The sequence below is a fragment of the Triticum urartu genome, chromosome 3A (assembly GCF_056163025.1).
Source record: "Triticum urartu cultivar PI428250 chromosome 3A, HENAU_Tu73, whole genome shotgun sequence".
Taxonomy (NCBI): Eukaryota; Viridiplantae; Streptophyta; class Magnoliopsida; order Poales; family Poaceae; genus Triticum; species Triticum urartu.
Genome location: NC_141875.1, coordinates 416087488 through 416159576, shown reverse-complemented (window position 1 = coordinate 416159576; position 72089 = coordinate 416087488). Strand labels below are relative to the sequence as shown.

The following is a 72089-nucleotide window of genomic DNA, read 5'->3' as shown; positions in this document are numbered from 1 at the left end:
CCCCCTTTTTGGTAATTGAGGAAAACATATAGATCAAAGCTTTGACAAATGATAAAGTGAATGAAATAGATCGTTGATAACCCACAAGTATAGGGGATCATTCGTAGCCTTTTTAGATAAATAAGAGTGTCGAACCCAACGTGGAGCTAAAGGTAGAACAAATATTCCCTGAAGTTCTATCGACCACCGATACAACTCTACACACACTTGACATTTGCTTTACCTAAAACAAGTATGAAACTACTTTGTAAGAATAAAACTATGAGTACTTTGTGAGAATAAAACCAATAGTAAATTGCAAGGTAATAAAAGTAGATAGCTTTTGTCAAAAAGAAAGTCATTTGTCCCTAGGCAATCGATAACTAGATCGGTAATCATTCTTGCAATTTTATACGAGGGAGAGGCATGAGCTAACATACTTTCTCTACTTGGATCATATGCACTTATGGTTGGAACTCTATCAAGCATCCACAACTACTAAAGATCATTAAGGTAAAACCCAACCATAGCCTTAAGTATAAAGTCCCCTTCACTCCCATGCGCAACAACCCACTTATCTGTGTTCAGGCTTCTGTCACTCTAGCAACTGACAATAAGCGAATCATGAATATATTGCAACACCCTAGAGCGGGGATCCCTCACGTTTGAGCGAGATGGAGGGCACCATAGGAAAGCACCATAATAAAATATACACTCATACCAACCAAGGTCACGATTAGCCCATAGAACAAAACGGATCTACTCAAACATCATAGAATAACCACATATCATTGTGAAATAATATATAGTGTTGAGCACCATGTTAAGTAGAGATTACAGCGGGGAGAAGGGGTGTTACACCACCGCATGGAGGGGGAGAAAGTTGGTGTTGACGGTAGCAAGATTGTTGATGTAGATCACCGTCACGGTCCTTGCCCCGGTGGCACTCCAGCGCCACCGGGAGAGAGGGGGAGAGAGGCCCCCTCCTTCTTCTTCTTCTTCTTCCTTGGCCTCCCCCTAGATGGGAGGAGAGTTCCCCTCTGGTCCATGGCCTCCATGGCGGCGGAGGGGCGGGAGCCCCTCCGAGATTGGATATATCCCTCTGTTCTATTCTGTTTCATGTTCATGTTTTCTAGCCCTTCATTGTTTCTTAAATTCCCGAAGATCCGTAACTCTGATTGCGCTAAAAAATTTACACGATTTTTTCCATAAATTATCTTTCTTACGCCCGAAGAAAGGCCCCAATCGACTTACATGGAGGGCACAAGACACCTGTGCGCGCCAGGGGGTGCCCAGCGCGCCCTGGTGGGTTGTGGAGGCCGTGGGCCTCCGTTAGTGTTGATTCCACCTCCCAAAAATCACATATATTCAAAAATAATTCTCCATAAATTTTTATCGTGTTTGGACTTCGTTTGATGTGGATATTTTGTGAAACAAAAAACATGCAACAAACAAGGATTCGCATTGGGCACTGGATCAATAGGTTAGTCCAATAAATCATATAAAATGTTGCCAAGAGTATGTGAAAGTTGTATAACATTGGCATGAAACAATCAGAAATTATAGGTACCACAGAGACGTATCAATCGTCACTTTGAGAAGTATGTTATAAGCAAGAGCTCCCCCTAAATTTGTGCATTAGTTAGAATTTGCATTTGAATGCAAATGCACAATCGATTAGGATCATGGGTCACTCTTCCATGTCACATACATCTTGGTGGAGTGCACAAAATGATATGAGTGAAATAACATGCACGCATCACCAAATACATAGGTTGATCATACACAAAAAATCATAGAGATAGGCATAGATCAGACATTAAGCATAGTATCACTATTGCAGGATGCTTCTAACGCGACACTACGATCAGAGACCCTTCGACGAAACTGTGTGTGATGCAATAATCGCAAACGATGGTGTAAAAACCCATCAAAAAAGGTGCAAAACGTTTGCGATGGAGGATGCATCAAACACAGTTCAGATTTTAGTTGCATGTGTGATGTAGGGCATACGGTTCAGTTCAATTAACTATTTGCGATGAGGAGGAACAAAAGAAATGGGCAGCCAGATGAAGGTGTGTGCGATATACATCATACGGTTCACTCGGATGAACTGTTTGTGATTAGGCAACAAAAAATAAATGGTCAGCCAAATCAAGGTGTGTGTGATATACGACATGCGGTTCACTCGGATGAACTGTTTGTGTTGAGACAAGAGAACAGAAACGGTTCAATATAACAAGATGTGTGGTACGCGGCAAATAGGTCTGCAATCAGAAATGTGTGCGAAGACCAATAATAACACAGTCAGTTGCTGCTAATAAGACATCTGTGATGCGCGATGGGATTGCATACAGAACAACAACATTATACACACCTATAAGGACATGGTTGCATAATCAAATTAAACATCCACTTTCATAGGTGGCTACTACAACCATGGCATTTGCACACACCAAAGTAAACTATTACATGCATAATTACATAGCTTGTTACTACACACATGACATTTCCACACACCAATAAAGTAAACTATATATTACATGCATGATTAACTAGCATAAACGATCATCTGATCAACATCTACTTCTTGTGACGCTTGCTCTGCTTGTGGCCCGATCCGGGCTCGTCGATTTGGGTAACGAGGCACTTACTCATGTCAACAATCATCTTGTGCATATCGTAACATGTGTACACGCTCTTGGCCATGAACCTGAGGTGAGATTCATCCAGTTGCCGCATCCAGGACCTGTGCCAGGATAGGGGACTTGTTCTCTGGGCATCCTGCTTCATATTTTTGTAGTAGGGGTCGATGATGGCCGAGGCAAGTTCGACCAGGGAGTTCTTATTCGTGCTACCCCAGACCCTGTATTGGTCACGGATTTTGACAAGGTTCTTGCCGGCCAAGCCCGTAAACACTGAGCGCTTTTACATCGTCGATGGTTTCCACTTTGGCGAACTTGTAGTCGGTGCTGTTGACAAACCTGTTGAAACGGTCGCAAGGCTCTGTGGCCATGCAGTAGTGGTAGATGAGGACATGATGACGCACGCACAACTTGGCGATGACAACCTTATGATCTATGACGGGACGACCGACGGTGTATTGGAGGTCGATGCCGACCACCTTGTACTTGTCTCGAGCAAGCAACTGCTCAACGCTGTTGATGTAGTCGTCCACCATGGCCGGGTCGATGGTGTATACCACCGAGAGATCTATTGCCCTCATGTGGGTCTCCACTCTATGCTCGCTGAACTCCATTGGAGCGCCGCTAGACATCCCCTCTCTATGCGTCGTCGTGGGTGTGCTTGTTGTGTTGTGGGGCACGATTGAAAGCTTGAAGAGACTAAGGTTATAAAGGCCACGGGAATTAAAGGGGAAGCTAGACAGCCAGGAATATCGGCATGCCCTGATGGCAGTTCTAATTTGCAGTGCGTAACTCCATCATGCCACACGTAACTGCATCGCGTGGCAATGCACACGGCGCAACCGCATGCATATGCCCCCCCGACGTGACCGTGCGCATGCCCAACCGCTGGCAGAGCGCGTGCGGAGGGACGCGAGCAGAGCACTCTGCGGTCACCTCAACGGCAAGCAACCATATATATATGCATATAGCAGTTGAGCACACAAGGAAAAGGTGTCCACAAGCTCAATGCGCCGACGGACGTGAGCAGAGCGCACCGTGGTGCCTAACAGCGAGCACAGCGTGCTGTGGCGCGTAACGGTGAGCAGAGCTTGCCGAGGGATGCGAGCAGAGGCCGGCACAGTGATAGGTGGCAAGTAAGATGAACTATGCGAGCGATGTCAAATACATCAAGCACGAATCAGATTAGAGTTGCGTGTGCGGTATGTGGCATACAGTTGATCCATCCGAGCTGTTTGTGATGGAATAAGCCGTGTGTGTTGCGGGCAAATGCTTGCTAGTATATAACCTTAAATTTAACCAAAAAAGTGTTAATGCATGTTACAAAAATTGTATAGCTGGAAACAATGTTCAAATACGACTCCAACGATATAATCTTTGGCGACATGCCTTCATATTTTATTAGTTATATCCTACTTATAACCAGGATGGGGCTATAGTAGGTAATTAAATCACAAACGTTTTGTTTGTATTAACCGTATGTGTACGTGTCCTTTCGTCCTCCTCTCCCATGTCTTGTCACCCCGCTGCCGCAGACGGCTTACAGCGCAAGCTTGCGCAGCGCGCGAGGGTGTTCTTTTGTCCAAATGGTGGCTCGAAGTGGTGCTAATGAATCGTAGGTGAGCCCGTTCCCACGCAACCTCGCAGGTTCCCGCGCGAGCTTCCCGCCCGACTTAGTGAAATCCTCCAAAATCCCAATGCTTACCAGCCTGCTATATAAACCCTCACGGACTGCGAGTCATGAGTCGCATTTTCCCCTCCCTCCTTATAGCTTATCTCATCTACTTCTCCCACAATCGACTATGGCACAGGTTCGTCGTTGTCACTCAGTCACTCCGTTGTCATCAGAGGATAGCTCTAGCTGGGAGGCTACACTGCGGCGGCGGCGCAGTCCCCGACATAGTGTAGTGCGTGTGGCGTCCCTACTGGGTGTGCGCGGAACACCCACCACACGCTTCGCCGCCGCTGCCTGTCGGCAGCTGTTGCCAGCTGCCGTTACAGCCACACCATCGTCGAAAGCCAGGGCCATCTCCCGCTCTGTCTCCGCGGCCCGAAGGCGGGAGGTGGCCGTCGTGGCCGCCACCCCACTGCCGACCACCATGGTCATCACCCGCTCCGCCACCGTGGCCCGAAGGCGGGAGGTGGTGGTTGTGGCCGCCACCCCATCATCGGCCGCTTTGGCCGCCACCCCATTGTTGACCGCCGGGATCATCACCCGCTCTGCCACCGCCGCCCAAAGGAGGGAGATGGAGGCCTGCACGTGCATCAGCAACCTTGCATGCAACATCGAGTTCCTGCGGGAGGAGGAGGAGCGCCTCGTTGAGCATGCAAAGAGCCTTACCATAGCCGTGGCCGCAGCACACGCTGACGCAGAGGCGAGGAATCAAGAGATCTATGAGCAGTACGGCCACTTTGAGAGGGATCGTCTGGAGCGGCAGTGGGCGTTCGAGCTGGCGAGCATCGCTGAATGTGCAGCAGCGGCAGGCACCATATTGCATTTGTCCAGCTCGTCGGTAGGCTCCTCCTCCTCCTATGCCTCTTACTAAGCGCTCTCGGCAGAGGAGAGGCTATCGCAAGTAGCACAAAGACCCTCCCTTGTAGTAGTAGTATTTAGGGGCTATTTTGTTCAGTTCATCTGACTATAGATGTGTGGTGGAACTGTACAACGTACTTATAATTAGCTAGTATATATAGTTGAACTAGCTATTTTAGTACGTGGTTGGCAACAATTGGGGAAAAGTTTGGTTGGTTCAGCTGTTGAGTTGAACTGTTTGTATAAATTAAGAATGGCTGCTTAATCTATGCTTAATTACTGAATCTTAGTTGCTAAAATTAGATAATGCTAGTGATTTTTAGCTGCATATTTTGACAAATCGCAGTGTTGCAAGGATTGACAAATGGCAATGTTACTAGATCAACAAATGTCAATCTTTCCAGTTTGACAAATGGGAACATACCCAATATGATAGATGCAAATCTTACAAAATTGTTTGTACATGGTTGCACACGGGTCATCCAAAACAACCGTTTGCGTTGAAGGGATGCACAAATCCCACGCTGCGAATTTTCCCTCGACTTACGGGGGAAGACCATAGCTCTCAATTCGCAAACGAGTGTTCTATCTAAAACGTTTGTGATCAAGAGCTGCAGAAATCCTGCTCGGCACATTTTCTCTTGGCTTCCTGGGGAAGCAGTCGGTTTGCATCCGGGGATTCTAACTAAAATGTTTGCGATCAAGAGGTGCAAAATCCAGGCACATTTTCCCTTGGCTTCCTGGGGAAGTTGTCGGTTTTGCACATGGGTGTTCTAACTAAAACATTTTGCGATGAGTGTTTTATATTTAAAAACGAATAAACTACGGCTTGGGCGCCACTAATGGAGAGGATGCGAGCAAGGCAGGCGACCATGGAAGTCAAAGGGCTCGCTTTCCGGTGAGCCTGCGCGGCATATAGCTCACACGCTTCCCGGTGGGCCTCTGCATTGGAGTACAACTCGCACGCCTCTCGTTTAGTCAAGCACTCAAGAACCTTCCGCATGGAACCTCCTAGCCATTAAAAGAGTGAGGCGTGGCGTCACGTGAATGGTTAACAGAACACACACAATTTATATGCACTGGGGCATGTGCATGTAGTTCAAATTTGAATTATGCACATAAAATGCCTAGAAAACCCAGTTAATGTATAAAAATGTTCGAATGAACCCCAAAAAAATCCAAAATTAAACAAAACACTCTTGTTGTTCTATGTTGACACTAGAAATTTTTTGAAATCAATAAGATGCAACAAATATCGTTTCGTCCCCAAAGGTGGCACGTTCCCTACCGAAACCATCACGCTTGTTGTGAGAAGCTCTGGTTTGTGAGCTGCTTATACCCAAACCTGCCCCAAATGGGACAAAAAATTTAACACTGCATGTTGATGCCGCTCCATGATAGCATGCCAAGTTTCGTGAATTTCAGACGAGTTTTGGATTTACTAGAATTTAAAAACCAAGTATCTCAATGTTTGCGGCCGAATGACGGTGGCAGGGTGTTTGAAATTCATTTCCCATTTCCTGCATGGGACCATAGCATGCAACCAAGGACATAGATATGATATTTCAACCAGTTTATATGCACTGGAGCATGTGCATGTAGTTCAAATTTGAATTATGCACCTGAAATGCCTACAAAACCAAGTTAATGTATAAAAATGTCCAATCGAATCCCAAAAAATTCAAAAATTAAACACAACACTCTTGTTGTTCTATGTTGACACTAGAAACATTTTAAAAGCAATAAGAGGCAACCGATATCATTTCGTCCCCAAAGGTGGCACGTTCCCTACCTAAACCATCACGCTTGTTCTGAGAAGCTCTGGTTTGTGAGACGCTTATACCCAAACCTGCCCCAAATGGGAAAAATTTTTACCACGGCATTTTGATGCCGCTCCATGATAGCATGCCAAGTTTTATGAATTTCAGACGAGTTTTGGATTTACTAGAATTTAAAAACCAAGTATCTCAATGGTTGCGGCCAAGTGACGGTGGCAGGGTGTTTGACATTCATTCCCATTTCTTGCATGGGACCTACGCATGCACCGAAGGACACATATTTGACTTTTCAACCAATTTATATGCATTGGAGCATGTGCATGTAGTTCAAATTTGAATTGTGCACATAAAATGCCTAGAAAACCCAGTTAATGTATAAAAATGTCCAAACAAACCCCGAAAAATTCCAAAATTAAACACAACACTCCTGTTGTTCTATGTTGACACCAGAAATTTTTTGGAAGCAATAAGAGGCAACGGATATCGTTTCGTCCCCAAAGGTGGCACGTTCCCTACCAAAACCATCATGCTTGTTGTGAGAAGCTCTGGTTTGGGAGAAGCTTATACCCAAACCTGCTCCAAATGGGAAAAAAATTACCACGTCATGTTGATGCCGCTCCATGATAGCATGCCAAGTTTCATGAATTTCAGATGAGTTTTGCATTTACTAGAATTTAAAAACCAAGTATCTCAATGTTTGCGGCCGAGTGACAGTTGTAGGGTGTTTGACATTCATTCCCATTTCTTGCATGGGACCTAAGCATGCAACCAAGGACACATATTTGTTTTTCCAACCAGTTTATATGCACTGGAGCATGTGCATGTAGTTCAAATTTGAATTATGCACCTGAAATGCCTACAAAAACAATTTAATGTATAAAAACGTCCAAACGAACCCTGAATAATTCCAGTTTTTTTATGACACACCTATAGTTGCATGTTCACTACAGATAAAAGTTCTAGCAATTCAAACAACATCCTCTGCAGCTGTGACCCCATTGCGTAATTCAAATCAAGACGAAAAATCAAGTCGATCACACACAGTTTATTATCACTAACCGTGTGAGATGCAACGCAAAATATCTTGGAGCACCGTCGGAGTGTCAAGCACACTAGCCCGCTCCTCAAAATATCATTTCACTATTCAATCATCACCGGTGAAAGATGGGGACATGGACCCGCGTCGTGAGGGCAACTTCGGCGGCCCACTCCGGCAAGAGCGCGGCCGCAACCGCCAGGCACGTGCTAACAAGCTTCGTGAGGGCGACCACAATCTGCGTCCAAGCGGCTGAGGTAGCCCAAACGGCCGTTGTTGCTTCTCAGGCGGCAGCAGCAGCATTGCCTTGGGGATAGCAACTGGCGAGAGCGGCACAACAATTGTCCGTTCCGTAGCGGCGGCCTTAGCCCTGATGGAGGCCGTCCACGACCATGTCGAGGCCGTCCATGCCCAGCTCATGGCGGTCACCGCACAAATAGAACAAAGCTTCTCCAACAACGGTGGGCAACCCACGGCCGAAGAGTTGGCAATCGCCGAGAGAGTTTGAGCAGCCGTCCATTCCTGCGCGGCATACCTTGCCATGACGGAGCCTGCCAAAGCCCAGATCATGGCCGCCCACGCCCAGCTCGTGGCGGCTTATTCCAAAGATATGGCGGACGCGGATGGCGAGATGCTTGCGGGGTATGGTGCAATTGATGCCATGGAGCCCCTTCCCCAGGAGACCATCGGGCGGGAGCTGGACATGGAGGCGGCGGCGGAGATCGACAAGCATTAGTCATAGTAGTACTCTTTGTTTTGTTTAATTAAGAGCACCGGTCTTTAATTTGTTAGAGTAATGTTTAGGTCAGGTAGCTCTGTTTAATTGCTGAACTTGCTTGATTAAGAAGTGTCGGTGTGCTGTAGTCTCCTTTGTGTACCCAAATTATGCAATGACGTGGATGACCACTGTAGCCAGGGAAATTCGAACCAAAATTTTTGATGTTCAAACTCATTACACACGGGTTTAGCTATCTGAATCGTTCGTGATGTTCACATATCATACACAGTTCTGAATAAGGGACCGTGTCTGACGACATTTTGTGCACCAGTTTTTTCGCTGAAGCGATTCCAAATTTTCGGCTTCCGCAGAAATATCTACCTCCCTGCCCCCTCCCCCTTACCAAAAGCCACATTTCCCATGTTTCTGCCTTCCCTTCCAAGTTGAAACCTTCACTCCTTGCTTGCAGCGGCGCCTCCTCGCTGGCGACCCTCCTTCACGCTGCTCGGCCTCGCCTATCCAGGCAGGTAATCCACACCCGACCCCCATCCTCCTCCTCCTTCCACATCCCACATGCACCGACCGCCGGTGCGAGCACAACACCTTCCACCCAAATCACCGACCCCTCCACCAAATAAGCACCGCCCTAAGCCATGGTGCACGCAGTATAGCCAGGATCTCAAGGAGCATTTGGCAGCGGAGAAGCAAATCGCGGCCGCATGCACGGATGAGGTCGCGATGGCTGCCATTCATGCCGACCCCTAGATCTTGGAGGAGCACCTTGCCATTTGCTAGCTATGCTAGTTAAGGATGCTCGGTTTACCCGTTGCGTGTGCTGCTCCTACCTTTCCTTCACAAATTCTAGTGAATTGTGCTATCTAATTTTACCATGCAATCTGTTGCTCTAGTGTTTATGTTCTATATGTCGTGTAGTGTGGTGCTCACTTATTAACTATTTTGTTAATTAGTTGTCTTCTTCAGTTAACTGTTTGGTTCAACTCTGCAAATGTGATGTTCAATTCTTCAGGTTGCAATTTTGTATTGTCTTCCATGTGAGAAATAAATCAAATTTATCTTTACAAAATACATGAGAAATGAATACAATTTCTATATTTCCAAGTTGTCAACCATGCTTGGTTTGGTTATACATTGTGCAATGTGGTGCTCAGTTAACGTTTGGTTCATTTGTGTTGTGGTGTTTAGTTAACTATTTGGTTCAATTCTACAATGCAATGTTCAATAGTTGTGGGTGCATTCTGTTATTGTGTACCATGTGAGGAATAAATTGAATTTGGTTGTAGTAAAGAAACAAATAAAATTTCTATATTTCCAAGTTGTTAAGCATGCTTGGTTTGGTTAACTGTCTGATCTTCTATAAGGAGTATGTTATATTGTGCAATGTGGTGCTCAGTTAATGTTTGGGTCATTTGTTGTGGTGTTTAGTTAACTGTTTGGTTCAATTCTGCAATGCGATGTCCAATTGTCGTGGGTAGAATTTTGTATTGTTGTGCATGTGAGGAATAAATCGAATTTGGCTGCACTTAATACATGAGAAACATATACAAGTATTATATTTCCTAGTTCTTAATCATGCTTGGTTTGGATAAATGGGTTTTCCATGTGGCTTGAATTAATCTGATGAATACGCAATGTGCTTATTTTTCATCAACATATTTTATTAATAGCTTGTGAACCCCTACTGAACCTCATGACTAACTACCTTATATGTGTTGCAGGGAAACAATGGGAAGCACTGAGGCTTACAATCGAGGTTAGCACATGCATGGTCCATTGTCTAATAGCACATTATTTTGCAATTGCAGGAACCATTCTAATATTTAGGTTTTTAATAGTTTGGTCTTGCACATGTAGGTCCTGCTGTCAGAGGTTTTGACCCACTATTCGACCCTTTTTGCATATGGGGAAATGAGTTGTCCATGAATATCAGTCAAGTCAAGAAACTCAAAAAGATTATTAGGATAAAGAAATTAGCGACAAAAAACAATAAGATCTTTGTCTACACAATGAAGAAGACATCAGTTCACTATAGGATGGTACTAACTATTATACATTGCTTTTTTTATTCCTTTGCCCCATTACCAATATAGAGAAGATATTTATGCGCATCCTTGTTTTCAGGCCTTTCTAGAGCAGTTTACTGATGATTACCTCTCAAACCACCTGTATGGTCAGGAGGCGAGGAAGGTATTCATACAACACCCACGGTTCAATATTGAAGTGTTCCTGAAGAGGACGAAGGATGGACGGTCAATCATCCACAGGCACTGGCCTAAAGTTACAAAGACCTTCAACATCAATGAAGGCTCAATATTCGCATTCCGCTTCAGCAGTTTTCCAGATGAGATATATCTGTCTATGTACCGTCTATGATGCTAATTTCGAAAGGTTATAGATGTTGCATGTGAAACTTGGTGCTGGTGTAGTTGTGTAATGGGGTAGTTGAGTGCTGAAGCTATATGATGTTGTACTCTGATGTATTTCAATTATGAAAATGAAATATATTGTGTGCTTAATATGAAATGTCAATTAGATTAATAAATGGATTATTAATAATCGGATAATTAGCCTGCTAATTGGTTTTTTCTATTGCAAACGGTAATTGAGAAAACACCGTGCGTGATGCATTCAATAACACACACAGTTTCTAGGAATAAACCGTGTTGGATTAATGAACAATCACACACGACCTTCTCTTGAAAACTGTTTGCGTTAGGCCACCTTGCGCAAATGTTTACGACATAAAAATTGTGTGTGATGGACAACCTTTGCCACATAGTTTCTTAATATCGTGTGCAATGGCAACACTATCACAAACGATTTAACGGGGAAAATTGTGTGCGGTGTACCTGTGAACGGAAACATTTTCCTTGGAGCGACTATGTGGGATGTACATATGAACAGAAACGTTTAGCACGGACTGACTGTGTGGGATGTACTTGCGACCGGAAACAATTTCTCCTGTATAATTGTATTTTTAGCTCTACTGTACGTATTTCCGTATTTGAGCGCTCGCCAGTCGCACACAAACTCATTTTGCCGAGCGTGTGTGCCAGGAGGGCATATTCCCGACGGTTTTTGGGTCGTGTGGGAAGGACCCCCCAATTGCCGTCACTCGCTAGGTGACAGTTCCAACTGCCGTCGCGGAAAGGGGTTAAAAACCGTTTGTATAGCACCTCGCTGTACTAGTGTATGATCAATCACACAGCCAAACGTAGTAGCTCACAAGTAGAAAACAACAAGTAGCACGAATGAAACGGACAAAGTAGGAACGAGAAATAAAAACCAAAGAGCAAAAGAACGAGACACACACTCTCTCTCGCGCGCGCGAAGCCTATGATCTATACATCCCCCCCCCTTGGGAACAAGTTACCAAAAAGCTCAAAAAAGCATAGAGTTATACGTCTCTGTAGGCACGAACCTATGGAGCTCATGAAGGGGTCTTCTGGCTTGTTGCTCTAGTGTGCATAGATGGCGTTGAGAGAAATGCATCTGCAAATGCTTCTGCTGAAGTCTGCTGAGCTGGTGGTGTGGATACTGGGGGTGGCACTGTGGCAGTGGCGGTAGGTGCAGAAAGAGTAGTCATGGTGTTTGCAATTGGCATAGCCGAAGACCTGGGTGCCCTTGGCACAGTCTAAAATCTGTCAGTAGTTGTTCTGTCATCTCCATCCTCAACATCATCTCTCAGCTTCTCCACAATAGACTGTATCTCTGTGACCTTGACATATAGATTGTACATCTTGTCCTCCACAATCTGCTCTAAGCTCTCCTAGTTCTTGGCTAAGTTGGCTAGACTTCGCTCAATCCTCAGTGTTGCTTCCAGCATATATGTCATTTGGTCTTGCTTGGATTTGAGATTTGCTATTGGGGCATTGGGTCCACTAGCTTCCTTTTCTGCTCTTGCTGCTGCTGCTTGAGCCTTCTCCTAAGCCTCAACTGAAGTAGGGTGTGAAGGATCCATCACCACTACATTGTCCTCAAACTCTAGCTGAAGAGGAAGGTGCTTACGATCAAGTAGTGTCGTGGGAAACCACGGCCACCTATGGGACTAGGAGGCCCGTTGCTGGTTCGGCAGGGGGACGTCGCGTTGCACAAAGAGCAGACGAGCGTGGGGCAGCACGGCAGAGATCACACAGGAAATTTTACCCAGGTTTGGGCTACCGTGAGGAGTAAAACCCTACTTCTGCTTTGGTGGATTGATGGTGGAAAGGTGGTGGTGGAGCATAGTACACTTGCCCGGCATGGGTTGCCTTAGGGTGGCAGTGGCTACGCACGTATGGGAGTGTGAGTTCTCCAATCTTCTAACCCTGTCTACGGTTGCCATGGGCCTCCTTTTATAGATCAAGGGGTTACCACAATGGCAAAGTAGTCATTATGCACTAATAAGATAGCAAATAGTGCTATACCTAACTCTGTGGGCTGACAGGGCGCATTAAATGCACCGGTCAACATCACATCGTTGGTTGCCCGGCAAGGCTTGTCGGGTCATCTTGCCAGCTTCACGCCTGCTCACTTGACACATTGCAGGACGGGTGTCATCTGTGGGTTTTTCCTGTAGAGAGAGGCTGCCATGTGGTGAATGGCTGCCACTCAGTCACTTTGCGGCTTGACACCGCAATGATCGACGACGTCGATTGCGCTGGAGTGGTTGGTGAGGTGGTCTCGTCTTCGTGAGTCCTGGCAGGCCCTGTCGGGACACCTTGGTTGTCTCCTTCTAGGTGTGGCCTCGCCCTTTGCCAGGCTCGCCTTCCCGGCAACGGAGGCCTTTCTCTTGGCGGTATCTTGCTTCTCTGGCTCGATCCTGGTTCCTTTGATCTGTATGTTGGTCCTTCGAACCTCTTAGTCATTTGTGTATCTTGGCCTGGTATTGGCTTGTCCGTGCATGAGTCAGAGGAAAATATATATCCCTGTTTATTTTCCCCGACATAAGCCCCCGAGCCTAAGCCACACGTGTCGGGTGGCACGTTGGGTTAGGCCCCAAACAGTGCACGGACATGTGGCAGGAGAGGGCTGCGCGCGCCGGTTTACCTTGACGACTAGTCAATCCAACGTCCACTTTGCGCAATTACTGCACGTTGTAGGGTTGTGGGACTGTTTCAGTTAAGGTAAAACGGTAACTTTCTGAAGCGTCACGCCCCTGCCCTGCATTCCCTCCCTTAAGAGCAGGGAAAAGCGGAGCGGCACGTTTCACCTGTCTCTTGCCCCGCTCTCCCATCTTCTTCCTCCACAAGCCAAGCTACAGTTCCTCCTCTCGTTCTCCCATCCGCCGCCCTCTCCACCAAATCCCTTTTCCTTCCGCATCGCCACTGCGGGAATGGGGAAGAAACCCGTGGAGAAGGGTAAGCTGATGGCCCCTGTGAAGGAAGTCGCCGCCGAGGGAAGCAAAAGGGCAACGGAGCTGAACAAGAAGCGGAGAGAAGACGTCATCTTCGTCCCATCAACCTTGAGCGGCCCGGTCCTCCAGGAGAGGTACGGGTATCTATGGGGGAGGCCCGTCCCGAATGGGCACGGGGCGCCCAAAGTTTCGCGGTGGGGAAGGAAGGTCCACCGAACTCATATCGATACTTTTGTTCTTACTTCATCTGCGGCCTATGTTCCCCCTTCTCCGAATTCTTTGAGGCAATCATGAACATCTATGGATTCCACCTCCTTGACTTCACGCAAATTCAATGGCGACCATGGCTATTTTCGTGCATTTGTGCGAGAATTTTGTTGGAGTTAATCCCAATGTGGATCTGTTCCGTGGGTGGAGAACAAGGGTCACCGCTCTAGAAACATCAGCTGGATGCCGCAAGTGGCGAGGAAGATCTGGGATTACATTCCTGGGAACTAGTGTGAGAGGTGGGACGAGCGGAGAGGGGATTGGTGTTGGATTCAAGATGAGGAAGCCCCCGAGTTTTGTGAAGCACAGAAGGAATGTGTTGAGCATGGCAAGGATTGGAGCACCGAAGGCCTCTCTGAGGATAGGCTACGTCCGGCAATCAACAGGATTACCCGTTTGAAGGCTTCCGGGCTAACCGTCAAGCATGTGGGGGCGAATTGCCTTCTTCGCCGCATCTCGCCGCTGCTGGAGCGGGACAGACCGGCCTGGCTGTATGAGGGTGTTGCTGACAGGATGAGGTTGCTCCCAGGGTTGGCCAACAACTTGTCAGTTTATGGCCATGGCTGGCTATGCAATCAACTGTTTGGTCGTTCTGAATTATTCAAGCTCCCGACAATCGTCATCCCCCCGAACATTAACTCTGCCCGGGACCAGATACTGAAGTGCATGCCGGACTGCAATGCCGAAGGGGTAGTGAGCACCTGGCAGCTACCCACCCTGGATGAAGAGCTCAAGTGGTCGAACACCCTGGTAGAGAAGGCTACCAGGGTCGAGACTGGGATGTACAAACGCACCTCCTCTGTGGAGGTGGCATATATTTTGAGGAGGGTCGAGGAGCACAAGGCCGCCTGCCTCGCGGAGGTGGCGAAGGGCACAAAGGCCAGGAAGGGCAAAGGGAGGGCTGAGGACGAAAGTTCTTCCCATGGTGGCAGCGAGGCGCACAACACGGAAGGGGCTGCTGGGGAAGAACTTGTTGGGGATAATCTTGCCTGGCTAGATATCCTAGCCATGGCAGCAATGGAGCTCCAGGAGGGGGAGGAAGCTGGTGGGGTGGTGGAGCTTGATGAGGAGTGGCTTGCCGCTGGTCCACAAGCCCGCGAGCAGGTCCTGGACCAGTGCGCCCGCAAACGAGCCGCCACCCGAGGGCGGCGGCCTCCAACCTAGTGCCGACCGCCAGGAGGGTGAATAAGACCACCACTAAGGCCACTACGGTTGAGGTGGTGTGTCATTAGTCTCCCCGCCTTGCTCGGACCAAGTCTTCCTCCGCTAAGCACTCGACGGACGTAGAGGTGGATTCCGGCTCCCACTCTGGCTCGAGCTCTTCACAGAACTCGTCTCCCCTAGAGCCGCCGGCGCCATGCCCGGCACCGAAGCTGTCGGGGAGTTCTGTCCCTCCACCTCCGAAGAGAGGAAGAGAGCCCTCGCCTCTCATGAAGTTCAACTTGAACTCCATGCTCATCACAGAAGAGTAAGGAAGATTCTCTTTTTGCGGACGTCTTTAGGCATACTTGAATGTTCTTGCTGACTAACCTCTTGTTCTTGTTGTTGCCGGCAGGGAAGTGGAGGAGGAGGAAACCCTCATCCACCATTCCCGGAAGAGGCTCCGCCATCTTGGGTCATTGACGGGCGCGGATAGCCCGGCCTTGGAGTGGGCCGATGCAGAGGACCCCATGCCGAGCCCCCAGTCCAGCCCTCGGTCGGGGGTGGGGACTTGGCCCCATCCATCAAAGGTGACGGGGATGGTCTCCCTGCTCCCTCGGCCGAAGTTGGAGGCGAGGCAACGCAGGGCGAGCCCCTCCCCGAGGGGCATGCTTCCCGTGTCGCTCGAGCTAAGGGGATCTCCATGGAACCTCCTGCGGAGGAGGTCATGTAGGAGACCGTCGTGACCATCATGGCAGAGGGCGAAGTCCATGGCCCGGCAATAGACGTTGCCAGGGAAACCGAGGTCTCCGCCCGGCAAGCTTCTCCAGGTGCTTTACTTATTTCTTCTTTTCTTCGTGGCTCTGATTGCTTCTCTCGATTCCTCTATTCGCTCAAGATTTCTACTTCCTTGCTATTTACTATCCTTTTCATGTGCAGCCCCCCAAGCAGAGGAACCAGAGCTGCTGGAGGTGGTGGCTGATATAGGAAGGGCTACCGCGCATGAGGCCGTCGAGATCGCCGCCGCAGAGGGGCAGGACCTTGTTGCCGGGGACGCCCAGGGCTCTCTGGCGGTGGTGGAGCGCTCTTCGGAAGATGTCCCGGCAGAGGGAGTGGTCGTTGAGTTGAAAATTCCACTCCAGACTATGGACCCACTTCGTTCCTCCGGGACCGTCACCGAGACTCTGCCACCCTCCTCAAGTGAGCTGGCCATGGTGCTGTCGTTGCCTGAGATTGGAGCCCCCGACCCATCTTCGGCACGGACGCGGAGCTTGATGAAGAGCTTCAGCGCCTCCTAGCACCGCTATACCTACGAGCTAGAGAGGTCGAGACTCGGTTGCCATCACAATGGATTTCTCCTTCGTGCAGTCCATGGCGGCGGGCATGAAGGAGATGCAGGCCTGGCACAATCAGAATTGGCAGGAGCTCAAGGACCGGCGTGAGTCCGCCAACAAGGTGGACCAGAAGATGAAAGACAAGTGCTTGGAGCTGCACGAGTGGAATGACGGGCAGTTCAAGGTGCTCATGAGGCAGCAAGAGGCGCTGCTCATGACAAGGGAGGATGTCATGGCTCGGGAGGTGCGCCTGGCAGACCGCAAGGCATCTCTAGATGCCAGAGAGCAAGATATCTCCATCCATGAGGAGAGACTCGAAACTACTCTCCGCACCAAGGATGAAAGTCTAGAGGCTCTGGTGCAGCAACGCACCAAGGAGTTGGAGGACAAGCATCAAGCCATTCTAAACACCCTTGCTGCCGACTCTGCGGTTCAACTAAAGAAGCTCACCGAGGATTTGGTCACCGCGTCTGCCGCCAAGACTGATCTCGACCAGCAGGTGGCTAAACTGATGGAGGATCTTGTCGGGAGTGCCAAGGAGGTGGAGACATTCAAGGAAGAGGCACGACAGACGGGAGTTCTCCTGACTGATGCCCAATCACAGCTCTCCTCCAAGACCCAGAGCCTCGACACCGCCAATGGCACCATAAAGGATCTGAAGGCCAAGATCGGTGCCTTGGAGAGCGTGACAGAGTCTAGTGAGTCCCGCCAACAGCTGCTGACCAAGGATCTAGACACCGCCAAGCGCCTTCGACAGGATGCGGAGGATAGACTGAAGAATCAGGTCAATCAGACTAATCTCTGGATCAAGAGCCTAATTGATATGGCTGAGCGCCTTGGTGCCTAGGCTGCGGCGATGGGCATGGACGGATTAGTCTTCTCGGCCAGCAAGTAGGAGGTCCCAAGCATCAAGCTGGGACTCTTCTTGAACGAGATGATCAAGAAGCTGAAGGCGCATGAAGAGGGGAGGGCCGAGCACTTCACGGCTGAGTCCCAGAGGGTTTCCCGTGATGCTCTCTTCATGGTCTTGAGCAATATTGCGTGACGCCATCCGAACCTCAACCTTGACGATGGATTCGAGAAGCCGCTAGCGGGCGCTGATGTCGCTGCCACCAGGGAGAAAGCCGCTCCCCGGGCTGATAGGGTCCTTCCCATCTGAACAGCTCCACCTGGCCATCAGACCAAGTATCAGGCCGCTGTTGCTCCTGCGTTGCCCTGTAATGAAAACATGACGTGTACTTTTGTGTTTAGTCTCTTTGTCTCTAGTGTTCGCGTGGAACTAATATTTTCTATTAAATCTTTGAATGTGTGTTTATCCCTTTGAGCTTTATATGTTTGTGTTCATATGATCCAACCTTATATCTGCTCTGGGTGCCTGCCGGTATCATATTGCCGCAATTGTCATAAGGGTCTAGCCCTTAACAGTCATTTTGGTGTGGATGCATCCCGGCAAGTTTTTCCTAGGTAGCTCTCGACGCAGCCTCTCGACCCGCGAGCGTGGCTCGGGACAGGTTGATGGAGCGATCAAAGAAACTAACCAAGGTTCCATCACGTAAGGGTTTTCAGGATTTGAACACTCGGTAAAGTCAAGGGATAAACAACCACGAAAATTTAAAGTTGCATCAACGAGGATGGATAATGCATACTTAGCTTTCGTTTTAGGCTTCTTTCTCTTCTGCCGGGCCGCGTGCGCTTGGTGCGCTCGCGACGCCCGGAAGGGCGGATGCCAATCAGGTAGTTTCTTCATTCCCGGCAGGGACCGACACATGTTTCTTGTGGCCGGCGGGCATCGCGGCATAGTCCTGAGCTCCTCTGGTCCCCCCTTCCTTTTTATCCTTCACTTTCGAGTTAGCCCGACGGCTGCTGCTGCATGGGTCGTGCCGATGCAGGGAGCCTTGCCGAAGTACAATTGGCGGGGCATTGATACGTCTCCAACGTATCTATAATTTTTGATTGCTCCATGCTATATGATCTACTGTTTTGGACATTATTGGGCTTTATTATCCACCTTTATATTATTTTTGGGACTAACCTATTAACCGAAGGCCCAACCCAGAATTGTTGTTTTTTCCTGTTTTAGGGTTTTGAAGAAAAGGAATATCAAACGGAGTCCAAACGGAATGAAACCTTCGGGAACGTGATTTTCTCACCGAATACAACTCAGGAGACTTGGACACTACGTCAAGGCACGTAACAGGAGGCCATGAGGTAGGGGGCACGCCCTACCCTACCAGGCGCGCCCCCCACCCTCGTGGGCCCCCTGTTGCTCCACCGACGTACTTCTTCCTCCTATTTATACCCACATACCCCCAAACGATCAGATACGGAGCCAAGACCCTAATTCCACCGCCGTAACTTTCTGTATCCACGAGATCCCATCTTGGGGCCTGTTCCGGAGCTCCGCCGGAGGGGGCATCGATCACGGAGGGCTTCTACATCAACACCATAGCCCCTCCGATGAAGTGTGAGTAGTTTACTTCAGACCTACGGGTCCATAGTTAGTAGCTAGATGGCTTCTTCTCTCTTTTTGGATCTCAATACAATGTTCTCCCCATCTCTTGTGGAGATCTATTCGATGTAATATTCTTTTTGCGGTGTGTTTGTTGAGACCAATGAATTGTGGGTTTATCATCAAGTCTATCTATGAATAATATTTGAATCTTCTCTGAATTCTTTTATGTATGATTGGTTATCTTTGCAAGTCTCTTCGAATTATCAGTTTGGTTTGGCCTACTAGATTGATCTTTCTTGCAATGGGAGAAGTGCTTAGCTTTGGGTTCAATCTTGCGGTGTCCTTTCCCGGTGACAGTAAGGGCCGCAAGGCACATATTGTATTGTTACCATCGAGGATAACAAGATGGGGTTTTCTTCATATTGCATGAGTCTATCCCTCTACATCATGTCATCTTGCTTAAGGCGTTTCTCTGTTTTAACTTAATACTCTAGATGCATGCTGGATAGCGGTTGATGAGTGGAGTAATAGTAGTAGATGCAGGCAGGAGTCGGTCTACTTGTCTCGGACGTGATGCCTATATACATGATCATACCTAGATATTCTCACAACTATGCTCAATCCTATCAATTGCTCAACAGTAATTTGTTCACCCACCGTAGAATACTTATGCTCTCGAGAGAAGCCACTAGTGAAACCTATGGCCCCCGGGTCTATCTTCATCATATTAATCTCCTACTACTTAGTTATTTACTTTGCTTTTATTTTACTTTGCATCTTTATCATAAAAACACCAAAAATATTATCTTATCATATCTATAAGATCTCACCCTCGTAAGTGGCCCTATAGGGATTGGCAACCCCTATTTGCGTTGGTTGCGAGGATTTATTTGTTTTGTGCAGGTACGAGGGACTCGCGCGTAGCCTCCTAATGGATTGATACCTTGGTTCTCAAAAACTGAGGGAAATACTTACGCTACTTTGCTGCATCATCCCTTCCTCTTCGGGGAAAACCAACGCAGTGCTAAAAGAGGTAGCAAGAAGGATTTCTGGCGCCGTTGCCGGGGAGGTATACACAAAAGTCAACATACCAAGTACCCATCACATACCCTTATCTCCCGCATTACATTATTTGCCATTTGCCTCTCGTTTTCCTCTCCCCCAATTCACCCTTGCTGTTTTATTCGCCCTCTCTCTATCCCCCCTCTCTTTCTCTATTTGCCCCTTTTTGTCCGCTTATTTTTTTGTTTGCTTGTGTGTTAGTTTGCTTGCTTGTCGTTATGGCTAGTCCCCTATCTTCTCCCTTGTCTCCCGAGAATGAAATTCTAAATTTTAAGCAAAGGGAGGGTGAAAATCTAAAAGATGCTTGGTATAGAATTTGCAATGCTCAAAATAAATATGCTAGGAAGCAATCTACTACCATTCTCCTTCGCAATTTTTATGTAGGCATTACTCCTTGGCACTGTTATGTTCTTGATACTATTACCGGAGGGAATTTTTTGGGTAGCCATACTTTTGATTCTTATAACGCTATGTTAGATTTATTTGGCTTCCCCCCTCTTTTGGTTAATGGAATTATATTAACTTTGGAGCATGTAATGCAAAGGCTTGAAATTATTGAAAATAAGGTTGCTACCATAGAGTTAATTGAAAATTTGGATAAAAATATCCACAGCCGAATCTCTCAATATGGATCTAAAGTAGGAGTTACTTTGAAAGATATTAAAGAAAAGGAACCCATAGTTAATGAGAAAATAAATCACGATTCCGTTAGGATCGATAAACTTGAGAATATGATTACCAACTTGGGAACCGCTTTTTCTTCCATAAAGAATACTCCAAATCCTTCTACCAAAGTTGCCAAGCTTATGTACGTTCCTAAAAATAAGGGTGAATCATCTAGTAAGGGAAATGCGGATCTCAAATCTATAAGTGTTCATCCCAATCTTTTTTCTATCATTAAGGAACCATTTGTTACAAATGAATTTTTCGATCTTGTGCCTAAAAGTTTGATAATTAATAAAAAGGAAGAAATTCCTAAAGATGGTAGATGCCTCATTGAAGGATTGCCTACCAAAGATGGCAATACCTAGATCTATTCTTGCTTGTTATGCCTAGTTAGGGGCGTTAAACGATAGCGCTTGTTGGGAGGCAACCCAATTTTATTTTTATTCCTTGCTTTTTGCTCCTGATTAGTAATAAATAATTTATTTATATTCTGTTTTGGTTGTGTTTTTTGTGTTTAATTGTTGTTTGTTCCAAGTAGAACCGTTGGGAAGACTTGGGGAAAGTCTTGTTGAACTTGCTGTAAAAAACAGAAACTTTAGCGCTCATGAGAACTGCTGTAATTTTTATTTGGAAAGTGATATTTAGTTAATTCTTTTTGAAGATGATTAATAGATAAATTCCTCACGTCCAGAAATTTATTTTAGAATTTTTGGGGTTCCAGATCTTGCGCTAGCTACAGATTACTACAGACTGTTCTGTTTTTGACAGATTCTGTTTTTCGTGTGTTGTTTGCTTATTTTGATGAATCTATGGCTAGTAAATTAGTTTATAAACCATAGAGAAGTTGGAATACAGTAGGTATAACACCCATATAAATAAAGAGTTAATTACAGTACCTTGAAGTGATTTTTTGTTTTCTTTCGCTAACGGAGCTCACGAGTTTTCTACTTTAAGTTTTGTGTTGTGAAGTTTTCAAGTTTTGGGTAAACATTTGATGGATTATGGAACAAGGAGTGGCAAAAGCCTAAGATTGGGGATGCCCATGGCACCCCCAAGATAATCTAAGGACACCTAAAAGCCAAAGCTTGGGGATGCCCCGGAAGGCATCCCCTCTTTCGTCTACTTCTATCGGTAACTTTACTTGGAGCTATATTTTTATTTACCACATGATATGTGTTTTACTTGGAGCGTCTTGTATGATTTGAGTCTTTTCTTGTTAGTTTACCACAATCATCCTTGCTGTACACACCTTTTGAGAGAGCCATACATGATTTGGAATTTGTTAGAATACTCTATGTGCTTCTCTTATATCTTTTGAGTTATATAATTTTGCTCTAGTGCTTCACTTACATCTTTTAGAGCACGGTGGTGGATTTGTTTTATAGAAACTATTTATCTCTCATGCTTCACTTAGATTATTTTGAGAGTCTTAATAGCATGGTAATTTGCTTAAAATCCTAATATGCTTGGTATGCAAGATTAATAATAAAATTCTCTTATGAGTGTGTTGAATACTATGAGAAGTTTGATACTTGATAATTGTTTTGAGATATGGAGATGGTGATATTAAAGTCATGCTAGTTGAGTAGTTGTGAATTTGAGAAATACTTGTGTTGAAGCTTGTGATTCCTGTAGCATGCACGTATGGTGAACCGTTATGTGATGAAGTCGGAGCATGATTTATTTATTGATTGTCTTCCTTATGAGTGGCGGTCGGGGACGAGCGATGGTATTTTCCTACCAGTCTATCCCCCTAGGAGCATGCGCGTAATACTTTGCTTCGATAACTTGTAGATTTTTGCAATAAGTATATGAGTTCTTTATGACTAATGTTGACTCCATGGATTATATGCACTCTCACCCTTCCACCTTTGCTAGCCTCTCTAATACCGCGCACCTTTCGCCGGTATCATACACCCACCATATACCTTCCTCAAAACAGCCACCATACCTACCTATTATGGCATTTCCATAGTCATTCTGAGATATATTGTCATGCAACTTTCCACCGTTCCGTTTATGACACAATCCATCATTGTCATATTGCTTAGCACGATCATGTAGTTGACATAGTATTTGTGGCAAAGCCACCGTTCATAATTCTTTCACACTTGTCACTCATGAATCATTGCATATCCCGGTACACCGCCGGAGGCATTCATATACAGTCATATCTTGTTCTAAGTATCGAGTTGTAATTATTGAGTTGTAAGAAAAATAAAAGTGTGATGATCATCATTATTAGAGCATTGTCCCAAGTGAGGAAAGGATGATGGAGACTATGATTCCCCCACAAGTCGGGATGAGACTCCGGACGAAAAAAAAGAGAAAGAAAAGAGGCCATAAAAAAGAGAAAAGGCCCAAATAAAAAAAGAGAGAAAAGGAGATAAGGGACAATGTTACTATCCTTTTACCACACTTGTTCTTCAAAGTAGCACCATGATCTTCATAGTAGAGAGTCTCTCATGTTATCACTTTCATATACTAGTGGGAATTTTTCATTATAGAACTTGGCTTGTATATTCCAATGATGGGCTTCCTCAAAATTGCCCTAGGTCTTCATGAGCAAGCAAGTTGGATGCACACCCACTTACTTCTTTTTGAGCTTTCATATACTTATAGCTCTAGTGCATCCGTTGCATGGCAATCCCTACTCACTCACATTGATATTTATTTATGGGCATCTCCATAGCCCGTTGATACGCCTAGTTGATGTGAGACTATATTCTCCCTTTTTGTCTTCTCCACAACCACCACTCTATTCCACCTATAGAGCTATATCCATGGCTCACGCTCATGTATTGAGTGAAGATTGAAAAAGTTTTGAGAATGTCAAAAGTATGAAACAATTGCTTGGCTTGTCATCGGGGTTGTGCATGATTTAAATAATTTGTGTGGTGAAGATAGAGCATAGCCAGACTATATGATTTTGTAGGGATAACTTTCTTTAGCCATGTTATTTTGAGAAGACATAATTGATTTGTTAGTATGCTTGGAGTATTATTATTTTCTATGTCAATATGAACTTTTGTCTTGAATCTTTCGGATCTGAATATTCATACCACAATTAAGAAGAATTACATTAAAATTATGCCAAGTAGCACTCCGCATCAAAAATTCTGTTTTTTATCATTTACCTACTCGAGGACGAGCAGGAATTAAGCTTGGGGATGCTTGATATGTCTCCAACGTATCTATAATTTTTGATTGCTCCATGCTATATTATCTACTATTTTGGACATTATTGGGCTTTATTATCCACTTTTATATTATTTTTGGGACTAACCTATTAACCGGAGGCCCAGCCCAGAATTGCTGTTTTTGCCTGTTTTAGGGTTTCGAAGAAAAGGAATATCAAACGGAGTCCAAATGGAGTGAAACCTTCAGGAACATGATTTTCTCACTGAATACAACTCAGGAGACTTGGACCCTACGTCAAGGCACGTAACAGGAGGGCACGAGGTAGGGGCATGCCCTACCCTACCAGGCGCGCCCCCACCCTCGTGGGCCCCCTGTTGCTCCACCGACGTACTTCTTCCTCCTATTTATACCCATGTACCCCCAAACGATCAGATACAGAGCCAAAACCCTAATTCCACTGCCGTAACTTTCTGTATCCACGAGATCCCATCTTGGGGCCTGTTCCGGAGCTCCGCCGGAGGGGGCATCGATCACGGAGGTCTTCTACATCAACACCATAGCCCCTCGATGAAGTGTGAGTAGTTTACTTCAGACCTACGGGTCCATAGTTAGTGGCTAGATGGCTTCTTCTCTCTTTTTTGATCTCAATACAATGTTCTCCCCATCTCTTGTGGAGATCTATTCGATGTAATCTTCTTTTTGCGGTGTGTTAGTTGAGACCGATGAATTGTGGGTTTATCATCAAGTCTATCTATGAATAATATTTGAATCTTCTCTGAATTCTTTTATGTATGATTGGTTATCTTTGCAAGTATCTTCGAATTATCAGTTTGGTTTGGCCTACTAGATTGATCTTTCTTGCAATGGGAGAAGTGCTTAGCTTTGGGTTCAATCTTGCGGTGTCCTTTCCCGGTGACAGTAAGGGCAGCAAGGCACGTATTGTATTGTTGCCATCGAGGATAACAAGATGGGGTTTTCTTCATATTGCATGAGTCTATACCTCTACATCATGTCATCTTGCTTAAGACATTACTCTGTTTTAACTTAATACTCTAGATGCATGTTGGATAGCGGTTGATGAGTGGAGTAATAGTAGTAGATGCAGGCAGGAGTCGGTCTACTTGTCTCGGACGTGATGCCTATATACATGATCATACCTAGGTATTCTCATAACTATTCTCAATTTTGTCAATTGCTCAACAGTTATTTGTTCACCCACCGTATAATACTTATGCTCTTGAGAGAAGCCACTAGTGAAACCTATGGCCCCCGGGTCTATCTTCATCATATTAATCTCCTACTACTTAGTTATTTACTTTGCTATTTACTTTGCTTTTATTGTACTTTGCATCTTTATCATAAAAACACCAAAAATATTATCTTATCATATCTATTAGATCTCACTCTCGTAAGTGGCCCTATAGGGATTGACAACCCCGATTTGCGTTGGTTGCGAGGATTTATTTCTTTTGTGCAGGTACGAGGGACTCGCACGTAGCCTCCTACTAGATTGATACCTTGGTTCTCAAAAACTGAGGGAAATACTTACGCTACTTTGCTACATCATCCCTTCCTCTTCGGGGAAAACCAACACAGTGGTAAAAGAGGTAGCAGGCATCAATCGACAGATTCATACCGGCGCTTCACTCAGGATTGCCCAAAATAGGGGAAATACTGAACCGAGCGTCGCACGGTAATCATCGACATCGACGACGACGGGGCTAAAGTAGTTCGACTGCTAATGAAGGGAAGGGACGGGGAGGAGGGAACTCGCACAAGCACACCATGTCCCCTTTCTCCGGATGTCGCCCTAGTGGCGGGCATGCCATACAGGCCGCCGAGGTGAGCATATTATCTCCAGTGACGATCTTCGTCCTAGCCGCGGCTGCGGCAAGGCTCGGAGGCGAGCAATGTGGCACGGGGAAGACACCGCTTAATTTCCATGTCTTCGTGGGTGCTGGAAACGCCAGGAGCTCCAAGCGGGCGACTGCGGATAGGGCGCGCCGCGCACGCCTTCAGGTTCACGCAAGCGAGCCCCCTACCTGGCGCGCCAAAGATGTCGCGGGAAACCACGACCACCTATGGGACCAGGAGGCCCCTTGCTGGTTCGGCAGGGGGATGTCGTGTTGCACAAAGAGCAGACGAGTGTGGGGAGCATGGCAGAGATCACGCAGGCAATTTTACCAAGGTTCGGGCCGTCGTGAGGCGTAAAACCCTACTCCTACTTTGGTGGATTGATGGTGGAAATGTGGTGGTGGAGCGTAGTACACTTGCCCGGCAAGGGTTGTGTCAGGGAGGTAGTGGCTCCACGTGTATGGGGGTGTGACTTGCCCAATCTTCTAACCCTGTCTATGGTTGCCATATGCCTCCTTTTATAGATCAAGGGGTTACCACAGTGGCAAAGTAGACATTATGCACTGATAAGATAGCAAACAGTGCTATCATACCTAACTCTGTGGGCTGACGGGGTGCATTAAATGCATTGCTCAATGTCACATTGCTGGTTGCCCGACAAGGCTTGCCGGGTCATCTTGCTAGCTTCATGCCTGCTCACTTCACACATCGCAGGACGGGTGTCATCTGTGGGTTTTTACTGTAGAGAGAGGCTGCCATGTGGCGAATGGCTGCCACTCAGTCACTTTGCGGCTTGACACCGCATTGACCGACGACGTGGGTCGCGCTGGAGTGGTTGGTGAGGTGGTCTTGTCTTCGTGAGTCATGTCGGGACACCTTGGTTGTCTCCTTCTAGGTGTGGCCTCGCCCTTTGCCGGGCTCGCCTGTGCGGCAAAGGAGGCCTTTCTCTTGGCTGTATCTTGCTTCTCTGGCTCGATCCTGGTTCCTCTGATCTGTATACTGGTCCTTCGAACCTCTAGTCCTTTGTGTATCTTGGCTTGGTCTTGGCCTGTCCATGCATGAATCAGAGGAAAATATATACCCTTGTCTATTTTCCCCGACAAGTAGATATGTATCTGTACCAACCTTGGAGTTGATAAGTATCTGAATGTGAGAGGCATATCCACAAGATCTTTTCTGGTCAGCAGCAGTCCTCTTGACTGTCTCAAGAATCAAACTCATCACTTTGAGCTTCTGAGGTGAGGTGTCAAACATGTGAAGCAAATTGATGGAATGTCCATGTATCATCCTCTCATCTCCAGAATTTGGCAACAGAGTCTGCCTCAAAATGGTGTTTGTGGTGGCCAAACCAGCTAGCAAATGATATATGGATCCAAACTTATGAGTTTCCAAATCCTTGTCAGGAATGGACTTGTACATATTTGCCATTGTGTTGTGGTCCATCCGGGGCTTCCCATAAACATCGATATCATCTTCATCTTCTTCATGGGCATTAATGAGAGCAGCCCACTTAGAGATAGATGACTGGTATTTCGTGCCCTTAGTCATCCATACAATTCTCCCATCTGGATAGAAATGTGTTGTGGAGTAGAATTTCATGACCATCTCATTATTCCACTTTGTAAGCTTTTGTCCCACAAACTCATCAACTCCAGCAAGTTTGAAGCTCTCATGAACGTGGGGGAAGTAGTCTTCATGTGCATCAATATACTTCCAATCCACCCACTTCATGTTGCTTATGATGGGCTTCTTATCAAGTAGCACTATTTCATACAAATTTTGCTGTTCACGGGTATGGAAACGATAATCAAAAGCTGTCCTCCTCCTAACTAAATAGGGATCCACTTGCCTCCACTCTCTTAGTCCTTTGTCCTTCCTGAGCATCATGTTCTTGGCAACTCGATGAGCATCATCATGATTTGGGATCTTGGGATTCAATTCCCGGAGCACTAGTGGCTCATCATCATCTTGAACGTCAGGCACTGGGCCTTGTTCTTCTCAGCAGCTGGGATGTTTCTAGTTGACTTCTTGGGTACAACAGCTTTGGGTTTTGTCTTAGGTTTGGAGGGAGTAGTAGATGACTTCATGGCATCAACCATGAGCTACTGAGCTTTGGCAGGAGGTGTGATAACCCACAAGTAAAGGGGATCACAATAGTTTTCGAGGGTAGTGTATTTAACCCAAATTTATTGATTCGACACAAGGGGAGCCAAAGAATATTCTTGAGTATTAGCAGCTGGGTTGTCAATTCAACCACACCTGAAAGACTTAATATCTACAACAAAGTATTTAGTAGCAAAGTAGTATGGAAGTAATGGTAACGCTGGCAAAAGTAACATTAGTAGTTTTGTAACAATCGTAATAGTGGCAACGAAAAAGTAACTTAGCAAAGATCGATATGAAACAAACTCGTAGGCAATGGATCAATGATTGATAATTATGTCGAATGGCATTCATCATGCAACATTTTTAACCTAGGGTGACACAAAACTAGCTCCAATTCATCAATATAATGTAGGCATGTATTCTATATATAGTCATACGTGCTTATGGAAAAGAATTTGCATGACATCTTTTGTCCTACCCTCCCGTGGCAGCGGGGTCCTAATGGAAACTAAGGGATATTAAGGCCTCCTTTTAATAGAGAACCAGAACAAAGCATTAGCACTGAGTGAATACATGAACTCCTCAAACTACGGTAATCACCGGAAAGAACCCCAATTATTTTCACCTTGGGGTATGCGGATCATAACTCGTAATAGGTGTCTATAACTTGCAAGATCGGATCAAGAACACAAATATATTTATGAAAACATAATAGGTTCAGATCTGAAATCATGGCACTCAGGCCCTAGTGACAAGCATTAAGCATAGCAAGGTCATAGCAACATCAATCTCAGAACATAGTGGATACTAGAGATCAAACCCTAACAAAACTAACTCGAATACATGATAAATCTCATCCAACCCATCACCGTCCAGCAAGCCTACGATGGAGTTACTCACACACGGCTGTGAGCATCATGAAATTGGTGATGGAGGAAGGTTGGTGATGATGATGGCGATGATTTCCCCTCTCCGGAGCACCGAACGGACTCCAGATCTGGCCTCCTGATGAAAAACATGGGTTGACGGTGGCTCCATATCATAAAACACGATGAATCCTTCTCTGAATTTTTTCTCCCCGAACATGAATATATAGAGTTGGAGTTGAGGTCGGTGAAGGTCCAGGGGACCCACAAGGCAGGGGGTGCGCCCTAGGGGGTGCCCCCACCCTTGTGGACAGCTGGTGGGTCCCCTCTGGTTGATTCTTTCGCCAATATTTTTTATTTATTCCAAAAATATTCTCCGTAAATTTTCAGGTCATTCCGAGAACTTTTATTTCTACACAAAAATAACACCAAGGCAATTCTGCTGAAAACAGCGTTACTCCGGGTTATTTCCATTCAAATCATGCAAATTAGAGTCCAAAACAAGGGCAAAAGAGTTTGGAAAAGTAGATATGATGGAGACGAATCAACTTCCCCAAGGTTAACCCATTGCTTGTCATCAAGCAATCCAGTTGACAAAATGAAAGTGATAAAGAAAAACTTTTACAAACTCTGTATGATATTGTTGTTGCAAATATGTATAGCCAGCATTCAGGTTTTCAGCAAATATTATAAACTAACCATATTCACAATAATATTTAGGTCTCACATTTACTCATATCAATGGCAGAATCAACTAGCGAGCAATAATAATAAATCTCGGATGACAACACTTTTTCAAAACAATCATGATATGGTATAACAAAATGGTATCTCGCAGAGCACCCCTGAAGATCAAGGACTGACTAGACATTGTAATTCATGGTAAAAGAGATCTAGTCACAGTCATACTCAATATCAATTAATAACTAAGCATACAAATGACAGTGGTGCTCTCTAATTGGTGATTTTTATAAGAGGATGATGACTCAGTAATAGAAGTAAATAGATAGGCCCTTCGCAGAGGGAAGCAGGGATTTGCAGAGGTGTCAGAGCTCGAGGTTTAAAACAGAGATGAATATAATTTTGAGCGGTATGCTTTCATTGTCAATATAACAACCAAGAGATCTCGGTATCTTCCATGCTAGATACATTATAGGCGGTTCCCAAACAGAATGGTAAAGTTTTTACTCCCCCTCCACCAACAATCACACTCCACAGCTAGTCCGAAACAACGGGTACCATCCATACCAACATCAGTTTTGGGGGAGTTCTGTTTGAAATTATATTTTGACTTGATTTGAGCATGGAACTAGGCATCCCAATTACCAGCCACTTTCTCATGAATGACAAGTGAATCAACACTCATCACGAGAATAACCCACCTAGCATGGAAGATACTGACAGCCCCAATCGCTACATGAGCGATTCGGGCATACAAAATAGAATATTATTTGAAGGTGTAGAGTTTGGCACAAGAAAATTTACTTGGAATGACAGATAAATACCGCATATAGGTAGGTATGGTGGACTCATATGGAACAACTTTGGGTTTATGGAAGTGGATGCACAAGCAGTATTTCCTCTTAGTACAAGTGGGGGCTAGCAAAAGATTGAGGAGCGACCAACTAGAGAGCGACAACAGTCATAAACATGCATTGAGATTAACCAACATTGAGTGCAAGCATGAGTAGGATATAAATCACCATGAACATAAATATCATGAAGGCTATGTTAATCTTGATTCAACTACATGTGTGAACATGTGCCAAGTCAAGCCACTTAAATCATTCAAAGGAGGATACCATCCTATCATAACACATCACAACCATTTTAATTTGCATGTTGGCACGCAAGGTAAACCATTATAAATTCCTAGCTAATTAAGCATGGCATGAGTAACTATAATCTCTAATTGTCATTGCAAACATGTTTCATTCATAATGGGCTGAATCAAGAATGATGAACTAATCATATTTACAAAAACAAAATAGGTCGAGTTCATACCAGCTCTTCCTCATCTCAATCATTTCATCATATATCGTCATTATTTCCTTTCACTTGCACGACCGAACAGTGTGAACAATAATAAGCGTGCACGTGCATTGAACGGTAATATGGGCTCTCTCTTAGATCAACAATAATGCATATGAGAGCCACTCAACATTTTCGTTGTGTTCTTCTCCTCTCGACCAAAAGAAAAGAAAAGAATTTCAAAGAAACACACTGAAATATTTTTGAGTTTTTGTTTTTCTGAAGAAGGTAAAAACAAGAACGAGAAAAACTATTTACACGGGAAAGCTCCCAACAAGTAAAAGAAGAACAAGAAATCTTTTTGGGTTTTATTTTAATACTACTACTAATTAAACATGGAAAGGAAAACTAAAAAGAAGCTACAACTGATATTTTTGGATTTTATCAAAGTTTTTCAAACACACAACAACAAACCGGGAAAAAGAAAATAAACTAGCATGGATGATGAAGGAAATATGCCCTAGAGGCAATAATAAAGTTGTTATTTTATATTTCCTTATTCATGATAAAGGTTTATTATTAATGCTAGAATTGTATTGATCGGAAACCTTAATACATGTGTGATACATAAACAAACACCGTGTCCCTAGTGAGCCTCTACTAGACTAGCTCATTGATCACAGATGGTTAAGGTTTCCTAACCATTGACATGAGTTGTCATTTGATAACGGGATCCCATCATTAGGAGAACGATCTGATGGACAAGACCCATTCGTTAGCTTAGAATAATGATCGTTCACTTTTATTGCTATTGCTTTCTTCATGTCAAATACATATTCCTTCGACTATGAGATTATGCAACTCCTGGATGCCAGAGGAATGCCTTTTGTGCTATCAAATGTCACAATGTAACAGGGTGATTATAAAGATGCTCTACAGGAATCTTCGAAGGTGTTTGTTGAGTTGGCATAAACCAAGATTAGGATTTGTCACTCCGAGTATCGGAGAGGTATTTCTGGGCCCTCTCGGTAATGCACATCATAATATTGCAAGCAAATGACTAAGGATTTAGTCATGAGGTGATGTATTACGGAACGAGTAAAGAGACTTGCCAGTAACGAGATTGAACAAGGTATGAAGATATCAACGATCGAATCTCGGGCAAGTAACATACCGATGGACAAAGGGATTTACGTATGTTGTCATAACAGTTCGACCGATAAAGATCTTCGTAGAATATGTAGGAGCCAATATGGGCATCCAGGTTCTGCTATTGGTTATTGACATGAGAGGTGTCTCGGTCATGCCTACATAGTTCTCAAACCCGTAGGGTCCGCACGATTAACGTTCGATGACGATATAGTGTTATATGAGTTATATGATTTGGTGACCGAATGTTGTTCAGAGACCCATATGAGATCACGGACATGACGAGGATTCTCAAAATGGTCGAGAGGTAAAGATCGATATATAGGATGATGGTATTTGGACACCGGAAGTGTTTCGGGACGTACTGGGAAGGAATCGGGTCAGCGGAAGGGGTTCCGCGCACCCCCGGGCAAGTTATGGGCTTAATGGGACAAAGGGAGGGACAGACCAGTCCATTAGGGGGCTGAGCCGCCCCTCCACTTGTTTGTACAGCCCTAGGGAAGGAAAAGGGGGAGCGCTAGCCCCTCCTGCCTTTCCCTCTCATGGGAGAAAGGAAAGGGAGGGGTGCCACCCTCCCCTGCCTTTCCCCGCACTCCTAATAAGGAAAGAAGGGGGCGCGGCGTGGGAGGGACCCCAAGTAGGATTCGGCTGCTCCTCCCTCCCACCTATATATATATCACTATTCTAATCCCAGGATTAGAATAGTTATTTGGATCACAGCGCGCTATATTGGGGTGATTGGATGTTCCTGAGATCCGACAAATCCACCGCATCGATACAGAAAAAGCCCACCCAGCCCATCAATTGACCCGATCCCCCCCACCCTGACCTCCCCCAATTCCCTCCCCCAAACACCGCCACCACCCTCTGGATCGCATCACCGCCAACACCCTCCCTGGATCTCCTCGCCGCTGTGACCGCCACCCTCCCTGGATCTCACTGCCGCCACCGCCACGCGCCTTCTTCCTCAACACCAGCGTGCCTCTTCCACCACAACCGGCGGGCCTCCTCCCCCACGCCCGGCGTTCTTCCTCCCCAACGGGCACCGCCCTCCGCCCCAACCACCTCCCCACCACCAGCTGCGTCCGCCACTAGGTTCCCGCTTCCCCGACGCCGGAGGCCCGGGATCCGGCTACCTCCATGCGGCGCCGCGACCACCTGCCTCCACCCCGGTCTCCTAGGCTCCCCGCGCCACCATGTGCGCCCCACGTCCTATAGCCACTACTCGGCACCGCCCCCTTCCGCACCAAGCGCGAGCACTTCTCCAAAATCCGCCCTAAGGTCGCGGCATGCACTGCTCCCTTTCCTCGGCCGCCCTTGCCGTCAGCGGAGGCCGCTGCCTCGATTCCTCTGATGAAACAACCTGAGTCTTGCAGCTCTCCTCTGTAGCCGTCGCTGGTTGCCCCCGATCGCCGGGGTGATTAAACTGCAGTGCACGGGATAATCAAACTGCCGACGAGGCTCGTGTCAATCCTGCCAGCGACCTCTGCCCACACCTGCTGCTGCTACACCGACCTGCTCCCTCTCCAGCACTGAACTATCCAATTTTTTTATTATGCTAGTTATTTTATGAACAAGTTCAGTGAGCTAGTCACATGAATTCTTTTGATTTGGGGCTAATTACTAGATGTTGCAAAAAACAAAAGTACAGAACATGTGTTGTTAGTTCAGAAGACAGTCGTGTTGTCTCGTTTCATGGTGAAGTGGATGAGATCCTGCTCGAGTATATATCGTATGTTCATTCATGTCTTCATGCAGCTGGCATGGTTCGACGAGGAGACAAGTTGCTTCTCCCGTTCACCACCGTCAGTGGCTTATTCTGCCACTGAAGCCAACACTAGTGACTCTCTTTCAAAGGATAAAGCTCTCTGCTAAATTTTCTTGTATACTAGCTGCCTCTTATCTACATCAGATGGCATGAGTGGATCATCTTTTGTGTTCAGAGACCCCATCTTGTGCTCTGTATCTTTGGCAAAAATATGTGACGAATTGTTGTTGCTCCCTATGTATTTTTGATTCCGAACATCTGGGCCTTCTTAGCAAAAATATGTATATGCCCAAGCTCTAATGTTTTACAACTTAAAAATTTGAGGGAAAAACAGAACCGTGGAAGTATAATGTGTAAGGGTTTTATAAATTCAATAAGAAAATAAAACCAAGAAGGTCAAATTGAAATAATAGAGCAGTTCAATTTTTTATATAAAAATAATTTTTCTCCATTTCTAGCAAGACCCCAAGAAGTTCAAAAATATAACTAGAAGTCCAAATTTAAATAACAGAGCGGTTCAATGTTTAATACTACATTATGATTTTTCCCATTACTAAAGAATAACCCAAGAAGACCAAATTAAAAAAAATAGAGCAACACTCCGATTATAATCTTAGCTTCTTGATCTGCTATTGTGGCTTTTCATGTTTATGAGAAAGTAAAAGATAACCCCATCAAGAAAAAAGGAAAACAATATAACGAAAATACTACAAAGTTTGGTAAGGAACACCAACACAAATTCAAAAGGAATTCATAAGTTTGGATAGAACACGAACAAAAGTTCATATAGAGTGCAAGTTCTTTTTAAAGTGCACACTCCGATTCCATTCTTCCCATCCCCAAAATTTTCTCATAAATTTGTGTTCTACATATAATCCAATAAATTTTATGTATGAGCGGGAAATAAGAAAAAACAATAAAACAAGGAAGTCCAAATTAAAAAGATGGAGAAGTTTGATGATTATAGAAAACTCATATTTTCCTCATTAGTAAAGAATGGAAACAAGAAGTTCAAAAATAAAAAACAAGAAGTTCAACTTTTAATATTAGAGCGCTTCAAACTTTCATAAAAAATATTTAAGAAATAAAATCAGGAAGTCCATATTAAAAAGGTGGAGAAGTTCGATGATTATAGAAAACTCAGATTTCCCTCGTTGTTAAATAATGGAAACAAGAAGTTCAAAAATAAAATAACAAGAAGTTCAACTTTTAAAAATAGAGCGCTTGAGAATTCATAAAAAAGATTAAGAAATTCAGATTAATATTCATAAAAAACTCAGATATTTTCACGTAACTGATAGAAGTTCAGATTGATAACTGCCAGAAGTTCACGTACTACACGGTGTGCATTTGTATGCAAAAAAAGAATAAAAAAACCAGGGCCGAAAGTTTTGTTACTAGAAGTTCAAGTGCTCGGCCTGAGAAAGTTAAAAAATCTTGTGAGAGAGGTTGAACAAAAAATGTGATAGAAGTTCAAGGTGAAACAACGAGAAGTTCAATACTGCAAGGAATGCATTTCAGATAGTAATATAAGAGTAGAAAACAAAAAGTTTAAAAGGTTTGTTGCAAGAAGTTCACGTGCTCCCCCGGTGAAGTTCAAGATCTCTAGTGCCAGACGTCCGACCTTCAATTATATATAAAAAACAGGCAAAAAACGACGTTGTTTTTTCCATTTATAAAACTACTCTTAAACGATAAAAATTTGTAACGTGTGTCTACATGAAAAATATGCTCCTATTCATAAGCTTTCCAATGGTATATTATATGCTATATTCCGATGAATGGTTTAAAAGTTTTATGTATACCGTTAAAAACACATTTTTACGCATTCAAAAATTTTTTTTGAACCGCCGCGAGTATGAAAAACTGAACAACACGAAAAAGTTGCGTGTTTGCAACAGCTTTCCATCGGCATATTATTTGCTCAATTTCGGTAAGTGGTTTGGGAGTTACAGGCAAAAACATCACGTCATAAACAGAGTGAAGTTCAAACAGACGTGCGCGGGAAGTTCAACTACTTCACACAGTGCATTTCCATTCGCGATGAAGGCAGAAATTATGATCTAGTCATTTTCTAATTTACTTCAAAACAACAGGAATATCATTTGTGTAAGTTCAAGTCCTCGTCGGAGATATTTAAAAAAATTATCGTGAGAGAGGTTTGTACGAAAATAATATCATTTATCTAACACTGACGAAATGGATGGGAAAATTAAAAACGAAAATACGTCGCAGAAGTTCAACGTGAAAATAGCACGAAGTTCGACTACTATAGTGAATGAATTGGAGATGAAAAACTTTTAAAATTGTCGCGAGTATGAAAAAACGATCAACACGTGAAAGTTGTGTGTTTACAGCAGCTTTCCATTGGTATATCACTTGCTCAATTCCGGTGAGTGGATGGAGAGTTACGAGCAGTGGATGGAGAGCTATGGGCAAAAAAAGCACGTGAAAAACAGAGTGAAGTTCAGGTACACGCGCCGAGAAGTTCAGGTTCTTCACGCGGTGCATTTTCGAAGAATCTGTTTCGCCATAAAGGCAGAACAAACGATCTCGCCATTTTCGAAATTACTTGAAAACGGCAAGGAATCACAGAAAACCATCAACATGAAAAAGTTTCGCATTTTCCGTAGCTTTTCAGCGGTATATTATTTGCCCCATTCCGATAAAGTTTGTAGAAATTACGGCGAAAATAAGTTTTTTGCCATTTTTGAAACTGACTTAAAACCGTAAAGAATTGGGATAAACAATACATACCAAAAGTTTCACATTCGTTCAAGCTTTCCAACGCCATATCATTTGCTGCATTCGGACGAACGGTTAAAACATTAGCTTGAAAATACGAACTCGGTAAGACTTGGACCATTTTCTAAATTACTATTAAACCATTCAAAATTAGAAAAAAACTTTCAAGATGAAAAAGTAACGCATTTTCATAAGCTTTCCAACGCCGTATCATATGCCTCCATTGGATTAGCCGTTTAGAAATGACATCGAAAAAATGAACTCAGCTGTTCGGTTTACGAAATTTTACGTTTTTTCAAATTACTCTTTAACCATAGGGAATTAGAGAAAACTTTCAACATGTGGAAGGACCGGTTCTGCAGCAGCTTTCCAACGCCATATTATATGCCTCATTCCGATAAACGGTTTAGAAATGCGATCGAAAACACAATTCACATTTTTTGTGCGAAGAAAAAACGGTTTTCAAAACTGCTCTTAAACCGCTTATATTTTAACAAAAATTTAAGTTGGGTCATGATATTGGTGTCCATAGCTTCCCAACGGTATATCGCAAGCCCCATTTGGGCAATGTTGGCGGAAGTTCAACCTAGTTCACAGGGAAGTTCAACGTACTACTAGCGGGGCAGGTCAGGTTGTGATCAGAATATTATTCTGATCCTGTGATCAGAATAGTGTTTATGTATATATATATATAGGGTTGGACTATTCTGTTACCGGTAACAGAATATTATTCTATTACCCTTGCCCCCTATAAGGCGCGACGCGTCCACGACCGACCCAGCCCCAATCCGACTCGCTTCCTACCGCCGGAGGCAGCCGTCGTGGGCGAGCGAGCGACGGCGGCAGCCGGAGCGAGGGAGCCCGCGGCGCCGTGATTGGCCGGCGACGGATCCGCCGCCGCCTCCTCGTTCCTTCTATTGCCGGATGCATCGTCGGGGTCGTCATCCCCGCCTCCTGCCTCCCTGCGTCGCTGGATCCATCGATGGGGTCGTGATCCTCGCCTCCTGTCTCGCTCCACCGCAGGATCCATCGACAGGGCCGTGATCCCCGTCTCCTGCCTCCCTCAGTCGCCGGATCCATCATCGGAGCCGTCATCCCCGCCTCCTGCCTCCCTCCGTCGCCGGGTCTCCTTCTCTGGGGTAGTTATCCCCGCAAGGTGCTTCCTCTACGAACCTCTTCGCCAGACGTCCACCACAAGCAGGTGCTGCGTCAATGGTGCCGCCTCGTAAGAACATGCCAGTAAGACACCCACGAGAGGTAGAAGAAGAAGACAGTACACTGGAGGTAATGTCTGCTCCCCACGTTTGTGTCACTCCATCAGTTCGTCAGTCCTGCTATGAAGAAGAACCCGATGGTACATTGCAAATGCTAGCATCAGTTCATTGACACCCGTGCCACTTGATGCACGATTAGGATGTCGAGGTTACTGTCAGTGCATCTAATATGCTATCTTCAGTTCAAGTTAAAAAAATAACACATATGCGTCAGTCCAGGTATAAGTGATAAGGTTCAGCTACCGCTGAGAGTTGTATGTTGTTATTCCTAAGAGTACAAGTCATGTAATTGTGTCAGTTCGAACGAGTAACAAAACTGTTACCAAAAAAAATATAAAATTGCTACACAATAAGTTCGGTGATACATAAGCTAGCAGTACTTGTAATGTATATGCATTGATGCACGATTAGGATGTTCGAGGTTACTGTCAGTGCATCTAATATGCTATCTTCAGTTCAAGTTAAAAAAAGCACATATGCATCAATCCAGGTAGATAGTGACGAGAGAGTGCCACAGTTACACAGTAAGTTCAATGATACATAAACTAGGAGTACTTCTAGTGTAGTTGCATAAGTTACAGAAGAACAAAGGAGAAGTCATGCATGAGTTCAATGTCCAGTTTACAAAACAATGCTAAAAAAAAGTACATCAGTACATCCGTGTTTGAACATGAACGTTCATCAGTTCGACTGAAAACGAAACCAGATTAATCCCAAAAACTTTTGAATGTTGTTTGCAGAAGCATGCAAGGCGGCGCACGCAGCAAGCATTTCATGAGCAAAACAGATATGGGCACCACCTGGTTGGGTAACACCAGAAATACCGCCCGAATATTTCAACAGTACAGGCAGATATGAAGATACACCACAATCATCAGAAGCACAGACAGGTCCTTCTATACAGCAAACAGCAATGTCTGGGAATGCAAGCTTTGCCGCTACTGGGTTGCAACTAGGCCAACAATATCACCAACAACAAATGTTTTCCTTCCCCAGCGCATGCAAAAAGCCAAAGGACAAGAAGGCTTCCACCAGTCGCTCCGTCAACATCAATCATCCGTGCTACAAAAGCAGTTGCGACGGGAAGACCACGGCAAAAAGACAGAAATTTTGGCCACTCTAGCAGGTTCAAAAGTACAAGATATGAGCCATATAGACAGGAGCAACATCACAATGAATCTGAGGAGAGACGTCCGTACAACAAGAGATGGAGATCTTCGTCATCGTTGCTCCCTCCAAGAGATGCATTGCTACATGTACCAAGGGTGACACCACCGGCGCCCATAAACCAGGGAGAACAACAAACACCAGAGGCAGCGCAGAGCTATACACATGTAAGTATCCATATAGAAAAAAATACAAGCATAGTCCATACCATGGTGCTGTGACCACCCCATCTAACATTTTTGTTTTGTCACTCTCATGTGCAGCCACCTGACATTGAAGCTTAAGTTCTGCCAAGGCTAGAGATGAGGTTTGAAACTTTCGAAGAAACTAAGAACTTCTACGACGTATATGCGAAGCACGCTGGTTTTGCTGTCAGGGAAGGCCCCAAGTTTAAGACCAGAGCCTACCTTTATTGCACATGCCATGGAGTTTATGAATCAAAGGTGTCTGAAGCAAATAGACAGCGTAACAAGACGACAGCCAGAACTAACTGCGGGGCTAAAATGAGGCTGAAGAAAGAAAAGGATGGAACATTTGTCGTAAAAGAGATAGTCTGGGAACACAACCACAGGCTACAGCTCACCGCAGAAATGCTTGTCTTCTTGCAGTCCCACAAAAACTTTGACAAAACAATCTTGGAGTACGTCAAGTACCTGCAGTTCAAAGGCATTGAACACGCGCAAATCATGAGCATTCTGGGCGGTGATGACCCTGGTAGCTACTTCCTCGAAATGAATGCCAAAGACCTGATTAACCTATAAGTACAAACTTGTTCTCCTCCCATAAACCGCCTACTTCTTTTTTCCTCTGTCAGTACAAACATATCAAGCAACGCATGACCTGACGCCAGTTCAACATGCATTTTTCAATGAACTTTTTATATGCAGGAAAGCAAAGAATTCAAGGATTGATGATGTGGATGATGTCCTAAAGACTGTCAACTTCTTTAGGGAGATGAAAGCTATAAACAGGGAATTCTTCTGTGACATGCAACTCGATGAGTCCGACAAAGTTAAGAACATATTCTGGGCGAACGCAAGCTGCCGAGGAGCATATTAGGACTTCGGGGACTGCATAACGTTTGACACAACATACAAGACCAACAAGTACCATATGCCACTTGGGGTGTTTGTCGGAACTAACAACCACTTACAGACTACATTCTTTGGTTTTGCCCTGATAAGAGATGAGGATGCAGATTCATTCAAGTGGCTGTTCAGGACATTTTTAAGGTGCATGAGAAGGAAGGCTCCTATATGCATTCTCACAGGTACACCCGCTAAAACCACCCCCAACCACCACCCCCCCTACCAAAAAAGAAAAGGAAAATAACACAGTAAAAATGTTGTGTCAGTTGTATTGGTATATATGCACAACCATCTGCTGACCACTCCAAGTCTATTTTCTCATTACCAGACCAGTGCCAGGCAATGGCTTTGGCGATCGCAGATGTTTTCAAGAACACAGTACATAAGCTATGTCGCTGGCACATTATGAAGAAGTACAGGGAACACCTCGCGTACCTGTATTTCCTACACGAGGACCTTAAGGATGAATTCACATCAATTCTCAACTGGCCCCTCATGCCAACTGAGTTTGAGGATGCCTGGAAAAGACTCATGGATAAGTACAACCTCCACGATGATGCCACAATGGTGGGAATGTGGAACGAGCATGAGAAATGGATATCATCCTACTTCAAAGAAATTTTCTGCGCCAAAATGACATCCACACAGCGAAGTGAGAGCATGAACTATGTGCTCAAGAAGAACTACGTAAATGAGAGACATAACCTACACCGATTTGTCAGCCAAGTAAACTCCTGTGTCAAAACCAGGAGGCAGACAGAGAACCAGGAGACAATGGGTAACCGGGTATAGCTCTATCACTTGTCGTAAGACAAAAAATTACATGCTTACTAAAGTAAAAACTTTATTAGAAGTTTTTCCTGCGCGAAAACTAACAATTTGGTCATCATTCTTGCATCTGCAGAAGGAACAAAACACGCTGACCTTCTATGGGTTTGACACCCAGATGGCAAAGCTATACACGCGAGCTGTGTATAGCGAGATCAGAGATAGGCTAAAACTGAGCACTCTCTTCACGGCGACAGAGACGGAAGAGCCCACAAAGTACCTAGTGTGCTACAACCACCCGCAAAAACTGTCTGTGTGGGCTCAGCACGCGTTCCAGGTGGTTGCAGACCCCGTGGGAGAAACATATGAGTGCGAGTGCAGGCTATGGGACCACACAGGTGAGGACTACAAAAAAGATGTTACATACTGTACTACTTTTTTTGCAAAGTTTTTGTTCGAATGAAATGACAAAAAACATGCACCTCTTCCAAAAACAAATACAGGTCTTTTCTGCGTGCATGTCCTGTGCATGATGCAGACAATTAAGGCTGAAAGCGTTCCAGAGAAATACATACTCAGGAGATACACCAAACGCCCGAACATCCAGCCAACATTTGACAGAAATGACTTGAGGACAGTAGCGTCAAACAAAGCATCCCAATACTGCATTGAAAGCTCACTGCTGACGCTGAACATGAGGGTGCACAGAAAAAGCTTGAGAAGCCAAGAGCAAATGGCAAGGACGCGGGTCGTCATGGACAAACTTGAACAAGAACTCGACGCCATGCATTCTGCTGAAAATGGAGGTGTCGCGGACAATGAAGCCATTGAGCAGGATATTGCTACAATGTTGTCCGAGATGAACCATATGGGAGCTATTGACCCGTTTGAGAACGAGGAAGAGGAGCAGCAGCAACCGGAGCTTGCCCGTGTGCACACTCAAGAGCACCGACAAACTCACATGCGAGATCATGAGCTTGATGGTGCTGTAGGCGAACGACATGACAATAGCACATCCTACCAGCAGCAGCAGGAAAGGGTGATTAAACCCCCAATATTCTCAAACACAAAGGGGAGGAAGAGCAAGACGCAAACAGCAGCCAAAAAGCCACCACGCCCCGTCAAGCGCGTGGAATTTGGCCCGGACGGCAAACCCCTCGGGGTAAGGGCATGCGGATTCTGCAACGTCATGAGCAACCATAACTACCGCACATGCCCACTCCGCATAGATGCCACTGTCAACAAGAACAAGCAGATTGGAGCCACCCAGCTTTCTACCAATGGAGACAACACACGTAACAGCTACACTTCCCGCAAGTGTGGCGGAACTGACGGACATAATCCCCGGACGTGCAAAGTGGGCAAGGAGGTCAGTGGAGCTGAACATAAACAGGGCAAGGTACATAGTTCCAAGCAATCAAATGAAGACGATGAAGAAGAAGAGTTTGATGAGAATGACGGCCAATCAGACGAAGACAATGAAGATGACAGTGTCGGGGGCGAGGAAACTGAAACTGACGATGAAGCTGCCAAGGCTCAACCTGGAAAGAGCGCCGGCAAGGCACAAAATTCGGGGACAGTTAGGAGAAGCTCAAGACTGAACAATACATAGTGGTTATCCTGCTGCGTCAACTAAAAATAACCTTGTAGTCTCAGTTGAATCAGCACACAATGAGGAAGCATTTCACAAAAACACTGTCATTTACCAAAACTTATTTAGCTTTATCGTCAAATTCTCGAACAGAACTAAAGTTATTTTTTAGTTTCTGATTTGTGCCCGCTGGAGCAGTGACATTATTATGTAAACCATTTGATGATCATTTTGAATGTAGTCACAAAATACGTTTGAAAATACTTATCTGTATATATCCGACGCAAAAGGCTACTGTGAACCAGTAACTCAGGAAAAAAAATATGTCAAGGAAAATTTTAAACTCTTGTAGCATATTAGTACTGATAACTCTCAGTCGTCAGTACAAGGCAGAGTACATATTAGTACTGATATAATTTCTGATTTGTGCCCGCTGAAGCAGTGAAATTATTATTTAAACCATTTGATAATCCTTTTGAATGCAGTCAAAAATAAAATTGAAAAAACTTATCTTGATATATTTGACGCAAAACGCTACTGTCAACCAGTAACTCCGCAAAAAAAATGTCAGTACTGATAACTCTCAGTTGGCAGTACACAAGGCATAGTAATAACAAACACACCAGTCAACGACTGAAAAAAAATCGTTTTGAAAAAACAAAGCTATGCCTGCTCCTACCAGTCCCAATTCAGAAAGACCATCAGTACATAAAAATAATTACCTCAAGCAAAATGCGAATATAAATACATCCTGTACTGGTGAAAATATAATTTATCTGTAAAAAATACTCACAGGTTATCTTGATATAAACAATCCTTTAAAAAAATACGAAAATTGTTTTAAAAAAACATTAGCACCACACATAGTATCGCTGGTATTTGGTACGTTCAATTACACTTCAATCACCAGTCCGAGTACGACAGTAGAGGAGTTCAGACCTCCACCAACACCGACGCTGACACGTGCAAGTGGGATAAGCAGCTGATAAGTACAGCTTGACTATACAAATCGGTGCCACAGTAAAATGCCATCATCACAACCGCAGAGGTGTGCAAGTGGGGTCTTGCAGGTCATAAGTACAGCTTGACAAGACTAGTCAGTTCAACAGTAAAAACCATTTAACTTGCACTGTTAGTTCTTCCACGCCACCACCCACGCCACCCACTGGGCGGTTGCCACGACGAAGTGCAAACGGCGACCCCCACGACCACTACACACACGCCCCCGATGAACCGCCTCCCACACACCACCGACGGCGCACTGAAAAAATACCCCATTGTCTTCCATCTCTCCCTCGTTCCCACAAACCACAATTGCCGCTTCCATTTCCACTGCACACAAACCTCCAGCATCTCTCTCCAAAGCCCACAGTCGCCGGAGGAAGGCCATGGCAGAGGAACCATCCGCCAAGCATCATCATGCCGAGACGTCGGACAAGAGGAGCAACCTCATCGACATTAACGTCCCCGGCGAGAAGCGCGACTACACCAGAACGCTCAAAGGGGTTGAGCTCCACGACAAGGAGACGCTGGAGATCGTCTGCACCAGCGAACCAGACAAGGCCGACGAGGTAATCTCCAGGCTCTGGAGGAAGCTTGGCGGCAGGATTCGTAGGATCATCGGCGTTGGTGTGCACTACACCAACGAAGATGAACCTCCCCAGATGGCGGCAGTCCTGCAGTTGTGCGTCGATGAACTCTGCTTGGTGTACCACATCGCAGCGGCCACAAAATGGTGAGCAATCCTACTCATTTGCCCTGCATATGGTTTATCTGTTTTATTAGTACTATATCCTGAAAATTTAATCACACTTGTTTCCCAACTAGATGTACAAGTGTGGTTTGTGAAAAGTGGATGCACTACTGCATTTTCTCAAGTAGATATACTATAAATGTATTTTTGAACCTGATACACTGGATTACTATTTGGAAAAATCTTGCGGAAGATTAAATTCTGAAGTTGATCGACTAGTGTAGTTTCTAGAGTTGATACAATAGAGTAGTCTATGTACTCGATGTATTAAAAAAGATATTTCTGAACTTGATGTAGTGAAGTATTTTCTGAATTTGATGTAATGTTATTTTCGTAAGAAAATAAACTAAGGACTTGGTGAAGCACTGGTTCTGTGTTATCCTATTTCAACAAAAGTAGACTAAACTAGTACCAATGCGGAACATACAACATTGACTGAAACTATGTATAATCCAAGAAGAAGAATAACATGATGTACTTAATTTAATTTCAGAACTTTCTTTACTAGTTTTTGAAGTACATTCATCCATTGTTTATCCTACATAAACAACTACTTCATGGATTCATCACTTGTAAAACAAAACAAAAATGGATAATTCAAACATCAAAGTAATGCTAATATTCAAAATGTCTCTGCCCTTGCAGGCCCAAGCGCCTGACCGACATGCTGCAGCATGACAAGTTGTTCACATTTGCCGGTTTCAGCATTGAAAGCGACAAAGAGAAGCTGAAGTTGTCCGGTATGGAGATCAACCCCAACAGGTTCATCGACATTCAGCGCAAGTGGAGAGTTCCATACACCGGAAAAGAGTACGACTCCTTGACTGATGTTGCAGCCAGCGTCATCCACCCATTCTACAAAGGCATGAAAAACAAGATCAGCATGCAGGAAGACTACAAACTGTGGGGGACAAGCGAGCTGCCAGACAACCTCATCGAGTACGCAGGAGTAGATGCGTACTCCGCGTATAAGTCATGGTTCATGATCGACTACATCACAGATGGTTCGGAATTTGCAAAAGAGCGGGAGGCTAACAACTTCTACGACCACCCCTATTGCCCCTTCATGGGATGAAGATACATCAGAGCCTGCCTTCGTTTTACTTCCGCTTGTGCTTGCCTTTTATCTTGTTGTTTCAAATTAGTAGTTTTCTCTTGTTGGGTTGAACCAGTATGATTATGTCGTGCTTGTCATGTTTGAACAAGTTTAGTTATGTCATCAAGTACAATGTTTTTCTTATCTCATTATGTAAGTTTGGTTTGGTAGCTTCGTATGTTGTTAATCCATCATTTCAAAATTGAAAAAGTAGCTTCTGAATGGAACGTTGTCGTTGCTCTAAAGTACTAGTTACGATGCAACTAATCACTTGATCGGGCATTACATACTTACTACAATAAAAAGTACAAAGAAGCATCAGTCCGTAAGCGCTACTATAAATGCACTATCAGTACAACTCAGTCTACACGCAAGTACCATAGTTCTGAAAATGACACTAGAAGACACTTGAGAATAATCACAAAAACAAACACAAAAAGAAGGCAAAAAACTCAAATGAAAAAGATTACACTCACACAAAACTGACAAGAACTAGAACAAAAAGTATGAGTCCAAGTTACTGGAGGAATCAAGTACTAGATTCAAAACAAAACAAAAAAATTGACCGCCCAAGGTCAGGAGCAGGCCTTGACAATGCTAGATACTTGAACTCGAGCCTGTGGGTGAATCCCTAGTAATCCGCAAAACGCAAGACCCGTCGACCAGGGCCCACAGGTCAAGAGAGAGAGCGAGCGCCGTGTATAAGCACTCAGGTAAGTGTTTAGAGGAGTTCGACTGGTGAGCATCGGCTGCGCTTATAAACAGGTTCGGAGCCCCCTCGACTAGCGAGGTGGGACTAAACCCAGAGTGGACGCGCACGATGCACTGCACAGGTGCGCGGACGAGCTATCTAGGCCAGAAAACGGCCCAATAGCCTCTACATCGTCAACAAAACACCCCACCAAATAAGCCCAGCTATACATACTAGAGGGCGGGACAAAGAAATATAAACCACAAGAAAAATGTTTGTCAATTAACCTCTACAAGAAAAAAGGAAAAATATGATACAAAAACAATGAACCCTCTAAAAAGAACAAAACTTAATAGCCTTTCTGTTAAATGTACATAATTTAAAAAATAGAATTAAATATTACTTTCAAGTTCAACTACTAAAACTAAAAAAGTTCAAAACATATAATGTTTGTCAATTATGCTAAAATTCTTATTTATATAAAAACTGACAAGTTCAACTACTAAAACTAAAAAAGTTGAAAAGATATAATGTTTGTCAATTATGCTAAAAATCTTATTTATATAAAAACTGACAAGTTCAACTACTAAAAATCTAAAAGTTCGAACATATAATGTTTGTCAATTATGCTAAATTTCTTATTTATATAAAAACTGACAAGTTCAACTACTAAAATTCAAAAAGTTCAAATAGAATTTATTTGTCAATTCTGCTAAATTTATTATTTATATATAATCTGTCCACACCACAATGAACGATCTACTCGTAAAATAATCTCAAACCCCCACCCCCAACCTAAGTTATAAAAAATCAGTTCAAACATACATACAACATCAGTACTAAAACAGCAGGATCAGTCAGGCCACTCGCACCACTGTGACATCAAATTTCAAACCCATGCGCTATTTGAAATTACAATTCAGTTCACACAGTACTAAAACATAAGTGCAGTAAAAATGAGAATACAAAAACTATAAAGGCCTAACTTAGGTTTGTACAGATGAAAATAAAATAAGTACAAGTTTTGAGCAACAACTCCCAGGGCACTGAAAAAAATGTTTTGACATACACTAGTGTATAAAGGCTTCAATAGAAAAACAATACTTAAACATCCACACGGAAGAACATCACAGATCCATACGTCACCTAAATAGTGCAAAATGCCATCATCACAACGACAGAGACGTGCAAGTGGGATTTAGCAGATCGTAAGTACAGCTTGACAAGACTAATCAGTGCACCAGTAAAAAACATTTGTCTTGGACGGTTAGTTCTTCCAGGCCACCACTCGCGCCACCCACTGGGCGGTTGCCACGACGAAGTGCAAACGGCGACCCCCACGACCACTACACACACGCCCCCGACGAACCGCCTCCCACACACCACCATCGGTGCACTGCAAAAAAAACCCATTGTCTTCCATCTCTCCCTCCTTCCCACATAGCACCGTTGCCGCTTCCATTTCCACTGCACACAAACCTCCAGCGACTCTCTCCAAAGCCCACAGTCGCCGGAGGAAGGCCATGGCGGAGGAACCGTCCACCAAGCGTCATCATGCCGAGACGTCGGACAAGAGGAGCAACCTCGTCGACATTAACGTCCCCGGCGAGAAGCGCGAGTACACCAGAACGCTCAAAGGGGTTGAGCTCCACGGCAAGGAGACGCTGGAGATAGTCTGCACCAGCGAACTAGACAAGGCCGACGAGATGATGAGCAGGCTCAGGATGAAGGGCGGCGGCTTGTATCCGAGCTTCATCGGAGTTGATGTGGAGTACACCGACGAGGAAAAACCTCCACAGATGGCAGCAGTCCTGCAGTTGTGCGTCGACGAACTCTGCTTTGTGTACCACATCGCAGCAGCCACAAAATGGTAACCCATACTACTGTTCATTCATCTAGTGTACCAGTACTAGTCACTAAAAACTTAATTAAAAATTGTTTCCCAACTAGATGAACTACTATAGTCTATGAAGTGGATACACGATTACATGTTTATCAAGTTAAATGCATTTCTGAAACTGTGAAGTGGATTGTTTCACCAGATTAGCATCTGAAAAAAAGTTTATAGCATTCTGAACTTTATGCACCAAATTAATTTCTGAACTTGATGAACTAGCATAGATTCTGATCTTGATGCACTAGTATAGTTTGTAGAATTGATGTATTAAAAGATCTTTGGTGAAGTGGTATAGGTCCATATCTTGATGCACATGTTTCTCAAACTAATTTTTGAACTTGATATAGAATTAATGCACAAAGATGTATCAAGCAATGGTATAGGTCTTTTATTCAACAAAAAAGAAAACTAAACTTGAATCAAGCAGCGCATCTATCATTGACTCTGGTAAAATGATTCTCTAATTTGGTGAAAAAAAGCAGAAGAATTAAATCCTCAAAAAAGAAGACTAATCTATAAATGTGTCTCTCCCCCCTTGCAGGCCCAAGCGCCTCAAAGACTTCCTGCGGGAGGAGAAATTGTACACATTTGTTGGTTTCAGCATTGGAGGTGACAAGCGGATGCTGCAGGAGTCTGGTTTGGAAATCAACCCCAACAACTTCATCGACATGCAGCGCAAGTGGAAAGATCCAAAGACCACAAAATACTACGACTCCTTGGCCGATGCTGCAGGCGGCGTCATCCACCCATTCTACGAAGGCATGAAGAAGAAGATGAACAGGGCAGACCACAAACTGTGGGGGAACAGCCCGCTACCAGACAACCTCATCACGTACGCAGGAATAGATGCATACGCAACGTACAAGTCATGGAAGACAATCGACAACATCGTGATAGGTTGGGATATTTCAAAAGAGCAGGAGGCTGACCCCTACTACCACTGCAACTTCGCGGATGAAGATGCATGAAAGTCTGCATTTGTTATGTTGAACCAGCTACCTTATGCTGTGTGTGTCCTTAGTATTGTTGTTTTAGATTTGTAGTTTGCTTTCGTTATGTTGAACCAGCTACCTTATGCTATGTGTGTCAGGGTTTGAACAAGTTTTCCTATGTCTATCAAGTACATCATTTGCTTATGTCGTCCAACAAGTTTGCTAGCTTCCTATTTTGTTCATCCATCATTTGAAGTTGACGTAGGTTGAAGTTGAAACTTGATGGCTGCCACGTAGCACTAGTCATGGAGAAAAAAAATAACACATGAATATTTTCGCAAAAACAAAAACAAAAGTGGCAGACTAACTAAGGACAAAAGCAAATAGTAGCGTTCGACGCTCAGTACAGCTTAGACATGAACAGTAGTACTATCACGCTAAAAAAATCAGTTTTTAGTTTCAGACGAACACTAAAAAGACTAAGTTTCAGCCCAGGACAACATTCAGTACTAAAAAGCATCGTGGTAAAAAGTAGTTAGAAATTCACTAAGTACTGCATCAGGAAAAGCAAAGAAACACCAGTACGTATTTCCTAGTCACTAGCATCCTAGGACTAAAGAGTTCTGGTACAGTTGAACACACGGTACGTTCATTGTACAAATATATAAAAAGGAACGGGAAGCTTCAGTTCGCATTCCTTAAAACAGTGACATACTAAGAATTAATAGTGGCAATACAACTGAAATCTCAGTACAACTTAGTCTATACAGCAAGTGCTAGGATTATACCAAACATTGCCTGGAGATGAACCACAGCCTAGAAAAAAAGAAGGCCAAAAACTAAATCAAAAAAATATAAGTTCGACAAAAGATAAAAATCAGAAGAAACACAACAAGAAGACATACTAGCATCAAACAACACAAACAATAAATAATTAATCAAAAGTACTAGCACAATTGGAATCTCAGTACAACTAAGTTTATTCGGTAAGTGCTATGATGATACCAATTAATGCATTGAGAAAGAAATAGTTTTGAACTTAATAGGAATATCTCTTAAACGTAGCTAATTAAAACCAGTACTTTAACTCTTACTATGAAGTTCAACTACTAAAGTTCAAGAAGTTCAAAAAGAAATTTGGCACTAAAATTTTGAAAGCCTTACGCTGAAATGATACTTCAAATCAGTACTGACAGAACTATATCATAAGTACAAGAAAACGAGAGTACAGAAACTATAAAGGTCCAAGTTAGGATGGAATCACATAAAAATAGAATAAATCTCACTTTCTGAGCAACAACTCGAAAATACACTTGGAAAAAAATTGTTTTCAGTTCAACTACTATATAAGTCTTCAGTACAAAAAAACATTGTGCCACACTTAAAACACAACACAAAATATACTAGTTATTACATAGTACTCGACAAGACATCAAACACTACAAAATAGAGCCTACAATGTTTTCAAGAGATATATCACACAACTATCCAATTCACTATGCAAATGATGACCATTTATCCTATGCATCAGGAGCCAAAGCCTGAACCTCCTTGGGAAGCTCCGTCACCATAAGATGGTTATTACGGTTGAACACAACTCTATACAGATCCTCAGCGTTCCAATCAACAATGCGTGGCTGCAAAACAATAAAACAAATTATCAAAAATCATGACACATAAAAAAAGGATGCACAATAAGCCAAAAACAGAAAGTGAAAAGCTCAACAAGAAACCCATGTCATTATCTCGAATGTTCTCAACGATCTTTTCACCATCATAGCATCCCGCATACTTTAGAGTATAATGGCCACATTCATTCGGCCCTCTAAGTGGAACCTTGACAAACGTTGGTTTCTTTGCAAACAGCTCCCAATTGGGCTGCTTGCTCGCATTGTATTGAGCATCACCATACACAGCCTTCATTACTTTGACCAATCTAGAAATCTGTAAAAAAACAAAAACAACCCACACAGTTTTAGGTCTCAAAAACAGCAGAAACAAAGATGCAGAAATATTAATCCAGTACAGATAATAAATGTCACTCACAATCTTCTCGCAGTCTTTGTGATAGGTGTTCTTCGAAGGACGGTGGTTCTTCGGATAAGGTAAAGAGTCAAGGATGTCAACGCTACTTCGGTATCGATTCATGACATATAAGGAATAGTGGCTCACTTTCCTATCCTTCGATAAAACCATAGGCTTGAATAGAGGCATCATGATCTAAAAACAAATGACCAAAAAATAGATGTTAAATATTCAAAGTAAAAACCAGCATCACAACAAACAAATAAAAACCAAAAATCAGCTAGTAGATCTCACAAGGTCGGCACTGAGCAAGTCTTCATTAGCTTTAACATAGCTCTTGAAATCTCTCGCTGCACTCTCTAGATTAAACACTTTATTTTCATCCTCGTAAAACGAACAGTCAAGCACAACCTGCAAAAAAGCCAAAATAGAAAATAGACAGCGGAAAAAGAATCAACAAGCAAAGTATTATTAAAAATCGTAAAAACAATAGACAGTCTTGTTCAACATAAAGAAACCGATCTGACTGATTATCATGATGAAATATGGACTCAGCAATATCCTTTTCCCAGATGCGAAATCAGCATTTCTATCGGGATCTTGCTTCCAATCATCAATGAGGAAGTCAATTACATCACCCTCCATCATTTGCCCAGGTGAAAAAACTTCCCATATGCGATTACCAGTGAAGTTAGTTACGTTTCCATCAGGCTGAGGTATCATTGAGAATGTATTCCTGCAGCACACACAAGAACAAAAAGAAGGAGAAGCAAGATAAGGCATTCATAGCAGTTCGAGTTGTATAAAAAGGAACAGTTTAGGCCATATTTATCTAGCAGTTACAAACAAAAGAAGAAAAGGAAGAGGAAAAAATAATGAGAGATACTCACTCGCCATACTTCTCACGCCATTCATTACTAAGCAACAGATTATACAACCTGCGAGCCTTGTCCAGGTGAGGGAATTTATAAGGGTGAAGCTGCTGCACAGGGGAGCAAAACTTTATAGGAGCTCTGGGCGCACGCTTCGTGCTTACAACATTGCCAGAATCCAATGCGGGATCTTTCCTAGCACCACCAGCTCTACGAGCCACTATTCCAGCAAGGGGAGATGAACCTTTGGCACCAGCGCTCCTCGTGACTCTTCCAACGCCAGCAATCTTGTCAAACACATCATCATCACTGTCTATCAATTCCACAATGGGATTCTTGGGTGAAGTAGGGCTATCTGCACAAGCAGCCGTAAAACCTCTCAGAGCTCCCAACTGCCCCTTCATAACACCAAATCTTGTCTTTTCGGGAGAACGCCCCTGGCTAAGATCAATAGCTACGCACTCGAGCTCCAACAACTGGCTACCAAAGAACCTGTAGTCAGGCTCACCAAGATACAGCCACTCACCTGGAAAAAAAAAGACCGCACAAATCGTAAGTTCAAATACATATTTCATGAAAGTACTAATAGAGAAGTACAAGCTGCAAAAAAATTACAAAAGTCCATGCACACATACAGGGTTCGATGCTAAACAAACCCCGGAAGTCAACATCAAACACATCGCTAGTTGCGCAGGTATACAGCAAAGTCTTCCTAATGTCCAAAATGTCTTCATGGCTGTAATCGGCCATTTCAATTACACCATCCTCCCGGCAATAATAGGTCTTGCAGTTTTGTAGCATAAAGAATCCACAATCATGCCTGTAAACAAAGGAAAAATCAAAAAAATAGTACAACACAAAATCCAAAAAATACAGGAACAACATCCTCCAGCAACAAAAACAACCAGCAAAAATCATTAAAAACGGATACTCACGTGTTTTCCTGCTGAGGCACCCGCACAAACTCGCAAGAGAAACCATCAATATGCGCCGGTGAGAACGGTTTGGCCCTGTCTACACTGGACTCCCTCCAAAGCTTCTTTATATTATTTGTCATATTCCTTAAGAATTTAACTGCATCACCCCAGGTTTCATCACGGAGTGAATCAAGACACTCGAAACGACGGAACTTCAAATTCAGAACAACCAAGCACCAATGCCCAGATACTTCACTAGGCTTCATGGTAGCCACAAATGACGGTGGATCAAATGTAGGGAAAAGAAGCTGAAAAAAAATTGCAGAGGAAAAATGAATTTACCAAACAATAAAATAAAGAGGGAAATTGAAATTCATAAGTACAAACAAAAAATCAAATAATCATAAAGAAATTATATCCACCGCCCAAAATTGAGGAACAATCATATCAGTTCAATTCCCTTGCAACAATAAGTACAACTTTAATAAAAGAAGCACAGATCAAGTTCATTCCCCACACCTCCCAAAACTGCAAAGAAAACATGACAGTTCTAGTTAATGAGTACAAAAAGTCCAAGTTCACCTACTTGGTCAAAACCATCAGCACCTGATCTTGTGAACCAATTTAGCACATTGGGATCAATATTTCCATCACGGATCTTGGTCTGTTGTACAAAAAGAACAACAATAGTTAGAAAATTGGCAAAACAAGTTATCATCCTATTTACAAAAAAAGCAAAATACTGACCGTCACCCATCTGGGAACTATCAACTTGTCAGTGTCTCGGTACTTCTGACGTAGAGAATACAAAACAACATCAGCACTGTCTGAGTTCAGCATGCCAGTGGGGACAAACACTTTAGCAATAGAACCAACACTGGCATCACATTCTTTATTTTGAAACATCGGCTTGTGACTAGAAAAACACAAAAGATTACATGAATTAAAACTACTGCAACAACAACAATAATCAAACTAGAGAAAGAAAAAGAGACAAAAAATGGTACGGGCAAAATCCCAAACTAACCATTTCGTACGGTTCATGCGCAACCTCGTAACAGCGAAGAAAAACGTATCAACCTTAACAACATTACCACTTTCTGCTTGCAGAAAATGATGAAAAATAATAAGTTCAACAACTACAAGAGAACATGTCCAAAATGCCAAAATTGAGAAGTACACCCCATTTACAAGTCCTTACCTGCACTATCAGGGTTTGACGACGACGGTAGTTCCTGTGATGAGACCATTATGCCTCCAGCTTCAGGGTTTGACGATGGGACATCTTGAGAGGACACCAATATTGATGCGCTTTCAGGGTCTGTAGAAAGAAAATCCTGGGACGACAAGAGCGCCTCCTGCGTCAAGGGGTCAGAAGAAATTGACAGAAGTAAATCATCATCCTCGGATGGCACCTCCTCCACGCTAGAAGCATATTGCAATGCATCACCGTAATCAAGACCTCCAGGCGGGAAATTCTCCGGCGGCAAATCTTCACAACCAGAAACATTTTCATTCCCAGCAATACCAACACTGGGCGATTTGGCATCAAGTATGCTGGCAGCATCAGCATCCTCATCAGCAACTTTGGTACCAACAATGCACCCACTACTCAATGGAACATCATGAGCAGCATCTCCACCACTAAGGACAACCTCACGCTCAACAATAGTAATCTGATGAAAATAAAAATTCAGAAAAAGTAAATAATATGAACAAAACTAACAATAAAAAATAAGCTACCAATAGGTGCACAGAAAAATAAACCTTGGAAGCATTCACAGCAACATCATCGAACTTGCTGCTGCTAACATTCAAAGCGACATCACCAACAGGCAAACAAGGCTCATCGCCAACAATAGGACCCTGATTCAAATGTAATGAGACAAAAAACAATGCTATTATGAGCAATAATAAACGGTGTGGGATAGAAAAATGAACAAGCAAGACACATCGGTGCGCATGAAATTTTAAGAAAATATTAATAAACACAATGAAAATAAAAATAACATTGCACTTATCAGTGGATAGATCATTAACTCCACCGTCAACAGCAGCCTCAACATTATGACTGGTCTCCTGCATGAAAAGAAAAATTAATAAACAGATGTAGATCAGGGAGTTCAACTACAATACTGACAGCAGAACAACATAGTAAAAACATACAAACAATGAGGACTGACTCACATCAACAACAGGGTGCTGCGAGCCAACATCGTTCGTACGCTGATCAGAAACATTAGCCTCAGTACCATCATCAGCCCTGCTGTCGGTGCCAGCAGCCTCATCGTGATCAATCTGCATGAAAGAAAATTATTAATAAATAGATGAACATAAGGAAGTTCAACTACAACACTGACATCAGGACAACAACATAAAAATTGCAAAACACCAAGGACTGACTCACATCAACATCAGGACGCTCAAAGCCAACATCATTCGTTTCGTGGTCAAAAACATTAGTCTCAGTACCATCACCAGCCCTGCTGTCGGTGGCAGCAGCCTCATCCTGCTCAAACTGCTTCATAACAACATTTGCACTTTCTTCATATGGCTTGGAGCGAGAGTTTTGCATAGTTCTAAAACGCTTCATGTTGTTCAACAGGCGAACCGAGCTCTGAACTAGATTAGCGGCACCGTCGTGCATATCACCGATTAAAATTCTCTCCATCTCAATGTAGTCAACAGATTCCTCAGCGTTAAATTGATGACCTTCAGGAAGGATACCATTGATACAGCTCAAACGCTCAACTGTCGTTGGGACCTTTTGCAGCTCAGAACACACATTACTTAAGATATGCTCAGCGTGCTCCAACGCTGAAACAGCAACATCAATACCAAAACCCTGCCTCTGTGAAGCACTAGCATTACTAGGGCCAGGGAGGGCATAACCAGCGCCCTCAACACCACGGCCATCCCTCAACTCATCGGGCAGAGATGAAAACTTCGGAACCTGAGATGACGGCATCTCCAGGACTGGCCGTTTATACACTCGGAAAAAAACAACCTCCTCTTGAGTTTTCCACTACAAACAAAAGGGAAAAATAGTTAATCAATCAACGCAACACATAGGAAAAAATAAATCATGATATTAACAGATTTAAAATCAACACCACTAATAAAAATTTAACTGTCATTGCCAATTTGTTAGTATTTACCAACAGGCCAGTTGAACAAAGTTATTCAGTTCAACCAAACATGAAACAACAGTACTAAAAATCCATACCTAAACCATACAAAATATAAACAGACAACTCTACAGTACACATGTCCACTATAGCAAAAAATAGCTATACCTAAAAATAAAAAAAGGTCTGCAAGAGACAAAACAAACAAAACTCACCGGAAGCTTCCCAAACACCCAAGTCTTTGGATCTGCATTGCCTTTTTTTTATCAAATCTGCATCAACCAGATCAGAAAGCTTGGCAGGATCCATGTAACATATGCAGGGGACTCGCATGTCAGGCTCTGCAGTTTTGCCACGGATAAGGCAGTCAAGGTACATTGTACAGGCCCTATGGCACAGCCTGTGATTGCCTTCCCCATGGTATGACCACTTTGGTACTTGGCAACAGCCCTTCTAAGCTCATCAACCATCAGCTGGCAATAATCCATATTAGCCATGTCCTCAAAGACGAGACCCTCAAACATTACTGCCTCTCTGGAAACACGCGGAGCGGATCCAGGCAACACAACCTTCATAAACACAATAATGAAGAACACTTTTAGAGCAAGGTCATCTTTGCTAGGATCCTTGACGAGCACCTTGAGCTTATTCCTCAAATCCTTTGTCTTGATATATTTGTCCCTGCTAATGTCAAGCTCCGATCTTAACTTCATCAGAGCGTTATCATATCCGTCCTCTGACGGCCTTGGCGCAGAATGACCACCACAAGGGAAACCAAATAATTGCTGTATACCATCGCTAGTGATGCGAAGCTTCTTATTAGCCTCACCCATGTCAAGAGTCATTGTATCACAATCTATCCTCAGGTACAAAACTCCCATCAGAGAGCGGGAAATGTTAGACTTCACCCTCCACCTGAAGATAGAACCAAAACCAGATGCATGAACCCTAGCCACATGCCGACTCTCGAGCAATTTAGCACAATCTTCAACCTCTCTCAACGAACATCGCACAGTTAAGTTCAATTTCCGTTGGTCACCTTCATCCAAGGCAACTTTTCCGGCATTGCCTCCCACCGGCTTGACCGGACTCATGACGCTAACAGGCTGTAAATGAAAACAAAAAAGCCACACCTTAAAAAAATGAATATAGAAAACAACAAAAGCATATGAATGCAAGTAAAAAGAAAAAGAAAAGATTGCACAAGTTCAACTATTAAAACAACATCAGTACCACCCCTCAATTGATGCAAACAATGATCAGCCTAACCTGGCCACAATACCAGTCGAAACACAATTAAATCATTGCAAGTACAACTAGTAAGTCACATGCAGTACAAAACACAAACCACTGCAAACAATGAATATAGAAAACAAAACAAGCATACGAATGTAAGTAAAAAAAAGATTGCACAAGTTCAACTATTAAAACAACATCAGTACCACCCTCAATTAATCAATACAATGACAAGCCTCACCTGGCCAGCATACCACCCCAAACACAAATTAAATCATTAAAATTACAATTAGTAAGTCACATGCACAACAAAACACATACCACTGCAAACAATGAATATAGGAAACAAAACAAGCATATGAAGGCAAGTAAAACAAAGAAAAGTTTGCACAAGTTCAACTATTAAAACAACATAAGTACCACAATCAAAATAGATGCAAAACAATGACCAGCCTCACCTGGCCAGCATACCAGCCCAAACATAATTAAATCATTGCAAGTACAACTAGCAAGACACATGCAGTACAAAACACATACCACTGCAAATTCATCTTCTGAATCAACTTCAATATCATCTTCTTCAGATGCAGAATCTTCAGCTTCAACACGAGCACGCTTCTTCACACCTTTGTTCACTTTTGCAGGATGAACTTTACGCTTCTTATTTTCTTTCAACAAAGACCGCTCTTGAAGAGGAGACGAAGAAGGCTTCTTATTTGTCAAACCTCGTGGACTCCGACGAACAGAGGAGCCACCAAGTTTGCTTGGACCAATTTTCACAGCAAAACTATCCGCATCAGCTTTGCTATTACCAGGTTGGGAAACAGCTTCCACACGTAGACTACGCCTCTGTGTGCCATCAGGATTTCGATCTGACATCTTCCTCTTCAAAACAGCTTTCTTCTCCTTAACTCCATCACGATCAAACACTTGCGTCAAACGAGTTTGCATCAAGTTTGTCTTCACAGGCATGTTACTTCCATGAGATCCGACATGAACAGTTGAAAAACCCGCGTCACCACCTTCGTCACCTACACATTTAGGAGCTTGAGCAACATCAACATCACTTTCTGGCACACAGGCAGCCTTTTGACACTGTTCCAATTCCTTTCTCTTCTGGAATTCATACTTCTTTCTTATCCTTTCATCCTCAAGCTGTAACTGCATAGGAACATCCTCAGCTTGGGTAACAGGCTCAGTGCCATCAACACTTTGAGACTGAGTAACAGACAACTGCAAGCTGCCATCACCATCATCAACGTTAAGTGAATACATTCCATCATTAATATCTTTAACAACATCAGCAATGTCCTCTGGAACACCATTGTTGTCATTAACTGCATAAACCAATAACATAACCACGCACATAAAAAATTAAAACACAATTAACATTGCAGACACAAAAGATAAAAAAGCGCATTGCATCACACACAAAACAAAATGGAACAACTGATGTAACTAAGCATATATATGTATTAAAGGCTGATAAAAATAGAGCAAATATAAGGGAAACACCAGCAACATTCGCAAGTTCTTCTAGAGGATTTCGTGTCTCAAAAATCACATTCACAAGATCTTGAAAGCGTTCTGATTTGTCAGAATCAGGAGGCACCGACACTCCAACATCTGCAACAACATCATAATTAGCAAAAAAAGTACAAGAACAATTAATCAGTTCAACTATGTGAACACTACAAGTTCACCAAATAAAACAAATATGAACCCACCACTTGCAGAACAAACTTCAGAAAACACAACTCTTTCAACACCATACTAGTTCTTCATTGACTACTACAACCTATTCAAATGTCAGGACAGCAGTTCGAAATTCACATGGTGATAAGTACTACATCTTGTTGCATCAACTGCCAAAACCATACACGCCATACAATCCAGGACAAAATTAACACATATCAAAATACATACAACTTATAAAGTCGATAAGACAACAACTGTACAACATAAAAACCAGATCTATTAAAACATCATCCAAAATACAGGGAAAATCACCTGCATTCAATTTGTCCGGACTGGATGATGTACCCATTGAGATCTACAGTCCTAAAATCGGCCGAACCAGATCTGCAAGACACATGAACAAAAATTAGGGATTTGAACTATTTCAGAAACGAAGCACGTCATATAAAAAGCAAAACTCTTACCAGCAAACACAAAATCCGCCATGCAATCCAGTATCACTGCCGCCAAACGCTCGTTCAACAGCAAAGGAACCCTAGCGACTGCAGCCTGGGACAGCAAAGAGAGCAAGAGATTAGAAAATAGAGAGAAAATCTGAACATAAGAGGACGCAAGCAAAGTCAATGGCAGAGCAAAAAGAACAAAAAAGAGCACCCGGACCTCCACCCCCTGGGGTTGACCCCTCTGGCCGACGCTCCCGCGGCGAAACAGGAGTAACAACTCCCGCTCCGATAAAAGAAGAAGAGGGGAATGAAGACGGAATCGATTTGGGGACGGGAGAGGAGCGGAACGGGGAAGATAGGAGGTTAAAAGGTGAGTGGGAGGGTTAAAAGATGACTGGGAGAAAACGGACGCCTAAAGCCCACAACCGTCTAAAGTACAAATAATAACTCATAACAGTACAAAAAATTTTATCAAAAAAGTACAAATGAAAAAACAATTCATAACGGTGATGTTTTTCCCCTAAAAAATAAAGATAAGATAATGGGGCAAGTCATGTTACGGACTCGCATCCGCATGCGACGCCGCGGCACGCCGCGTCGTCGCCTGCTACGGCTCGTTCCCCCCTCCCCCCCGGCTCGGCCTCGCCGGGATGGGGGAGGGGGGTCCCGACCCCCCCGGCTCGGCCTCGCGCTAACGCGGCAGTGCGCTCGTTTGATAGGCGCAGTGCGGTTATTCTGTTTCCCCCACCCCACCCCACGCACCCACACCCCTAAGATAGATAATGGGGCAAAGTCCATACAAGGAAGATGTGTCAGTACAACTATGCCCCTCGGTATGGTTCGGTGCGGGGGCAAGTCATGCCACAGTACTATACTCAAACAAACAAACAAAAGAAAAATAAAAAATTGACAGCACAAGGACAAAAAAGTACCAGTCCAAGTTACTGGTGTAGTCAAGTACTAGATCCAAAAAAAATTGACCGCCTAAGGACAGGCGCAGGCCCTGACAATGCTAGATACTTGAACTCGAGCCCGTGGGCGAATCCCTAGTAATCCGCATACCCGCAGGGCCTGCCGTCCAGGGCCCACAGGTCAAGAGAGAGAGAGCGAGTGCCGTGTATAAGCGCTCAGGTAAGTGTTCAGAGGAGTTCGACTGGTGAGCGTCGGCTGCGCTTATAAACAAGTCTAGAGCCCCCTCGACTAGCGAGGTGGGACTAAACACATAGCTCACGCGCACGCCGTGCTGCACAGCCGCGCGAGAGAAGCTACCCGGGCCGAATACAACGACCCAGGCCGATGGCCCAACAAAGTACTTCGCCCCATTACAAAAATCCAGTAGATCACGCACGACAAAAAATAAAAAATGAAAATAATTTAAAAAAAACTCACAAGAAAAATCAATTAATAAACAAAAATATTGTGAAAAAGTTCAAACACATCTTAATGGTAAGAAATAAATATATATATATATATATAAATATATATAAGACCGTAAATAAAAATTTCAGAAACGAATTTACAAAAAAGTTCAACTACTACAATTCATAAGGTTCAAGTACAAAAATAAAAAGAAAGTACTGTGCAGCGAAGATTAAATTTTTTTATTTTATAAAATACCAAAACTATCATTATTCATCTATAAAAAAGAAAAAAACATGCTACAAAATTCATGTAAAAAAGTAAGAAAAAAATATTATACAACAAACAAATTTGATTGGTGATTGACACCCTAAAATAGAGCAGTACTATCATTAACAGAATGTAAGTTCAGCAAACTGAATAACAAAAAAGGGTTCTAAAAAATCATCAGCGTATAGAACCGTCTCCGAGTTATGAACATGAAAAATATACCAGCCAAAACAAAGGATGCCCATCAGTATAACTATAGAAAATGTTCCAGTACTAATATAAAGAATGTATAAATAAAACACTTATAATTGAGCAGAACAATAGGAAAAACATTACATAACTAGTTCCATACCATTCTGATAAAACCATACAATTCAACCATCTCACATGCAAATGTTTTAAAAGAAAAAATACTGCAACATAATCAACCATACACAAATCTCAAAGCCGGCGTCATTTGCCACATTTAAACCTACAGCACATAAATTCTGAACGTCAGAGAGTCGTCTTCTCTCAAGAACATAACCATAACCACATCACTATCCTCAAATCCAGACTCAGCCGCAAACTCCTTCCACCCAGTACTTAGGTTGATGCAACCATCAAGGTCGATGTGGTAGGCAACATCCATCAACTAATACCCATTCTTGTCTGAAGTCTCCATCTTCAGAACACCGGAACTAGGAGCAACAATCCTGATCCTGGGTGACATTTTCTGCAAATGGACATGGGAGTACAAAACAAAATGAACACCTGACGTAACTAAATTTTTACACAGATATAGGAACGATTTGCATAACAAACTAAAATGGAAAAAAATCTGAACCAAAACAATAACACAAAACTAACTAGACATGTGAACTGACTAAACTGAAAAATATACATATCAATACACCTACAGTAAAATCATCTATTCATAAACAAATCAGGGATTATACAAAAATGATTTAAATACTGTTAAGTCATGAACAAATACACAGAATGGTCTAAATAAACAAATCCTGATCCTGGGTGACATTTTCTGCAAATGGACATGGGAGTACAAAACAAAATGAACACCTGACATAACTGAATTTTTACACAGATATAGGAACGATTTGCATAACAAACTGAAATGGAAAAAATGTGAACCAAAACAATAACACAAAACTAACTAGACATGTGAACTGACTAAACAGAAAAATATACATATCAATACACCTACAGTAAAAACATCTATTCATAAACAAATCAGGGATTATACAAAAAATGGTTTAAATACTGTTAAGTAATGAACAAATACACACAGATTTCGAACAATTATTTTATAGACAAGCTATTCATAAGACAAAACTGCAGATCCAGTCCATGGGTTTCGAACAGAAACCAACAAGAAAGTAGAAAACAAAACGAATAGAAACACATACCCATGATTCCTTCAAGTCACCATCCGTCAGGCGACAAACATAGGGTGTACAAAACCCATGGTTGCCGTACAGCAAACAAGAGTGCCCACGCCGCTGAGTCTGAGTGAGCTCCAAACCAGACTCGTACACACAGCCGTCAGCTATGCGCGCCATCTTTACCAGGCATCCGCATGAACAATCCTCCATCGAACACACAGGAACAGAGAAAAAGGCAACAAAGAGAAGAGAGAGGAACCTAGATCTGATTCTGGAAGAATGAATAAAAGGGAGGGGGAAGACTTGGCCACACACCACACATAGATGGATAACGTTTATAGTCAGGGACACTCGCAGATTATAAAAATAATAAATAGGAAGATGGGCAGCCAGCTGGTAGGAAATAGTTATTACACAAGCCATCCAACATTTGACCGCAAATCAGTTCAACTTCAGAAAACCAAGCAGTTCAAAGGTGCACATGTCGAACATATGCAGACAAAACAACACATTCAGAGACAAAAACAAAGTTGAATTCATTTAGTCATTCGAACATCTGCTCCCTCACAACAAAAATCTTAAAAACATAATATTCACTACTTCAGTCATAACGATCAAAGAAACGACGCCATTTTGCCCTGGTGGATGGATGTGGAGCCGTGGCTGCTCTCGCCCTAGCCCAACTAATAATCTGAATATGGTTCCTTCCCCTGCCCTCTGGGAAAAGAAGCTCCAATTCATTGGAGTTGCAAGTATCCATCACCTCACGCGCAAGTCGTCTGTTGAACTCTGCCTCCAGTTCCTCCTCGGCAGCACGTCGCGCCATCTGCCTGCGCCTGCGCCTCCTCCTCCTCTGCTCCGCTACTGCAGCCCTAACATCTATGGCGTCCCCCTCCTCCTCTGTAACCTCTCCCAGCTCAGGATCCATCTCCCTTTTCTTTGGTTGCAGCTCGTAGAATGAAGCTGACAGAGGGCTCGGGCTTTATAATCAAAGTGCAGAGCCATCGGTGCGGCTCCCATGTCAACACACAGTAACAAAACTTTGACACGGCAGCAGTCCAACTACACATACGGGCATCAATTCAAAACAACACTGAAAAACACGCAACTTAATTACACAGTTTGACCAGATTACCCGAAATCACAGCTTACAGTCAGCCGCCATACACATCCTCTGCCAACGACAAAACAACATGGGAATCCGGGGTAGAAACAACTCAAAAAAGCAAAATTGACAACGCAAATCTTTTCATACAGTCCTTATATCTCTCCCTGCAACACCAATTCGAAAGTAAAACAATAGAAAAAGAAGAACATATTTCCATGGCGGGCGTGGAAAACGACCAAGAACATAAAAACTTGTAATCATAAATTACAGATGAAAAAAATCTCAAAAAACTATAACATACCGATAATTCTCACATCAAAAACGACAAACACGACGTAAATTGAGGCCCACAAACACCACAGTAAACACTAACGTCCAAAATCACGTCCGCCGCCAAAATGCCCATGCCGTCACCTCCGGTGACTACAGATCGCAAAACTCATCCAGCTGAGCACACGGATGTGCGGAACCCCTTACATGTCTCCTCTAGCAACGAATGGCCCGCAGCATCGCGCCGGGGAACGACCGAAAGCTCCACGTTGCATCCCCTATTTCCGTCCATCATGCACGCAGGAAGATCAGTTCTTGTTGAAAAACACGTCAGTCCAAACTGTGAACCACGTCAGTTTAAAAAGGGTAACAGAATAATATTCTGTTACGCGTAACAAAATAATATTCTGTTACGCGTAACAGAATAGCCCAGATGTATATATATATAATATATATATATGGGAGGGGGCGCCTAGCACACACCAGACAATTTCCTAGCTGTGTGCCGTGCCCCCTCCACCTTTACACCCCCGGTCATATTTCCGTTGTGTTTAGGCGAAGCCCTGTGGCGATCACTTCACCATCACCGTGCCGTCGTGCTGACGGAACTCATCTACTACCTCGACGTCTTGCTGGATCAAGAAGGCGAGGGACGTCACCGAGCTGAACGTGTGCAAAACTTGGAGGTCTCGTACGTTCGGTACTTGATCGGTCGGAGCTAGAAGAAGTTTGACTACATCAACCGCATTGTTAAATGCTTCCGCTTACGGTCTACGAGGGTACGTAGACACACTCTCCCCCTCGTTTCTATGCATCTCCATGGATAGATCATTGCGTGTGCGAAGATTTTATTTTTATTTTTAATGCAACAATTCCCAATAGTGGCATCATGAGCCAGGTCTGTGCGTAGATGATATGCACAAGTAGAACACAAAGAGTTGTGGGCGGTGGTAGTCATACTGCTTACCACCAACATCTTATTTTGATTCGGCGGTATTGTGGGATGAAGCGGCCCGGGCCAACCTTGCATGTCCACGCACATGAGACGGTTCCACTGATAGACATGCAACTAGTTTTGCATAAAGGTGGATGGCAGGTGTCTGTTTCTCCTACTTTAGTTGAATCGAATTTGAGTGCGGCCAGTCCTTGAAGAAGGATAAAATAGTAAAGTTGATGAAACACCATTGTGGTTTTATGCATAGGTAAGAACTGTTCTTGCTAGAAGACCGTAGCAGCCACGTACACTTGCAACAACAAAGTAGAGGACGTCTAACTTTTTTTGTAGGGCATGTTGTGATGTGATATGGTCAAGACATGATGCGATAAACGTTATTGTATGAGATGATCATGTTTTGTAAATTATCGGCAACCGACAGGAGCCTTATGGTTGTTTCTTTATTGTATGAAGTGCAAACGCCATGTAATTGCTTTAATTTATCACAATGCATTAGCGATAGTTGTAGAAGCAATAGTTGGCGAGACGACCACGACGCAACCATGGGGATGAAGGTGCCGAGCCAGTGACGATGGAAATCATGACGATGCTTTGGAGATGGAGATCAAAAGCACAAGATGATGCTGGCCATATCATGTCACATATTTTGATTGCATGTGATGTTTATATTTTATGCATCTTATTTTTCTTAGTACGGCGGTAGCAGTATAAGATGATCCCTTCACTAAATTTCAAGGTAAAAGTGTTCTCCATGAGTATGCACCGTTGCTACAGTTCGTCGTGTTGAGACACCACGTGATGATCGGGTGTGATAGACTCTACGTTCATGTACAACGGGTGTAAGATAGTTTAGCACATGCAGAATGCTTGCGTTAAACTTGACGAGCCTAGCATGTACATACATGGCCTCAGAACACTGGAGACCGAAAGTTCAAACATGAATCATAGAGTAGATATGATCAACATAGAGATGTTCACCATTGATGACTACCCCATCTCACGTGATGACCAGACATGGGTAGTTGATTTGGATCACGTATCACTTAGATGACTTGAGGGATGTCTATTTAAGTGGGAGTTCCTAAGTAATTTGATTAATTGAACTTAATTTATCATGAAATTAGTCTTGATAGTTTTGCATATCTATGTTGTAGATCAATAGCTCGTGATATAGCTCCTATATATTTTTTGATACATTCCTAGAGAAAACTAAGTTGAAATATGATAGTAGCATTGATACAGACTGGGTCCGTGATCTGAGGATTATCCTTATTGCTGCACAGAAGATTTATGTCCTTGATGCACTGCTAGGTGACAAACCTGTTGCAGGAGCAGATGCAGACGTTATGAACGTTTTGCGAGCTCGATATGATGACTACTTGATAGTTTAGTGCACCATGCTTTACGGCTTAGAACCGGATCTTCAAAAACGTTTTGAACGCCACGAATCATATGAGATGTTCCAAGAGCTAAAAATTGGTATTTCAGATTCATGCCTGTGTCAAGAGGTATGAGACCTCTGGCAAGTACTTTGCCTACAAGATGGAGGAGAATAGCTCAGCCAGTGAGCATGTACTCAGAATGTCTGGGAACTACAATCGCTTGAATCAAGTGGGAGTTAATCTTCCAAATAAGATAATGATTGACAGAGTTCTCTAGTCACTGTCACCAAGCTACTTGAACATGAACTATAATATGCAAGGGATGACAAAAACGATTCCCAAGCTCTTCGCGACGTTGAAATCGGCGAAGGTAGAAATCAAGAAAGAGCATCAAGTGTTGATGGTCAACAAGACCACTAGTTTCAAGAAAAAGGGCGAGGGAAAGAAAGGGAACTTCAAGAAGAATGGCAAGCAAGTTGCCACTCCCATCAAGAAGCCTAAAGGCTGGACCCAAGCCTGAAACTGAGTGCTTCTACAGCAAAGGAAATGGTCACTGGAAATGGAACTGCCCCAAATACTTGGCAGATAAGAAGGATGGCAAAGTGACAAAGGTGTATTTGATATACATGTTATTGATGTGTACTTTACTAGTTTTCATAGTAGCCGTTGGGTATTTGATACCGGTTCAGTTGCTAAGATTAGTAACTCGAAACAGGAGTTGCAGAATGAAGAGAGACTAGTTAAGGACGAAGTGACGATGTGTGCTAGAAGTGATTCCAAGGTTGATACGATCACCATCACGCACTCCCCTCTACCTTCGGGATTAGTGTCAAACCTAAATAAATGTTATTTGGTGTTTGCGTTGAGAATGAATATGATTGGATCATGTTTATTGCAATATGGTTATTCATTTAAGTCAGGGAATAATTGTTGTTCTGTTTACATGAATAAAACCTTCTATGGTCATATACCCAATGTAAATGGTTTATTGAATCTCGATCATAGTGACACACATATTCATAATATTGATGCCAAAAGATGCAAAGTAGATAATGATAGTGCAACATACTTGTGGCACTGCCATTTAGGTCATATTGGTGTAAAGCGCATGAAGAAACTCCATGCGGATGGACTGTTGGAATAACATGATTATGAATCATTTGATACTTGTGAACCATGCCTCATGGGCAAGATGACTAAAACTCCTTTCTCGGGAACAATGGAGTGAGCTAATGACTTATTGGAAATAATACATACCAATGTATTCGGTCCAATGAGTGTTGAGGCACGCGGCAGGTATCGTTATTTTCTAACCTTCACAAATGATTTGAGATGATATGGGTATATCTACTTAATGAAACACAAGTCTGAAACATTTGAAAAGTTTAAAGAATTTCGAAGTGAAGTGGAGAATCATCGTAACAAGAAAATAAAGTTTCTATGATCTGATCGCGGAGGCGAATATTTGAGTTATGAGTTTGGCCTACATATAAAACAATGTGGAATAGTTTCACAACTAACACCACCTAGAACATGATAACCCACAAGTATAGGGGATCGCAACAGTTTTCGATAAGTAAGAGTGTCGAACCCAACGAGGAGCTAAAGGTAGAACAAATATTCCCTCAAGTTCTATCGACCACCGATACAACTCTACGCACGCTTGACGTTCGCTTTACCTAGAACAAGTATGAAACTAGAAGTACTTTGTAGGTGTTGTTGGATAGGTTTGCAAGATAATAAAGAGTATGTAAATAAAAAGTAGGGGCTGTTTAGATAAAGAAACAATACAGTAAATATAGCGAGTGTGGAAAAGTGGTGGTAGGAGTTGCGAAATTGTCCCTTAAGCAATTGACTACTTTACTAGACCGATAGCAAGTATTATGTGGGAGAGGCCACTGCTAGCATGTTATCCCTTACTTGGAATTCTATGTAATTATGATTGGAACTATTAGCAAGCATCCGTAACTACTAATGTTCATTAGCATTAAGATATATTGGTCCCCCTTCAATCCCGTATGCATCAATTTCTATGCTAGGTTGAAGCTTCTGTCACTCTTGCCCTCCAATACATAGTCCTATCAACATACAACTAACCCTATGGTGTGATCCACGCGCGCGCTCATATGATGGACACCAAAGGACAGCAACATAACCACAAGCAAATTAAATCAATCATAGCAATTCATCAACCACCGATAGGACAACGAAAATCTACTCAGACATCATAGGATGGCAACACATCATTGGATAATAATATGAAGCATAAAGCACCATGTTCAAGTAGAGGGTACAGCGGGTTGCGGGAGAGTGGGCCATTGTAGATAGAGGGGGGGAAGGTGATGGAGATGTTGGTGAAGATGGCGGAGGTGTTGGTGTAGATCGCAGTGATGATGATGATGGCCATGGCAGTGTTCCGGCGCCACCGGAAGAGAAGGGGAGAGGGGCCCCTTTGTCTTCTTCTTCCTTGACCTCCTCCCTAGTTGGGAGAAGGGTTTCCCCTCTGGTCCTTGGCCTGCATGGCATGGGAGGGGCAAGAGCCCCTCCGAGATTGGATCTGTTTCTCTGTCTCTCTCTGTTTTTGCGTTCTATTCTGGCTCTGTTTCACCGTTTCGTATATATATATGGAGATCCGTAGCTCCGATTGGCCTGAAACCTTCGCCGTGATTTTTTTCCGAATATTAGCTTTCTTGCGGCAAAAGAGGAGCGTCAACCGCCTTATGGTGGGCTCACGAGGGTAGGGGCGCACCCTAGGGGGCGTGCCCCCCTGCCTCGTGACCACCTCGGGCACTGGTTCGCGTTGATTTTCCTTCCAAATTTTCCATATTTTCCAAAAATAAGCTCCGTCCGTTTTTATCCCGTTTGGACTCCGTTTGATATGGATATTCTGCGAAACCAAAAACATGCAACAGACAGGAACTGGCACTGGGCACTGGATCAATATGTTAGTCCCAGAAATAATATAAAAAAGTTGCCAAAAAGTATATGAAAGTTGGATAATATAGGCATGGAACAATCAAAAATTATATATACGACGGAGACGTATCAGCATCCCCAAGCTTAATTCATGCTCACCCTCAAGTAGGTAAATGATAAAAAAGATAATTTTTGATGTGGAATGCTACCTAGCATAATCTTGATCATATGTCTAATCATGGCATGAATATTAAGACACGAGTGATTCAAAGCAATAATCTATCTTTTGACATAAAGACAATAATACTTCAAGCCCACTAATAAAGCAATCATGTCTTTTAAAAATAACATGGCCAAAGAAAGTTATCCCTACAAAATCACATAGTCTGGCTATGCTCCATCTTCACCACACAAAATATTCACATCATGCACAACCCCGATGATAAGCCAAGCAATTGTTTCATACTTTTGACGTTCTCAAACCTTTTCAACTTGCATGCAATACATGAGCGTGAGCCATGGACATAGCACCATAGGTGGAATATAATATGATGGTGGAGAAGACAAAAAGGAGAATATAGTCTCACATCAACTAGGCATATCAACGGGCTATGGACATGCCCATCAATAGATATCAATGTGAGTGAGCAGGGATTGCCATGCAACGGATGCACTAGAGCTATAAGTATATGAAAGCTCTAACTGAAACTAAGTGGGTGTGCATCCAACTTGCTTGCTCATGAAGACCTCGGGCATTTGAGGAAGCCCATCATCGGAATATACAAGCCAAATTCTATAATGAAAATTCCCACTAGTATATGAAAGTGATAACTCAAGAGACTCTCTATATGAAGAACATGGTGCTACTTTGAAGCACAAGTGTGGAAAAAGGATAGTAGCACTGCCCCTTCTCTCTTTTTCTCTCATTTTTTTTATTTTTTTATATTTTTTTATTTGTTGGTGGGCTTCTTTGGCCTCTTTTTTTATTTGGGCTTCTTTGGCCTCTTTTATTTTTTTTAAAGTCCAGAGTCTCATCCCGACATGGGGGAATCATAGTCTCCATCATCCTTTCGTCACTGGAGCAATGCTCTAATAATGATGATCATCACACTTTTATTTACTTACAACTCAATATTACAACTCGATATCTAGAACAAAGATATGACTCTATATGAATGCCTCCGTCGGTGTACCGGGATGTGCAATGATCTAGCGTATCAATGACATAAAAAACGGACAAGCCATGAAAACATCATGCTAGCTATCTTACGATCATGCAAAGCAATATGACAATGAATGCTCAAGTCATGTATATGATGATGATGGAAGTTGCATGTCAATATATCTCGGAATGGCTATGGAAATGCCATGATAGGTAGGTATGGTGGCTGTTTTGAGGAAGGTATATGGTGGGTTTATGGTACCGGCAAAAGTTGCGCGGTACTAGAGAGGCTAGCAACGGGGGAAGGGTGAGAGTGCGTATAATCCATGGACTCAACATTAGTCATAAAGAACTCACATACTTATTGCAAAAATCTATTAGTCATCGAAACAAAGTACTATGCGCATGCTCCTAGGGGGATAGATTGGTAGGAAAAGACCATCGCTCCTCCCAGATCGCCACTCATAAGGAAGACAATCAATAAATAAATCATGCTCCGACTTCATTACATAACGGTTCACCATACGTGCATGCTACAGGAATCACAAACCTCAACACAAGTATTTCTACAACCCACAATTACCCACTAGCATTACTCTAATATTATCATCTTTATATCACAAAACTATTGCAAGGAATCAAACATATCATATTCAGTGATCTACAAGTTTATGTAGGATTTTATGACTAACCATGTGAATGACCAGTTCCTGTCATCTCTCTAAATAGATATAAGTGAAGCAAGAGAGTTTAATTCTTTCTACAAAAGATATGCCCATGCTCTAACAAATATAAGTGAAGCAAAAGAGCATTCTGCAAATGGCGCTTGTCTAAGTGAAGAGAAACAGGCAATCCAAACTTCAAATGATATAAGTGAAGCATATGAAGCATTCTATAAAGCCATACTCAAAAGATATAAGTGAAGTGCAATGAGCATTCTATAAATCAAACAAGGACTATCTCATACCAGCATGGTGCATAAAAGAAACATGAAAACTAAAGCAAAGATGCTCCAAGATTGCACATATCGCATGAACGAAACGAATCCGAAAACATACCGATACTTGTTGAAGAAAGAGGGGATGCCTCCCCAGCATCCCCAAGCTTAGACGCTTGAGTCTCCTTGAATATTTACTTGGGGTGCCTCGGGAATCCCCAAGCTTGAGCTCTTGCCTCTCTTCCTTCTTCTCACATCGAGACCTTCTCGATCATCGAACACTTCATCCACACAAAACTTCAACAGAAAACTCGGTAAGATCCATTACTATAATAAAGCAAATCACCACTATAAGTACTGTTGAAAACCAATTCATATTTTGTTTTTGCATTGTGTCTACTGTAGTATAACTTTTTCATGGCTTAATCCACTGATATAAATTGATAGTTTCATCAAAACAAGCAAACCATGCATCAAAAACAGAATCTGTCTAAAACAGAACAGTCTGTAGCAATCTGAACATTCACCATAATTATGATACTTGGAAAATTCTGCCAAAATTAGGAAAAATAAACAATTTGTACAGAAAGACAGTTCAAAAAGAATCAGAACCATTTGACATTCCAGTAAAAAATTAAAATTCATGCACCACAGCCAAAGTTTCTGTCCTACACCGCACAAACCAACAAGCATCGTAAACATCCTAAAGGCAAACCTTGGCACATTATTTTTATAATACAATGGAATTGTACAAGGGGATAATTATTTTTGTTGAAAAGTTTCTGTACTCAAGATTCACAAAGTTGCCGTGAGCATGAACAAAGTTCAAGGAGCTCTCCCACTTCAACAGTGCTTGTCTTTCTCACTTTCACTTTCCTTTTTGAAAAGTTTTGGTTCCCCTCTTTATTTTTATTGTTTTTAAACTATATGAAAGAACTCAACAGAAATAAATGACTCTCTAAAACTTCTGGGTTGTCTCCCTGGCAGCGCTTTCTTTAAAGCCATTAAGCTAGGCATATAGTGCTCAAGTAGTGAATCCACTCGGATCCCAAGGTATATCAAAGCCAATTTTAATTAACAATGATTTGGAATTTAGTAGTGAGCACAAAGCAACATATATCAAGCAGTGACGAAGTCTAACCCTCTTCCTATGCATCGGCATGTCATAAAAGAACAATTCATGCACACCTAGTAAATGCCAATGCATAG

General features: G+C 43.2%; 4 protein-coding genes across 4 annotated transcripts; 3 read left to right on the top strand and 1 right to left on the bottom strand.

Annotated features, from left to right (window-relative positions):
* The first annotated feature begins 39306 nt into the window (after positions 1 to 39306).
* LOC147979915 (protein FAR1-RELATED SEQUENCE 5-like) lies at positions 39307 to 40884 on the top strand. Its single transcript, XM_087515393.1, has 4 exons — positions 39307 to 39653; positions 39892 to 40039; positions 40160 to 40274; positions 40421 to 40884. The coding sequence occupies exons 1-4, from the start codon at positions 39307 to 39309 to the stop codon at positions 40882 to 40884; spliced, it is 1074 nt and encodes a 357-aa protein (XP_087371519.1).
* A 2955-nt stretch (positions 40885 to 43839) lies between these two features.
* Positions 43840 to 45279, top strand: LOC147979914 (uncharacterized). The gene is made up of 2 exons (XM_087515392.1): positions 43840 to 44186; positions 44850 to 45279. The coding sequence occupies exons 1-2, from the start codon at positions 43840 to 43842 to the stop codon at positions 45277 to 45279; spliced, it is 777 nt and encodes a 258-aa protein (XP_087371518.1).
* A 2235-nt stretch (positions 45280 to 47514) lies between these two features.
* Positions 47515 to 48856, top strand: LOC147979913 (uncharacterized). The gene is made up of 2 exons (XM_087515391.1): positions 47515 to 47861; positions 48430 to 48856. The coding sequence occupies exons 1-2, from the start codon at positions 47515 to 47517 to the stop codon at positions 48854 to 48856; spliced, it is 774 nt and encodes a 257-aa protein (XP_087371517.1).
* Positions 48857 to 52648: 3792 nt separating this feature from the next.
* Positions 52649 to 53540, bottom strand: LOC147979912 (uncharacterized). Its single transcript, XM_087516797.1, has 3 exons — positions 53382 to 53540; positions 53221 to 53298; positions 52649 to 52942 (listed from the first exon to the last, which is right to left on the bottom strand). The coding sequence occupies exons 1-3, from the start codon at positions 53538 to 53540 to the stop codon at positions 52649 to 52651; spliced, it is 531 nt and encodes a 176-aa protein (XP_087372923.1).
* Positions 53541 to 72089: the final 18549 nt, after the last annotated feature.

What these genes read in the sequence shown, in the direction of transcription:
- LOC147979915 (XM_087515393.1), top strand. Translation starts at nt 39,307, where the DNA reads ATGAGGTTTGAAACTTTCGAAGAAACTAAGAACTTCTACGACGTATAT. An exon ending in AGAACATATTCTGGGCGAAC is followed by an intron (nt 40,040 to 40,159) that starts GCAAGCTGCCGA and finishes AACCACTTACAG; the next exon opens with ACTACATTCTTTGGTTTTGC. An exon ending in TCCTATATGCATTCTCACAG is followed by an intron (nt 40,275 to 40,420) that starts GTACACCCGCTA and finishes TCTCATTACCAG; the next exon opens with ACCAGTGCCAGGCAATGGCT.
- LOC147979914 (XM_087515392.1), top strand. Translation starts at nt 43,840, where the DNA reads ATGGCAGAGGAACCATCCGCCAAGCATCATCATGCCGAGACGTCGGAC. An exon ending in ATCGCAGCGGCCACAAAATG is followed by an intron (nt 44,187 to 44,849) that starts GTGAGCAATCCT and finishes CTGCCCTTGCAG; the next exon opens with GCCCAAGCGCCTGACCGACA.
- LOC147979913 (XM_087515391.1), top strand. Translation starts at nt 47,515, where the DNA reads ATGGCGGAGGAACCGTCCACCAAGCGTCATCATGCCGAGACGTCGGAC. An exon ending in ATCGCAGCAGCCACAAAATG is followed by an intron (nt 47,862 to 48,429) that starts GTAACCCATACT and finishes CCCCCCTTGCAG; the next exon opens with GCCCAAGCGCCTCAAAGACT.
- LOC147979912 (XM_087516797.1), bottom strand. Translation starts at nt 53,540, where the DNA reads ATGTTTCAAAATAAAGAATGTGATGCCAGTGTTGGTTCTATTGCTAAA. An exon ending in TAGTTCCCAGATGGGTGACG is followed by an intron (nt 53,299 to 53,381) that starts GTCAGTATTTTG and finishes TTTGTACAACAG; the next exon opens with ACCAAGATCCGTGATGGAAA. An exon ending in GTGCTGATGGTTTTGACCAA is followed by an intron (nt 52,943 to 53,220) that starts GTAGGTGAACTT and finishes ATTTTTTTTCAG; the next exon opens with CTTCTTTTCCCTACATTTGA.